We start from the raw sequence: 72,089 nt of genomic DNA, 5'->3' as shown, positions 1-72,089 counted from the left end.
ATCCCTTCGAGGCCCATGTCCGGTTAACCATTCCGGTTTGATTTTGCGAACACTAATTGTGCTTTACCCCTTCTTTTTTCAAAGGAAAAAAAAATAGCTTCCTTAGATTAAAATATTAGATTCATGAACCTTTTAGTTTTCTATTGTTAAATCTTTGTTTATTCTTTTTTGTAATATTACGAAAAAGTATACAAAGATAAAATACAAGGGTAATCACTATTGTCCGTCGAATTTTAAATCGGGTGATTGTGACTGTGTCACCAACTAAATTCAAATTTCCAAAAATTTTCTTGAAGCCATCCAACTTACCTTGTAACGGAGAAATGGTCTCATAATATACAATCCCCTTGTGTTTTTCCCCTTCCTCACAAACTTCTCTTTCTCCTCCAGACTAATTGTACTTTTTGGTGGTGGTGGTGGTGGTGTTGGTGCTTTTAGGGTCATAGGGCATATTTAGGGCACAAGAAATACATAACACCCAATAAAAGAGGGATGTCTCCTTACTTTTCCGACCACTCTTTGCCTGAAGCCGCGTTCGTAACGATAGCAAAACATCTTCACAAGGACAAGTTGGGGCAACCAAGGTTGAGGTGCAGCAAGAAGGGGAGGGATGTCACCGCATTTCCAGTGCCAGAGTGCATGTGCAGGCCATTGTCATGACTGCTTTTGAGAAACTCTTTGCGTCTTTCTTTTGTAGTGTATCTTTGTAAATTTTTTGCCTTTTCATGAAAGTGTAGCCAGTTCTTTGAAGTGGGGCTTCAAAGCTGGTGGGTAAGAAGCAATGAACAGCACCATGCAGAACATATTAATGCTGAGGTATTTCCATAAACTTTCAGGTGGTTTGGGCCACTTGTGCAGTGTCAAAGGGTAAGTAAAATTGGGGCCTCAAAAATCTGAGCCTCTTTGGGCACGTTGTTTTCTACTGAAATCTTCCCCAAAAAAGTATTTTACATGAAGGAAAAAGTTTACATGATGTCTAATCTTATACCATAGAAGTAATATGCACCTTAAAAGTCCACCCAAAAAGGTTGTTCCGATATCGAAAAACCCTAAAATGGATTATCTCTTCTTCGAGACGTATGAGTATGACAAAAAAAAAATAAATTCAAGTCATAAAAATTGTGTATGTTGTAACATGTTATCTAGACCGTCTATTTTCAAAAACTTTAAGTGTGTATAGATCTGTTTGATCTTCAACATTTTTCGAACTTATAAAGTTTGTAATTAGGTGTTAAAATAGATTTTTAATTCATATGGATTTTTGGCACCAACATTGCATCTTTTAACAAGATTTAGAGTCGGCTTGATCTTCAACTTTGTTCATTACTTTAAATTTTGTAATTAGGTATAAAAATAGATTTTTAATCCATTGTAAGGATTGCTGGCACCAAATACGATGAAGCCTTTGCAACTCTCTCTCTCTCTCTCTCTAATCCCTCAAATACAAAAAAAGATTAACCTCTCGAATCCCTAATTTTTCAGTCAATTGTGGTCAACGTAAATCGAAATCAAAGAGATTTCACTCCAAGATTTAACAATTCAATCAAATCAATAATATCTAAATCATTTGTAATACACGTAATTTGTCATTGTCATTATATTCAATTTCTCTTAAATTTCTTTGACTGAGGTTAGAAAATTCCTTTGGGTTGTGCTGAAATTCCTGAAAAATTGTTGAGATGGAATTGCTCTGAAAATTCGTCAAAAATTTGCTCTTAAATTGTCTTGAAGATCGCTAATGGGACATTTGGTTCACATGAAAACAATTCTTTCAGGGTCAAATATGGGAATATTTTATACCAATTGATCTTATGTATCTTTTCACACCAATTGGCGACTAATTGAGAATATTCTCACACTTGACCGAGGCATGATTATTTTTTTATGTGAAAATGTTGTTTGGGTTGTTGTGAAATTGTTGTAACGATGCTTTAGTGATTTAAGGTCCTGCTTGGAAAAATGAGTTAGCATGAGAATATCACTTGTTTTCTCCGATAAAACATTTTTCCTTGTTTGGAAATGGAAAAAATTGTGAAAAGGCAGAGCCAAGCTTTTCTATATGTTTCCATGCTTTCCCTAATTTTGAGGAAAAAGGCAGTGCAATATGCTGCCGATTTCTCAAAAAGACGGGAAATGCAAGACCCCTCATAGCACCCTTTTTATTTCTCTAATCCCATGATATCTCTCCCCTCTCAATCTCTCTTTGCGCAAGCTCTAGCCCGAGCTTTCTTCAATTTTCACAGACATGTTACCAAACAAGGGGCCTTAGCTTCTCGCTACAGTTTTTTTTTTTGGACAAATGTTATAACTTTTATTGATTGAACAACTACATAAAAGAAATCACATCATCAGAAATAGAAACAGAAGGTAGCACAACACCACCCTTTGCAAGCAAATCCGCCAAAGTGTTCGCCTCCCTATAGATATGATTAAAAAAGACTTGTCAATGGATTCACCAAATCTAAGATATGCAACTACAAAGATCTCAACTCCCAAGATACTCGTTGCTCCCTATTGCACTACTTAATCACATTCAATGAATCACTTTCTATAACACAGTTGTCTCCAATATTTTTGCTCACAAAAACCTTTAATCCTTGTAGCAAAGCCATTATCTCCGCATAGTTAGTAGTGGCAATGCCTATGGGTCCTGCAACGATAAAGATAATATGTCCTTGGCAATTTCACACAGCCCTACCAATCCCAGCCCCACCTGGATTATCAAGAGAACTGTCATCAAAATTCAGTTTGAGCGCACCTTGACAAGGTGCAACCCAAATGCTTCTCAGCCTCGTTCTAACAACCCCCAAGTAGAAAAGATTGTGCATATTAATCATGACATCTGGCTGAGTAATACCCATCGTTCCTTTTGTAGCTGCTCGCCAACACCAAACAGATTGTTTGATTTTTGTTATAAATCTATCAAATGTTAAGTACTCCCCTTCAAAGATCCTTCTATTCCTCTCGTCCCAAAGCTCCTAAAGCACCACACCTCTGACAATATTACAAACCGCACTACTTGTCAAAAGCAGATGTGGAAATTCTAGCTGGAACACAATATCCAAGACCGAAAAAGTAATGGCACAATAACTCTCAGCAAGCCAATGCCAAATCTTGATGGTGTAGGGGCAATGGATAAAGAGATGTGTAATGTATGGTATGGGTCAGGATTCCAATTTTTCAAAAATTTCCAACAAAAACAGTTTACTCAGTTACCAAATAGGTCCTATAGGAAATACAACTTATATGTCCAACATGAGCGAGTACTGTGCGGCTCCAAGCAGTGTGCAGATCATTGCATAATAGGCCCATAAGGATTGGCAGTTTTACGTGCCAACCTCTTTCAATATAGACTGATTTCGTGAGGATCTTACATAGGTTTTGTTGGAGACTTCAACAAGAATGTGGGCTTAATGGTTATACATGGAGGAGTACTTCACTTAATATGAAACTTGGCTCATAGCTAAGTGATGGTTTAATTCATGTGCCATTGTCCAAAATAATTATGTCTAAAACTCCATAATAGGAAAAAAGTTTTTACAAGGTTGAGGCTCTAAATAATCAAATTAAGACGTATCTCAATAAATCAGTAGAAGAAGTTGTTTCAATGCTAAAGAAACTCTCAAATCTGATCATCTTAACCTTGACATACATCGACATAAAAAAAAATGGACTTAAAGTTATCTAGACAGTCAAATTTCAATATTTTCAAATACTCAAAGATTTCAAATACTCATAGATTTCAAATACTCATAGATCTACTTGATATAGACTATATTTTAATCTAGAATTCATAATTAGAGAAGAACATAAAATTTCAATCCATCATAAAGATTTTCGATGCTGAAATGGCACCTTTCGACACCATTTGAAGGCGCGCCTTACTTTGATTATTTAGGGCCTCAGCCTTATACAAACCACATCTTAGATAATACAGGTCATGCAAATATTAATGATTGTTTTCTACTATAAGCAACTGATGTCAATAGTTGCAAGTGCATAGATGTGACCGCCAGTATGTATGGGTTGAATGGGCTTAGTATAATGGGGTTTCGTGGGGCTGGTCTACCAAATGAATTGGGCCAGGGTTAGCTGAGAACTGAACCAGACAAGGTTTTGGCCAGACCTGGAAGCAAATCCAGAGCGTGGATTGGGTTTGGGTCAGTTGGGAATTCGACCGGGCAAGGTTTTGGTCAAAGCGGAGCGATTGGATCCATGTTCACAAAATCCAAACCTGATACTCCAAGTCAAACTTAGTTTAGGTTAGATATACAATATAATATAATATAGGTGTGGTTTCTATAAGGCTGCAACTTTAAACAATCCGATTAAAGCACCGCTCCAAATTTTTATCGTAGTATGTAATTTAAGTTTAAAAAATTCTTAAGATTATTTGAAAATCTATTTTAATATCTAATTATTAAAATTGAAACTTAAAAAATGGTTTAAATCAAATAGATCTATAAATATATGAAAATCTTAAAAATGGACGGTTGAGATAATGTGTTGTAAGCTGCACTATGACTCTCTCTCTCTCTCTCTCTCTCTCTCTCTCTCTCTCTATATATATATATATATATATATATATATATATATATATATATATATATATATATATATATATATATATATATATATATATATATGGGAAAAGTTTATATAAGGTTGCAACCTTAAAATGTAGAATCATAGATGCACCTCAAAAATCTATCGGGAATGTTGTTTTAATGTTGAAAAAACCCTCTAATCGATCATCTCGACATCGAGATATATGAATATGAAATATATATATATATATATATAATTCAATTAAGGCGCATCTTAAAATTTTATCATAATGTATAATTTTCATTCATTTTAGAGAGAGAGAGATGGTGTGTGTACCTTGCAACTTCAAGGGCATTTAGAGGGCAAAGGCCTGCAGCTTTCCTTTTGTGATAAGTCATGTTCAATCTTCCGGTGAGTAGCTCCGGTCGTTGTATGCATTCTCCGACGACAATCTCATCATGCACAGGTGAGAGACCAAGAAGACAAGCAGTCCTGATCCACGCATCCTTCTCCAAATGCAAGTGAAGGGCAATGTAGGGTCCCTTGCTCCACATTCTCTCTGCTAACCGCATTCCCACCGTTCTGATTGCGGCCGAAAATCTCAGAGCATGGAAGGCCACCTAAAAATCATGGTTATGTACCCCTGCTTAAATCGAAAATCGAACTGTTGTTTAGGATAAAACGACAAGATAGACCATTCTTAGGCTTTCAAATCTTTTCTTTTCTCTTATTATTATTATTATTATTATTATTATTATTATTATTATTATTATTATTATTATTATTATTATTATTATTTAAGATCTACAGAAATGAGGAGGATGGATGTATAAAGTTTCAGACCCTGATCTATCTCCATTCTGGGACTGGAGCCAAAACTCAACCATTTAAAGTTTTGAAGTCTAACACCTTAGCAACAACAACTGAAAGGTTTTCAATAAATAAGGATTGTAAGTTTATTCCAAAATCTCAGATTTTTTAGACCATCTGAAGTTGCTAAGCTTAATAATGACAGACAGACTCGAAAATCTATTTGGATGCTTCCTTGTGAAAATTACTTAAAGCTCAACTTTGATGGAAGCTCGATTGGAAACCCATGCTTAGTAGGTTATGGTGGTACCATTAGAGATCATATGGGTAATTATAAATTCACATACTTGGGACCATGTGGACTTACAACAGTGAATGAATCTGAGGCAAGAGCTCTTTTGGAGGGATTAAAGATAATAAAGAGCCTTGAGAGCCAAAGGACAATTGAAGGTGATTCAAGCAATGTCAAGGCTTTGGGCCAATGGAGAAATGAAGCCACCTTGGAGATTATGCAGTATTTTCGATTAAATCTTTTTCATTTAACTAGTGGTTCTTTTGAGTTATCTCATTGTTTTAGGGATGCTTTAGCAAAGGGTGGTGTACGCCAACAATCATTGGTGGTTACATCCTTTTCTTCTTGAACCTCCTTATAAGCGCTCATGAGTGAATGAAATTCACAGTAACTTATTTTTTTTAAAAAAGTCAACTATAGTTAGTTGGATTAGCTGATGGATGATGCAAATTTTCTTGATTGTGATAACTCATCTTGTTGGCCATGATAGAATAAAGCACAAGACTAAAGTATAATTTTTTTTTTTTTGGGGGCTAAGTAAAAGCTACTATATGTCCCTCAAATTTTTGTTATTTAAAAATTCTGTTAAAAGTTTTTCATTGTTATGTCCGTATCTATTCATTTATTTTTTTTTGAAATGACTAAATCGGTACTTCAGACATTTGAGGGCCGATGTTTAAAATTTGTATAATAGTTAAAAATAAACTTTGAACATTCAAAGTTAGGAGTTACAAAAAAGTTCAGACCTTTAAAGTCTATATTTTAAGTTTTTCATGTTAATAAAAAATAAATAAAAATAAAAGTTAAACACTTTGAAAAAGTAAAACCTTGATGGTCTAAAGTTTAAATGCTATTTGTTAGTTAGTTAAAAAAAATACAACAAAATTAAACTTCGAACCTTCATTGTCTAAAAAGTTTGTTTTTAACTATTATGTGAAGTTAAATTTTGACATAAAAATACAGATCGAGCGAGCGAGAGAGAGAGAGAGAGAGAGAGAGAGAGAGAGATTCTCACACCTGTTGTCCTCCCAAATCAGATTAAACTTGAGATTTGGAACCACAAGAGTAGCTTTAATTTGGGGTGGCGTAGAGCACCATGTAATGTCGTTCGAGGAGATGATGGATCTTTTATTGCTGCATTTGGAAGCCCTTTCAGTATTTCTTCAAATAGTTATACAGAGTTCCATCCTTTACAAGTAAGAGTAGACCTGACTATCTAATTGGATAGTTTTCCCTCCAAATTAAGAGCAATACCTCCTTGATCAATGCAAAGCTCCATAGGCGCTCCATACAGTTGTGGCCAATGGCAGATACAAACTCTTTGATCGTGCATGGTCTATATTTCACATTTATCGGGAGGCCAACATGGTGGCCGATACACGTACTAAGAAGGTCACCATCTTCTCATAAGCCACTATTTGGTGCTCTAGACTGCTGGATTTTATAGTTCTTCCTTTACTCCATGATGTTGCACAACTGCCCTATTGTAAAGTTGTAAAAATATGAGTTGTACTTTCTTTTATTATTAATGAAAAACTAGGTAGGGGACATTTCCTTCCCCTAATTTACCCAAACAAAAGCCCTTTTCTACCCACTGATTTACCCAAAAAGAAAAAAGAAAAAAGAAAAAATGATTAACCTCAATGAAACAAAATTCTTAAATGTATCCTCTATGCACTTGATGAAAAAAGAGAGAGAAAAGTCTTGAGGTTGAATAGAGATCATCCAATTTTTAGATGGTGAGATCTAAGAGTTAGAAAATTAAAATTTTTAATTTTGATTTTTAGAATAAGCATATAGTAATTCTTACTTGATTATCAAAATTTTAAATTTGAAAAATCCTTCCAAGTAGGCCTTCTAACTGACAGAATAGAAGTGAACTATGTTGCCGAAGGAGAATAGTATACATTACCTTTTCTAATTTGAAATAAAATAGATTACAAACTTCATAGAATCTTATGCTCGTTTCCACACGATCTGATTATATTAAAGATTTTACCTTCAATAATTACCATAGTACCAAGCTTTTTCTCCTTAATAATCCTCAAACCTTATAAAACCACTTTTTACTTTGACCTTATCTGCTATAGCTATACCACAACCTCCAAAGCAGTAGTGCTCGCATTCCCAAATAATTTGATGGAGAACTGGTTTATTTAAAGTTTTAATTTTATTTTTTTAGATGTGGGTGTTATGTTTAGGGGAAATTACAAAAAAACCCCCCAAAATAAGACTTTCTAGACAACCTACCCCCAACAAAGTTTTTTTTAGCAACTTTTATCCCAAATTGAACTTTTTTAGCAAATAGTTCCCCGAGTCAAAAAAATCATATTTTTTTGATGAAAATGCCCATAGAGCCAGACTGCCCCCATTTAGTGTCGAGTTGCACGCCCAAAGTGCTGGATCGCCCCTATTTTGTGTCATACCGCATGCTTTCTAGAAGCCTAAAGTGCTAGACCGCCTCCATTTTTTACCAGACCGCCCCTATTTTATGCTGAACTGCATGCTTTCCCAAAGCAAAGTGCTGTATTTTGTGTCGGACCGCATGTTTTACAGAGGGTATTTTGGCCTTCAGTTTATCGTTCTTATAACTTGGGGGGTATTTACTAGAAAAGTAAAATTTAGGGTAAAAAGTGAGAAATGTTTTTTGTCGGAGGTAAGTTGCATAAGAAGTCTATTCTTGGGGGTTATTTGTAATTTTTCCTTTTTTTTTTAATATTTTTAGTAAGTTTTTAGTTCCTAGTTGTTAAGATTAATATTATTTTCCATTTTAGATTTAGTTAATTTATTGGTGTCCTAGTTTTTTGCGGGACTTGGGAGTAGATTATGTAGATGCTAAGGGAAGTCTGATTATGATAATAAAGATATCCTATGATGGTGTTGTTTGTTACTATTTTTATGGTATTTAGTGATTTCCTAGTTTTACTGAATTTTCTAGAGAATATGTTAGCTAGAGAGAAAGAAAGAAAATTTCCTAGTTTGGTAGTTTAGACGGAGAGAAAGTAGCTATTTAAAGATGAGATTGTCTACAAAGAGACCATTCACCATTTGTAGAAAGAGGTCACAACTATTCTCACTCATTAAATGTTAAATTAGATGATTTGGGGTGAGTCACAAAGTCCGATAATTTTTCTTTGAAACTTTGTGTCTATCAATGACACTCTTACAACCACCCATTTTGAAATCTAAGAAACTAGAATGATTGTGACCTCCTTGTACAAAAAGTAAATGGTCTTTTTGTAGACAATCCCTTTAAAAATAGAGATAAAGGAGTTATGTGAAGTTCAAAAACAAAAAAATAAAATAAAATGTGTCTTGTGAGCTGCTAGGCTTGTCCTTGGTTTGCAAAGGTTCCAGTAGAGGTTGGTTCAAAGTGTGGTTGGTTGAGTATGGGTTAGGTTAAATATGGTTTAGGTTATGCGTGGGGTAGATTAAGTGAGTTCGTGTAGGCTAGGTGGGTTTGGTCAGAGTATGCTAGGTTTGTGTGGATTAGGCTAGCTTAGGTGAGCTAGGGTTGGTTCGTGTGGATTAGGCTAGCTTAGGTGGGCTAGACTGAGTTCGTGTGGGTTGGGCTAGCTTAGGTGGGCTATGTTGGGTTCGTGTGGGTTAGGCTAGTCTAGGTAGGCTAAGTTCGTATAGGTTGGACAAGCTTAGGTGGGCTAGGCTAAGTTCATATAGGTTAGGTGGAAAAAGGGGGTGACCGAAATCCAATAACCTTTTAGCATCACCTCCCTTAAGAGATATATCGATGACGGTAGAAAGTTACTAGGCGAATGACCGAAGTACCTTGGAGACAATTCCAAGGGAAGAACCCGGGACGAACCCGGTGGCACTTCCCAAGGCGAAAGCCTACTTGGAGAATAGGGTACGGTTTAAGTAGGGAGTAGGGTAGAGTGGGGTGTATGGTCTAGGAAGGGAGTAAGGTAGAGTGGGATGTACGGTCTAGATAGGTAGTAGGATAAAGGGAGGGGTAATCTCTTTGCACAAAATCCCTCTCTCCTCTCAGAAGTTTCAACAAAGCACAAAGCAAAGAAGACCTCCCTCTAGGTTTAAGCCTTTTTCATTGATTTTTCAATCATTTTTCAAGCTTTTTAGCATTACATTCAATGGGGTTTATATGGAGGTCACTCTTTAAAAAAGGGTGTATACTCAAAACCCATGAAGATTGTTGTAAAATAAAAATAACAAAAATAAAATAAAAATTCGAAATAATAGAAAAATTACCCTCTTCCCATCCACATGGCATGAAGCCTTCTTTTGGCTTTTCCAGTGGCATTTATGACGATCTATCTTATTGAAAATATAGATCGTGACGAGGTGATCGTTTTGCTATACGATTTGCATCATATTACGGAGTTTTGAGTATGTTCTCAATACTTTTCATTTTCTGGTTTTTGTACAAACTTGATTTTCCTTTTTTGCATGATCTTATAAAAAATGCGACGTTTATTGCTTTGTTTTTGCCGGCAAATCAAAGAGGACGCAGTCACGGTCGTTTAGCAAAAAAAAACCATGTGAAATGACCTCTAATTGGCCCTTTGGGTTTCCTGCAAATCGTCAAAAAACCACTTTTCTGGCGCCTCAAAATTCATGTCCAACTTGAAAGCTCTGAACGGGCATCTTCTCGGATCTCAATCATGGTGGTTCTTATCTCAAAACAAAGCTCATCGAGCTATAATCGAAACACACTTGTTTTGGGGTCGATCCAACCTCTGAGGATCGCGTTACGACCATCGGAGTGAGGATAGGTCACACACACTGAGTTTCTACATAAACCCGATTTTTGCGACCTTCTCTCTAGGATATCTCTCACTATGGTCGTCGATCATGTCTGTGGCATATGTCAAAAGTTCGTACTCGTCGAGGAGCACGATATTCGAATTTGAGCTCGATCCTCTTCACAGATCATGAGATTTGAGCATAATAAGTTTGCCCCAGTTTTTTAAGAAGGCATGAGGCTTTTACTATTTCTAGAAATTGGTTTAGCTTATTTTCTTGAATAGTAAACAACCTACCCATTTAGGGAAAGTATGATTTTGAAAAGTCCATTTGGAGTGAAACTTGGCAGTCAAGGATTTTTCAGCCTTCTAAAGCTACCTGTGGTGGTCTGGAGACCATTTGAGTTGGTGGACACTATACACGTATAGAGTACAATACTCCCAAATTGTGTCTTGTTCTTGTTTCTCTGCACCTTCCCCTGATTGGGGTGAAACTTGGGGAATGACTTCGGGGTATCAAAGGCCACTCTTGTGCAATTTTTCCGACAGAGGTGATGTCTTTGCCGAGACTCTTCAAAATTTGAGCTTATTCCATGCTGGCTTTTGTAGTCCTTAGGACATATCTGGAGCCTAAAGGCCGTGGTTACAACAGCCTCCTCTTTTATTCACATAGGGTGAAGGTGCGACAATAATACGCACCATCAAAATAATTATATAAGAATGGGCTAAGTTAGATTTTGAGCCAAGCTCAAGAAGGATTAGGTCGATGCTCAATCCAGTGTGGTCAACTCGGGTTCTATGGATGTTGGAACCTTTTTTGTTTTTAAAGGTACCGAAGAGACGAAATATTTTGTAGCAGTTAGTTGGAAACTCTGTGTAGTTCTCTCTACCTGAATGTATACACTAGTAGGCCGCACGGCACATTTTCTTTTTATACGAAAGAATACTAACAATGCAATAATGAATAGCAACTATTATTTGGGCATGTACCCTCAACATACGAGCTGAGTGGAGATGTAAACATGAGATGCGCCCTTAGTTGGAGGGCACACCATAGGCTTGATTGCACCCTCTTTATGATTGTATCACAACCTCTTCATGAGAGGGTGTTGGATAAGGTTACACCTTCTTTATGAGGGGGTCATCCCCGTATGAAGGCGTATGCACCACGCATTTTAATGGCTTCCACATTTATGAGGGGGTGACACCCATATGAATGAGGGTACGAGAGGGAGATTTCTTTCTTTATAAAAAGGAGAGGTTTGTAGATCTCAAGAGAAGAGGTGTGAGAGTGTGGTGTCTCCATTTTTTTTGCAAAGAGAAACCCAACCATCAAGAGATAAACAAGTTGTATGTGAGATAGTCGAGCTTGGACTTGCTCCTCGTCTTGTAAGTATCATATTTATTATTGTATTTGTGAGATTCCATCTCACTTGGCAGCTCTAGTTGTTCTGTTTTACCTACATGAGTCAATCCTCCCTTTCCAAATTTATTTATGGAAAGGAGTGTAACAAAGACCGTCGGATTGACTAATGACTGATTGCAAGCACTTAGGTGTGATACTCAGTTTTCTTCTTGCTCAAGATTTCTGCTGAGCCTGTTGGACCCGTTCTTCTTCTAATAGTGGCCATAAGATTTTTGTTGAGAGGCATCGTACCTTTATATATAATCCTTATGGTCAACTCTAATTTTTTCTCTAATGTTGCATAACGTGGGATATTTAATACTTGGCATTAGATGATAGTGATGTACATAATAATATGTGTATGTATTTTATCACATGACATGTGATGATCTGTTACATACAACCTTTCATCTATTTGACTTGTTTGAATGCGTTTGATGAGGTGTTAGCTTCATCGTTTCCTTATATATTAAAATTTGGCAAATGTATATTAAGACAATTTATTTTTGATATAAGAAGGTCACAATCATTTATAACCGTTAGATATGAAATCGGGACATCAATAATGAGTCACAAAGTTTGAAAAAAAATTAGAACATTGTGCACAATCAATGACACACTCTTGGTCATTTGATTTATTTGACAACTAGGAGTGAGGTATTAGCTCATCGTTTCCTTATATATAACTACAATCTCCTATTAAAATTTGGGAATGTATATTAAGACATAATTTATTTTTGGTACAAAAATGTCACAATCATTTATAGCTATTAGATATAAAATCAAAACATCAATAATAAGTCAAAAAATTCAAGAAAAAATTTAGAACATTGTGCACAATCAATGATACACTCTTGGTGATTTAATATATTTGACAGATAAGAGTGAATGTAACCTCCTTGAGTAAAAAGTTCATGGTCTCTCATCTTATACTTTCTCTTCAAATTTTATGGACCTCTGTCTCTCTCTCTTTTGAATGAATGTAATGAGATTTTTTCTCTTTCATCCTGTAAAAAATTTGATAATCTCATTGACATCATGCATGTATTGTATTTTGATGTCCTCATGTATGGATGTATTTCGATCGGATACTCATCATTTTGAGCAAAACGATGAACGTCCTTCTTATGGGAATACAAGCTTCCTGGTTTATTAGATACTCATGAAAAAAAATTTATTTCGTCCAAATTTTGAAGAAATGCATGGCTGTTTCACATTTGAGTAAGAGATGTACTTGTCTCTATTCAGAATTATTATTCTCATATTGGAAGACATCAGAATTTGATGTTGTGGTTTTAGACAGGTTTTTTTTAATATGCAACTCAGAAACTCAAGATCTGGTATTGAACTGGTTTGTATCCTGGGAGGGTGCTCATCAGGACCCTTACATCTCAGCAACTACTTCAACTCTGAGGCAATCAACACTTATAATGAAAGATAAATCATCTTATGCTTCCGGATCCTTTTACTTTATGTTGTATATAACTTAAATGTTTATTCTTATAACCCTGAAACCAAACCTAAAATATCATGTTTAACTAGACTATAGAGTATTCTTAAATACTCATTTAAAAAGTTAAAAGAGAATCTCCCAAAATTTAGTTACAAGAAAATTTCCAAAATAACACTCATACGTAAATTACATAATAAAAAAGAAAGATCAAACTTCAAATGCACGACTGTCAATTAGTAACCTAATATGTAATAAATGATTACATTGCTAAAATTATTACATTTTCTTTTTGCACTTCCATTTTTTCTCATGGAAGCGGGAAGGAGTTGAAAACTCAAAAAGAACATGATCATGTATCTGACAATGTTTCCCTGCAAGTATGAGATAGAGACATAATGATCAATTCTCAGAAACATCACCAGATCCTTCTAATGAATGTCTCATGAGATAACCAAGATCAAAATGGATCAATAACCAGAACTTAAGCTAAACAAACATTTGCAGATGAGGCCTACAAGCCTGGTTTCTAGTGATTCATGAAGAAATGTTCTTCCCTAATCCATGGGCCTCCAACTGGTTCAGAAAAGTGTGTTCTCCCTTATCGAACAGAGCAAATTCACGTAATCTGAATCCCCAATTATACACCAAAATGGAAAAAGTTTAAAAAACTTAACAGTGAGAATCATGCAGCAGGAAGTTCATCCCAAATAGTCTCCAGATCTAATGAGGGCATTCTACTCAATAGAACCTCATCCATATCAGACCAATCAGACTTACTTGGAGATTCTTGGTGGGTTTCCTTCTTCACTTGATTTGAGGGAGCTGTGATCGCTGTATCTTGATGAAGAGGTAGCTTGGGTTGGTCAATGACTTTTTGGGTCTCTTTCTGAGGAGTCAAACTCTTATTAAAAGCTTGCAATTTTGCATCTAAAAGTGCAGCAGTTGCAGAATGAGAGGAAGAACCATTTGAATTAGCCTTCAGCCTATGCTTAAGGTCTGGAAAATTCAAGTGCGCATAGTCTCCTCTGAGTTTATAAGCGGCTGTGTCATAAGCTAATGCGGCTTCTTCTGCAGTATCAAAGGTACCCAACCAAACTCTGGTTCTGTTCCTTGGTAATCTTATCTCTGCAACCCACTTCCCCCAATGCCTCTGCCTCACCCCTCTGTAAAGCTTGGGAGATGAAGATTTAGGGCCCTCCAATGGTCTTCCCATGTATTTCATGCGTTGGGTTTTTGGCCCAAGAAAGTTTGGCAATTGCCCATGTCCACCATTGCTTTGTTTACTCTGAAGATGGTAGACATTTGATGGAGAACTCGCAAACCTGTGATGGGTTTGAAGCCACCCAAGACCTAGCTCTTGCTGCTTTCGAAAGAGCTGAAGCTCAATCTGACAAAGATCTAAATTTGGAGTGGTTATGGGTTCACAACTCTGGTTTTTAACTACCTGAGAGTCTTGAAGAGTCTCAGGGATTTGTAGACGTAAAACTGGTGCGGAGGGTGTTGTAGAAGACGAGGGTGAAGAAGAAGGTGGATCATTTAAACCGAGTTGGGTTTGATTTGATTCTAAGTTAGGATTAATGGAGTTCACTTTTGTGGAGGAAACGCCATTAGAGTTCAGAAACCTCAAGATAGCGCTAATAGAGTTAATGGGCTGCTCAGGTACCTTCTCTTTGCCGATTCCTGTGGTAGGACACAATGAAGACTGGTTTGCCTTTCCCATCAAATAACTGTTTGGGAATTGTTCATCAGATCTATTGGCCCCTCGACATGCCGACTCTGCAATGACATTCAACACAAGTGGATCAGCAATTAGGCTTTTCCCGGCCATTGCATGGAAATAACAAGGCAATTCTTTTTGCACATATCCTGCAATCTCGAAAGCCTGCTCTTCCATGTGATGTCCTGAACTTCTAGGATAGTTATCTGGGTGGATCTCAAGTTGAAACTACAAATTTCCAGCACATATAGTGGCACTCCCTTAACAAGAGTATGAATGGAAGTGGAGGCAATAGAAACGGGGTTGAAGAGAGAAGAAATAAGACTGAGCTCAATGGAGTCACAGAGGGAAGAGGGAGGAGAAAAAACACAATGAACCCAAGATTTCCACCCAACACCTAAATGATTATATTTAAGCATTTGACATCCTGGGTTTAAGTTACTAATGGGCCTTTAAAGGACCCACAAACTGTTGTAGGGAATTAATAATCATGTTAGTCATATCCAGAAGGTGGAGGGTTTGCTTTATATCCCTTTCTCATACAGTTTGAAGGCCCCATCATCCCCTGCAATTTCGTGCTTCACATACTCAATGTCGCTAAGAACCAATCGAAACCTGACAGCTCATACCATAACATCCTTATTCCATCTTTGGGCTTCTTTCTTTTGGCTGATCCTTGTTCCATTGGGGCATATAGAATATGACTGTGACATGGAGCCTCAGACCACTTTTTGCTGTTAGTTAACAGATCCTTCTTGGTAATCATGTGCTTTCCCTTGAGACCCATTTGTCCTTTCCAACTTTTACTGTTTGGTCCAATAAAATAAGCCATAATTGATCCCATAAGCAGGCTTTCATTGCATATTCTAATGACTATAGATTTGGACCATTTTTTGTGGACCATATATGCATCTAGTTACTAACATAAGAGACGAGGCCATTAGCTTATTGCATTCCACTAAGCATAAATCCAGGAAGAACAAGAGCTTCTCTCTTGTTCCTACTTCTTACTTTCTCTCGTGGGCTCGTCTCACTAATCGAGCCCATCCAAAATCAAGTGAGAGAAGAGAATATTTTTTACCCTTTTGGGTTGACATCGAGAATTTAACAACTATCTTAGTAATGGCTACCAAACAGAGAGTAAAATAATTACCAGTGTCATCAGAGTACATAAGCATGCATTCTTTATTGATGTAAGTTTTGTCATACAATGGTTAAGAGACGCAATCAGATTTAACTTTGATGAGGACAGATATAGGAATTTAATTATCTCGTAAATTATGTTTAATAATTGGCTTTGCACTTTATAATATTACCATTAAAATATCAAATTCCATTCTTATTATTATAATTTTTGGCCCTTCCTTTGCTTCACTGAACCAGAGTGACCTTTGGGATCAGCAGGGGACTGCTGTATTATTAAGTTACATTCACCATTTGGCTTCTGGTTTCTTATCATTAGCATCCTATATTCCAAATTGGTTTGAGAAATCTGAAAAATTTAAGCAAGAAACCAAAGATTATTCTTTGCACTAGACCACTCGGTACAAACTCGATAAGCAAGATCAGGTATATAACGACAATCTATGACGAAGATTATATGATAACCAAAGTATGGACAATTAGAAAACAGGAGGAACAATATCACAAGTTCCAAGATTAAAAGAATTATATTCTGTTTAGCCTTTTTCCCTGTAAAATATGAATGTCCTACTCAGCTAAGTTTTTGACAATTATTTTAATCACATTGCACATGGTTCAGGGCATGCACAGGTTAAATGGCTGATGATTAGAGAGAAGCAGCAGCCATGTTAATGTTTCTTCTTTAACCTCAATGCATATCAATATTCAATTTTGTGCATCAGGCCTGTAAACCAACATGGAAAGAAAAAGGTTAACATATAATATAATAGAGCACACCATTGAATATGAGGTAAAGGAGAGTATATTAAGAGACAGATGCAACTGCAATTGCCATAAAGGGAATTGTTAATGTTGAACATGCAAAATTTTTAGAGAGAGAGAGAGAAAAGAGGCCATCTGACCAACCATTAGATGACAAATCAAGGCTTCTAGTGAGGACCCAATTATGGTTCCTGCACTTTCCTTGTGGCTCACCTTCAAATATAGTAATGCTTTCTCTGCAGAGGATAAAACTTGTCTAGAATAGGCCACCAAGTTATATGGACATGATACCTATAACTTTCATTCCATGATCAAGCATGCCAGTCTCTGTTGCAATTTCAAAGGACTTGGCAGATATGAGCTTCTGTTAATATTATATTTTTCTTCTTGTTCTTGTTTGGTTCAACATGCTTGGCAGTTGTGAGATGCTGGATGCTGTCAAATTAACCCGCATAACAACCAATGAAGCCTTTAAGTTAAAGCCACTTACCTTCCATTAACAAGAACTGTGTAGTGAGTGTAACAGTTTATTTAATTCCCAACTGTGAAATGAAGCAATAAACTAGAGGGAGAGAGATGTAGATGAAAAAGTACACCCATGTTGAGCTTCCCCTAAAATTCTCTCTCTCTCTCTCTAGAAGTTACCTTGGCATGAGGAGAAAGTCATGTGTCAACAATGGCCTTGTGAAATTCATACTTTCATACCCCATGTTCCCTCTTTCCAAATGAGTCTACCAGGACCCACATTTGGGTTTATTCTTTCCTTCTTTGAGGCTCTTTTTGGTTTTTCAAGGGAGATGGAGTGACCCACTTTTACAATTATTTAAGGGAAAATAGGAAAAAGGTAAAGGAATTGCAAAAAAGTAGAAAGCCCTAGATTCAATGATTCTTACTTTAGTTTTACACCACATATTTTTATCATTCTGGCATAGTTCCATTTCACTTGGGTTTCATTTTCATCCCAAAAGTTCACATGGTTGTGTGCATGTGCATGTGCATATTTATGGGAATATAATCCAGCTGGTCCCATTGAACTTTTCTTCAACATACACCCCCCTTCTCATCATCAATACCCAGACCCTTCACCATCAAAAGATTCAGCTTTGCCCCAATATTTGGGCTAGAGAGCTAAAGGGTTTTAAGGAGGGCCTCATGAATCCTATGATTCCCAATTCTCAAGTGCTCAAATGTTAGAGAGAGCTAAGTTAGTATCCATGTAGACATTATTGGACTAACACCCCATTAGGGCCTATGAAATTTAACTAATGTTTTATTATGGGACTATTTATCAGTAATAGGCATCCCGGTTTGACGATTCACAATTCATAAGATAGCATATTTTATGTATCTTTATTATTGCCAAAATACTTATAGAACTACTGACAAAAAAAAAAAAAAAAAAAAAAAAAGTCAAAAGGGAAGTAAAGAAACACCATTCTCTTGATCCCATAAAAATATATATAAATTTGGGAGTGTATACAATGAGATCATTTACTTTTGATAAAAGGTGGGTACAATTACTTACAACCTTGCGTTATGAAATTTGATAGCTTGGATGTATCAAAAATTTGAAAAAATTTCTTTTGAAGTTTGAGCTTGGTCAATGGAATAATTACAGCCAGCGATTTTCACATCCAATAGTCAAGATTAATGTGACCACCTTATACCAAAGTTAAATGGTCTCATTCTATACTTTTCCTATAAATATTTTCAAAATTCTCCCCTAAAGATAAATATAGCCATTTCTTTGTACGACTATAGGCGTGTCCAAAGGGGACTTAGAAGTGTTTGAATGATGAAATCATTACAATCAATTAAGCACTACATGATGATAGGTATTTGAATACCCACCTAAAACATATACATACAAAGACATATACACACATATGCATACAGCAGTAATGAATGACACATACATGTATATACATACATAACATACATGCAATACCCACATAAAATAAATACACACATACAAAGAATACGTGTAGCCAATTAGTGAGTGTTATGGAACATAACTAGTAATAAAGAAGCTTATCCCGTGAGAAGACTAACTTGTACTTTGGGCCATTCCCCCTTCATCTACACGAGTACCATCATGAAGACCACCAACTGAACTTTCCTTATGTCTGTAGATTAGTATTAGTGCTGCATTATTATAGTTATTTATTAAGCCCACTGTTTTATTATATCCTCATTATTTTTATTTAAGCCGGGACAGCTAGAGCTATGTGTTTTTAAGAGAAAAAGGCATCAGAAATATATAGGTGATATATATATATATATATATATATATATATATATATATATATATAAGAGATGAGAATCAGGAGACAAAGGTTAGGTTTGAGAATTAAACAAAATGCGTTGTTGACACTAAGTGACATGAAGTGTGCAAGTCAGGACTCCCTTTGTTTTGATTCCTAGAGAGAGAGAGAGAGAGATGTTTTCACAAGAAGTTTAATAATTCACATAAAAAATGAATGTGGGCATGAAGGAGGCCATTAGTTTAGGCAAACAGTTGTAGGAGTCATGTACTTTAGCTGGTTTATGAGGCTGTATTCATTCCCCTTAATTGGTGAAATTTCAGGATATGTTTGTATATTCAGAGCCTGGCTCTCACTCAACTTTTGAAAGGGAGATATGAAAAAACAAAGGGTGAACCATCACCACCAACTACAATCAACTACTCCATCAAAAGAGAAAATCGAGGTCTTGAATGTCCACTAATCTATCATTTGGTTTAACTAAACCAACTCCAAATTTAGAATCAAATGAAAGTAAGTTGAACAATGCACATCACATATTGGGCTTGTTGTGCTTGGTTGGGCCTATATGAGCAGTTTTTGCCACCTTGAGTGCTTTTGCCAAATTTAGGGGCAAGCTTATTTTTGGTGATTTGGGTATAAAGATTTAGGGCTTTTTACATTTGCCAAATTTGTGAGTATTATTTCGGTGGTTAGAGCACATCGAATGCTCCAATGGAGCATACTGTACAGTTATTCCTTTGGGCAATAGAGTTAGTAAGAAGATTTTTTGTTTTTTTTTTAATATCAAACTTTGGGTTCCACGGAAGAATCACTAGGGCGTGTTTGTTTTGGTGGAACTTTTGGATAGTTGGAGGCCTATGAAAGTCACAAGTTGGAACCCATGGCTTTCACGAGCGTACCGAACAACACCCTTTTTTTTTTATTTATTAAAAATATTGGTTTATGGAAGCCACCCCTTCCATGTTACAAATGGAAGTGGCGGCTTCCATACTTTGTGGAGCAGCCCCCTCTTACAAAGAAACACACCCTAGATGATTATTTAAATAATCATCTATTTAAATATTAAATAATTTGAATTTGAGTTCACACTTAGAGATCTTACTATTTAAATATTAGATGGTTCGTGTTTAGGCAGCAAAGTTACTTCGAAATATTTTTTTTAAATCTCAAACTTTGGGATCCATGGAAGAATCACTAGGGCGTGTTTGTTTTGGTGGAATTTTTGGATAGTTGGAGACCCATGATCATGGAAGTCACAAGATGGAACCCACGGCTTCCACAAGTGTACGAAACAATGCATTTCTCTAAAAAAAATAAAAAATGTTGGTTTATAGAAGCCATTTCTATGCTTCAAATGGAAGGGGCGGCTTACATACTTTGTGGAAGAAGGGCTTTTGGTAGCCCTCTCTTACAAACAAACACACCCTAGATGATTATTTAAACAAAATTTGAATTTGAGTTCTTTTGTTTAAAAATTGGACAGTTTGTGTTCAATTTTAAAATATTATTTCTTTCAAACAAATATAGTGAGTTTTTTTTTTGAGATTGATTATTAGGTTTAAGAGGTTACATCCTCAAAATCGGGGATACTAAAATTATGCATATATTAGGTTTTATGTAAAGGAGCAAATGGACAATAGGCTTCCATGAGACCAGGAAGAGATTTTACTTAAGGCCACTAGTAAAATAAAATTGTGCTAGGGCAACATGCTCATTGTAAAGTTTTTATTTTTAGGTGGTTTTGGAATTGTATAAAAAGTTTTATAATTATTATTAACTGATAGATGTGAAATTGAGTGGTTGAAACTATAAAAGCTCGAAACAAAACATTTCGAACATTGTGACATGCTTCAATCTACCAGTTTTCACATCTAATGGTTAAAAATGATTGTACCTCTTAATACTATACAATCCCTTTACTTATCCTTGGGCCCTTGAATTTAGGGGAAGTCATTTAGTGCTAAAGGATTCCTGGTGGGTACCTAGGTGTTGAAGGGGTAGTAGCATAGAGTAGGGATGCCAACGCGCATGCATATGCAAAGGATATAGAAAGGAGGCATAAAAAATGAAAGTGAAGGGAGGTGAAAACCTTTGTTGAAAATGCAAGGATGGTCGGGTGGAGAGCACGTCCGAGGGAGCCCACCCTCTAACAAGACAACTTGTTCAAGGGAGAAGTAGCTTCTTTTCAAGGAATAACCCTCTTTAGCTGGTAACCACTTAAAAGAGTGATTTATGAAGCGGAATCCGAATCGGAATCAGATCCATTTGAATCGGAATCTGAAACGCAAGGGAATCCAACTAGCCGGGTCGGACTTGATCTGGTTTTTAGGCTGATTAGATAAAAAATATAATATATAAAACTTAGGTGATTTCAAGGTTCCTCAAATCAAAATTGGCGACCTCGTTATTTAGGTCCAACTCCAGTGATTTCGAGTCATACTACTTTAAATCACAAGTGATGTTGGAAAATGGTTGGTGAAACAGAGGCTTAATAATATAATGCGGAGGTTATAAAGAAATATGAAGAAGAATGAGAGGTCCCTCCTATTTTTCAGTCATGTTAAAACATGGGAAATTTACGTACATTCTTTTTTTAATATATACCAATAGCTTGAAAATTGGTCGTTATTATCCGGAAGAACGGATGTATTTTTATTTTTATTTATTTTTTACCAAGTTTTCCCTTTGCTTCGCTTCCCCCCTCGAGACTTTGCTCTCAATTTTTCTCTTATTCTCTCTCCTGATCTTGAGCCTCTCTCTCTCTCTCTCTCTCCGTTTCAAAAACCCCAAATTCTTTGTCCCCTTCTTCTGAGCTTTGTCCCTCTGAGTCGCCCTCGCCATGCAAAAACTCTTGACCAAAAAAAAGCTCTGGGTTTTCAGGGCGGGCACCTGAATTAGGCTTCTCAAGGGATGAGAAGAATTTTGCACCTGTAAAACCAAATGGGTTTGCAGGGTTGGAGCCAATGAGCTCATTTTGGGTAAAGCCATAAATTTTTAGGTTCTCGCCGTGGCATTTCTTGCTGCAAATGCAGGGCTTTTTAAGGTAGAGAAACAAATGCCTTGTTGATTTTGCAGGGGAGATATTTCTTGGTAGGGCTTTTTATCCACCTTCTCCTGCACAAGTAAATGCAGGTCTTTTAGGTTCTCTTCATGGAACATACACAGTAAGTGCATAACAAACAAAACGCATCCACTGATTCCCTTGTAGAAGACCAAAAAGAAACATGGGCTCAACTCAGAGTATCCCGAACTCAAAACCAATGCATTCACTCCCCATCAATGGCACTGGCGCCACCTTCGACAACCCCTCCTCAGCATAAAAAATCGTGATCACCATTAAAGAGAGAAAGCAGGGCACTAAGAATTTGGGGTTTTTGAAAGAGAGAGAGAGGCCCGAATTCAGAAGAGACATTATTCGAGAGAAGATAAAGAAATAGCCGTCTAAAAGATCAAACCCAGGGCAAATTTGACGAAAAAAAAAAATTTGGATTCTATCAGTCTCGGTAATAAGAGGTCTATTCTAGGTAATAAGAGAGGGCTATTTTTGAATCATTGCATTATAACGGTATAAAAAATGGATCCATACATAAGTTCCTTTAAAACATTTTATCAAAACTATAATTGCCCCCTTTTCTAGATATATATCAATAAGTAAAAAAGTAAATTAGGCAAACTAGTCCTCGAGATTGAAAATAGAAAGTCATGATAGCTACCTCACCGGTTCATGCACTCAAACGACGAGCGTTTAAAGCACTAAAGTTGCCTCACCATAGAGAGGGAGAGAGTGAGCACAAATTTTAAAGAGAGAAAATCGGTAGGGATGTTAGAGCAGCAAAAAAAAAAAAAAGTATTAAGAGAGAAAACGGATCGAAAATTGTGGGTAGGAAAGGGAAAAACGGATGCCTATTGAAAGCGGAAGGTTGCTTTCCAAGTGAACAGCGGTGCTGTTAGCAATGCAGTGCGACTGTTAGGAACCCAACAATCACCAATGGTCATAAACTATTATAACCATCGCGCCATTCTGGTGCACGCACACCAATCGATGTGTCGAAAAATAAGTCCAGTCGCGTCTTGCATCTTGTAAAACGATAGCGAGGTACAGGCCCGATCCGTGCAGGGGCCAAGGGTGTCTTTGCGAGCGCGTGAAGTATGAAGTACCCGCTTTCGCCCCGCACAAGCATGTGTGCGCATCGCACGCTTCGCATGCGTTGCATATGCAACCTCACTCAAATCCCTTTATTACTTGAACATAATGCTAGAAATAGTTTGTATTATATAAATACCACTCTTTTTTTACTCTATTCATAAGGGCGTCAGGAAGTGTCTTTGTGGAAGTTGAGAACTTCTTAGTACCGTTCTACTTTCGTGTTTGATAAAAAACGAGAACTTAAAATAAGAACTTCAGGTTACTATTCATCTTCTTACGTCCATTTATAAAAAAACGTTTTGACCCGAAAGTCGGAACTTAAAAATTGGAAGTTTGTCACTTCGTCCCCTTCGATAGCTTTTTCGCCGCCGAGCACCTCTCTCTTCGCCGCTGAGCACCCCTCTCTTCGCAGCTTCCCATCTTCACCGCTGAGCACCCCTCTCTTCGCAGCATGACCCCTGAGTTCAGCCACTGAGCCAGCCCTCTGTTCGCAGCACACTACGTCTTTAGGAAAACCCCTCGCTTTACAAGCAGCCCTAATCCTTGAGCTCTAATCCTTGCCATAGATCTTGAGGTATGCTATTGACTTGATTCTCTCTCTCTGTGTTATTGATTTCTGTGTTTGTTCTTGAGCTCTTGAAGCAAAGAACTCTCACTCTCAAATATGTGCTAGTTTTCCCCTAATTCTTCTCTCTCTCTCAATATGCTATTTTTGCCCTAATTCTTCTCTCTCTCATGGAACATAACCCTGTTTTGTGCCCTAACCGATACTTCATATGAGACTTTCAATTTTGCCTCATTTTGATCCATCGCTCTTTTTCTGGAACTCGTTGTTTAAATTTTTGCTCTGACATTCTCTCAGTTCTGCAATTTATTTGCAAGAGTTATTGATTTTGTTCTGCAATTTTTTTTGCAGTAGTTATTGAATTTGTGCATCTTCTGAATTGTGTTTACTATAGTTTGTGCATCTTCTAAATCTGGTGTTTTTCATTTGAAATTTGTTTGTCATTTTTGTGTTCTTTTAAGACGATGGTTCTGCATTAGCTTGGTTTTGAATGTTTTTATTGTTGTTTCTTGATTCTTGTATTTCTTTTGGATGCATTTAGAATTTATTGGACTTTGGGTTCTGTTATCTGTAGTGTTAATAAGGTATGGAGTTTTTTTATTGAACTTATCATTTTTATGTTCTTCTCTTCCAAATATACTTCTGCAAATGTTTTTTTTGAAATGTGTGATTTTTTGTTTGTTAGTTTCTTTTGGATTTGGAGGATATAATTAGGATGTACTGGACTTCCGATTGTGTGTGCTGTATATTTTAGGTGTTAGAAATCAGCTGCTAGGAAAAAGAAACAATTAATATTTACTTAGGAGCTTAATTTTTTTTTTTTTGAGAAACATTTGGGAACTTAGAAGAAGGTGGATTCAAGATCACTGTAATTGACCTAACTGGTTCTGGAATGGACTCCTCAGATGCAAACAGCATTAAAAGTCTCTGACAATATGTTAAGCCTCTTCTTGATTTTCTTGAAATTTGACTTGAACAATCCTTCATGTTCCATCATAATGTAGGCCATTTTGGCTGGGCATGATTTTGGAGGTGCTTGTATATCATATGCTATGGAGGCTTTTCCACAAAAAGTTGCAAAGGGCTGTTTTTGTTGCTGCAACAATGTTGACAAGTGGACAGAGTGCACTTGATTTGTTCTCTCAACAGGTATGCCTTACAATCTGTGTATCTCTTGCCATGATGAAATACATTTGATATATACGTGGTTGTTGATCTTGTGATCTTGGAAGCTATCCCTTATCGTATTCCAATAGTTTCTGTGAAGCTATAGTACGTGCTGTTATTTGCTTTTTGGTTATCTGCATGTCGCTAAACAAGGAAATGACCTTCTGACATCATGCTCAAGATGATTGTAAGAAATTTGTTATTTAAATTCATTGGTTGGTAGAGAATGTTTCTTATCTTTGTGAATTTTGATCGCAGACGCTATAGAGCCCATTATCTCCCCTTCTCTGGATACTTCCATTAGGGCCAGGCTACTTTTGCTTGGGGCCTTGATTTCTTAATGAGCTCATGGTATTTAGAGAGTGGAGAGTGGAGTTGTTATATTGTAACAATCCTAAACTTTCAAAATAAAAAAAAAAAAAAAAAATATAGATAAATAAATAAATAATTCTTTATAGTGTGATGGTCCATATAAATATTATGGTCCTTAGGGACCATCACCACTTTTGTTAACCTTTTACCTTTCATATACCACATCCCTTAGTTGACGTGAGCCTTAAAGGTTTCACGCAGCGTTTTAAAAAACGCCGAGTCGAACCGGACTCGCCCGGTTCGACTCGGAAATAGTGAAAAAGGAACCGGATCGCCCGAAAATCGGAAATCGTCCGGTTCTAGAGAGAACCGGACGATTCTGTACAGTGAATCGCCGATTCACTGTACGGAATCGGCGAGTCCGAACAGTGAATCGGCGATTCCGTACGGAATTTTTTTTTTTTTTTTTTTTTTTTTTTTTTTTTTTTTTTTTTTTGTTTTTTGGTAATCCATGATAGATTTTTTTTGTAATCCATGATCGAATTTTTTGGTTTTTTGTAACCCATAATAGAATTTTTTGTAATCCATGATTGAAATGTTTGTTTTCTTTTCTTGTAATCCATGATCGATTTTTTTGTTTTTTTTTTTTTTTTTGTAACCCATGATAGAATTTTTTGTAATCCATGATCGAATGTTTTGTAATATATGATCGAAATGTTTGTTTTTTTTTTGTAATCCATGATTGAAATGTTTGTTTGTTTTTTTTTAATCCATGATTGAATTTTTTGTTTTTTGCTTTTTTTGTAACCCATGATAGAGTTTTTTGTAATCCATGATTGAATTTTTTGTAATCCATGATCGAACTATTTTTTTCTTTTTTTGTAATCCACGATTGAATTTTTTGTTTTTTTTGTTTGTTTTTTTTTGTAATCCATGATCGAATTTTATGTAATCCATGATCGAATTTTATGTAATCCATGATTGAATTTTTTGAAAATTTGTGATTTTTTTTGTTTAATCCATGATCGAATTTTTTTTTGTAATCCATGATAGAATTTTTTGAAAATTTGTGATTTTTTTTTTAATCCATGATAGATTTTTTTGAAAATTTGTTTTTTTTTTTTTTTTAATCCATATTATTCAAAGAGAAAACGAGAGAGATGATGATTCCGAGGCCACCCTATCCCAACCATATTATTCACATATCGAGTCCCAACAGCAACAGTGTAGGGATGAGCACGAAATACTGTAAATTAAATGCTGAACGGCGGTTCATGCAGGGAAAGAACATATCAATATTTGCATATTCATTCAAAAACATGAAAATTCTTAATGGAGTACCCTCATTTTTTATTGAATTCCTAAAAACCAATATTTATAATGAATTTTAATAATTTTTTCGGATTTTTTTGAAGCTTTATTCTGACCGATTCACCCTATTCCGATCCGGATCGCCGATTCGCCGATCCGGATCGCCGATTCGCCGATCCGGATCGGTTTTTGAAAAGCCCGATCCGGGTCACCGATCCGGTTTTTAAACCATTGGTTTCACGTATAAGAATATTGTCGCACATCATGTATGAAGTGGAGCTTAATAAATAATATAATAATGTATCTTAAGAATTTAAATAGAGAGAGGTGATGACTCCCACCTTAGAAAACTTTTATATAAGCTCTCCCAACACACTGAGATCTTTCTCTCTCTAGCCGAATTTTTATCGGAAGCTCCCTCTGAAATATTTTAGGTAAGTGACTTCATTATCTTAAAAAACTAATTTGTTCTTTTTAATAAAATTGTGATATTTTACCTATGTTAGAAATTTTAAATGCTGTAAATTTTTAGAAATAAATTTATTTATATTTTCTTGTCTATTGTTAGAAAATTTTAGATACTGTAAAATTATTAGAAATAAACGTGATATTTCTTCTTTTAGTAAAATTGTGAGATTTCTTTCTATTGTTTTTAAATATTTAGACATTGTAAATGACTGCCTTATTATTTGAAAACTGATATTTTTGCAATTGATTATAGCATTGTCTGTGAAATGTTTTTAATTCCGTATTCTTGAATTTCTATAAGAGTGTTTCTATACAAACTAGATTGGCAATTATGCTAGAATGTCTTTATGAACCGCTACCTTTCTAAATCTGAGCCCAAAATATTTGACTGGTTATTTTTGAAATGTTATTGAAAGTGACTGTTATTAATGGTTTCAGTGAAATTCATATTAATAATTTCAGTGATATGTTAATAATTTCAGTGATATGTTGAGTACATGATATTGCTGCTTTCAAATGTTTAAAGAGATTTAGAAATACTTTAAGTATGCAAGTGAACTCGTCCGGTTCGTCGGTGAGGTATAAGTGGACCTATCCGGTATGTCGGTAGGGATTAAGTGGACTCATTCGGTACACCGGTGAGGTATAAGTGGAACTGCAAGGATTACGTGGACCTATCTGGGACGTCGATAGCGATTAAGTGGACCCATCAGGATGTTGATGTGGTATATAGGTGACCTACTTGGGACGCCAGTAGGGTATTTTGTGAAATCTTTTGAATTATGCACTGCCGTTAAAATGTTATATGCATTTCAATTATTCGAATTATACTTAATTATGCATTTTTGAAAGTGAAACTGCCGATGCATTTCTGTTAATAGATCTCCTTTTTGAAAATATTGATATCTTTCAACCATGATTATTTTTAGGATTATGATGATCACTTACTGAGTAGCCAAACTCATCAAATTATGGTAAACATTTTTTTCAGGATAACTGCGGTTTCATTTTGAGTGCTCATCAGGATCAACTCTGGAAGATATTGTAGTTGTGCTTAAACTTTCTTTTGTTACTTTGTAAGAATTCGCCATTGTAAATTTGTCCTAAAAAGAGATGTATATATGTTTTGACTGTCACATCTCAGGAATATCCGTATTGTAAATTCTTGGGACGTGACATATATAGATATTGGAAAATAATTGTGACCATGTATATTGAACATTGTTCAACTTCTTGTTGCCTATGATGCAAGCAAACTTCTATATGCTTAATAATACACCTATCTTGCATCATGTCAACACTGATACTGGTACCAGATACTCTTAAGATAATTGCCAATGTGTTGTGTGCTTATATTGATATATTGCAGTTTGGATTGACCAATGTCACCAACTAAAACCCCATTATATTTAGATTTACTCATGAATAGTTTCACATTGCTTAGTACTGAATGTAAGTAGTGCTCAAGTTATTATGGGTTATTGTTGAATGAGCTGATTTCTTACTGCTTGCATTGTGCATGTGTGTTTGAATGAGCTGATTTATTAGTTCTTGTATTTTTAATTATGTATGTTTAACTATTATAGGTTATTGTTTAAACTTAATTAAATTGAGGTTGTGCTAGACATTGTCTATAGACTGCTTTAATTTTGAGGTGCAATGCAGTTTATCATGGAACATTTATGCCAATTGGTGTACAAATGTATCTCTCTCTAGGACACTTGTTTCACTCATCGATAAAACTCTCACAACTCTCTCTCTCTCTCTCTCTCTCTCTCTCAATCCAACGTATTTTACTTTTAATTGATATTGTATTCCAAAAAATAATATTCTACAAATTAATAAAAAATAAATATCTAGGTCTCAATTTTAATATTTACATCTTGCCTGTTACTTAAAGCTAATCCAATATAGATTTTAGTTCTTTTTTGACTTCCCAGGAGGTTATCAAACAAGAATCCAGGAACTTCTTAACTTCTCAGGAGATTATCAAACACAGAAGCCAGGAACTTCTTAACTTCTCAGGGAGTTTATCAAACACAAAAACAAAAAAAATTCTTCAGGAACTTCTAATTTGAAGTTTTTCAGGAACTTCCAATTTACAGTTCATGAACTTGCTTTCAGTTATCAAACAGACCCTAAATGTAGGACTAAAAGCCCGCAATATTATCTCTTTTTATTAATAAACTTAGGAAATACTAATTTAGAAGTGTATTATTTTGATAAACAACTTAGTATTTTACAAATTAAAAGTACTAACATTTCTTCCACTATTTTCAAAATAATATGAAAAAATAGGCGATATCTTATTTATATACCATGAAGGAATCTTTCGATTTTAACATTCACATAGAGGATATATTATTCCGCTCCTTATCCAACAGATTGGTAATATAACTCATAATTAATATATATTTGGTATCTTTTAGTGGTCAAGATATTTTAGGCATTGTGCTTATATTCAGAATTCATCAGTGAGACGAGTTCCATCTTATACAAAGCAACCTCACTCCCACACTTTTATATTTGTGTCTGGCAAGAGTATCCATGTATTTAACACATGCTGACTTATAAACAATCATAGATATCATGAAGAGCTTAACTCAACCTATTTATGTCATAGGCCTTCACTAACCTTATCCATCATATGGATTTATTTAGAATGGGTGTTTTTCAATATAAATATTACGTCTACTGACTATACTATTCACATGAATAACTTGTAACTACCACATTACACCAAGAATTTTGAGGCTATAAAATACTAGGTTAGATTCCTGCTGAAGATGATCACTTTATGGATTCTAGCCCCAACTCTTTTTGACATCTTTGTACATATTGTTTAAAGCAGTGGTTTAAAAAACGGATCGGTGACTCGGATCAGACATCTAAAAAACCGATCCAGATCTGTGAATCGACGATCCGGATTGGGAATCGGGCCGAATCGCTATGATTAAGCTTTAAAAAAATTCAAAACAATTATTAAATTCATTTTAAATATTGTTTTTTATGAATTCAATAAGAAATGAGGGTACTACATTATTAACTTTCATTGTTTTCTTCAATTTATTAATATTGAGATGTTCTTTCCCTATATGAACTTATGTTGACCATTAAATTTACATCACAAAAAAAAAATCATAGAATTATCGTGGATTAAGTATATAATCATATATAGACTACAATAAATAGTTTACTAAATCGATGAAAAATTGGCCACTAAAATATCGAATTGACGGAAAACCCTAATCGGCTAAAAAAACCCAAATTATTACAACCTAACTAACTATAATATTATATACCAACAATATTTTATAATATAAATAATAACAAATCCAAAATATTTTATAATATCATCTAATTTAAAATGTATTATTGACAACTGTAAGAAAATAGTACACTACATGATTTATAATACAAAAATTAATAAATAAAATAAAAGATTTGGTTATCAATATAGAAATTATTAGAATGCGTAACAATTTTCTTTAATTTTTTAGGTTTCTAGAATAAATTAGTGGAAGAGATTGTTAGTAGAAAGAGAGAGATTTTAAATGGCCTCATTGTATGAATCCTATCTTTAAATTAATATTACTAAATTTATGTTAAAGACCATCATGTTATAAAAATAAAAAATATAATTAGACCATTTATTCCTAAGTTGTATGAAGAAATACCTTTTATTTTTTTGACAATAAATACTTATTGTGTTATCTTTTATTTTTTTTTACAAGAAAAATATGATACTTGTTGATTATCTTGTTTTTTTTTTTGACAAAAGAAGAAGATGTACTACATTTTTTTTTGCTTGTTGTATTACTTTTTATTTTTTTTAACAAGAAAAATAAAAAAATGATGCTGTCAAAGTACATTTTATTTTTTTATGCCTTTTGTTTTATTTTTTTTGCAAGAAATACTTGTTATATTACCTTGTATTTTTTTTACAAGAAAAATAAAAAAAATGTTGTATTATCTTTTTTATCTTTATCTTGAAAAGCCTTGTATTTTATATTTTTTTCTATTTTTTTACAACAGTATTTTCTGCCTTTATTTATTTTTTGACAACAAATTGTATTTTTTTTACAAGAAAAATAAAAAAATGTTGTATTATCTTTTTTATATTTATCTTGAAAAGCCTTTTATTTTATATTTTTTCTATTTTTTTACAACAGTATTTTCTGCCTTTGTTTTTTTTTTTTTACAACAAAATTTTTTTTGTTGTGCGCTAAGGGGTTTGAACTAAAAAAAAAAAAAAATTTGTTGTGCGCTAAGGGGTTTAAACTCAAAATATTTTTTGGTGTTCGCTATGGGGTTCGAACTCAAGACATACACCGCAAAATCGATGTTGTCAACTAACATGGCCACATCGCCACATGTGATTCTAGTAGTGTCTATAATAATATATATTCTATCATCTTGCTTTAATGATTTTTTGTGAGAAGTATCCCACATCGAAGGATGAGTGTTGCTTGGTTCTCTATAAAGTCATCTGTCATTGACACTTACTTGCGCGTGTAGAAACGCGAGGGTGGCAAACGTGAGGTGAGTTACCATGTGGCGACATGTCACTCTCGTGAGGTGGCCACGTGTCACAAACTTGAGGCTGCCACATGTAAATCCAAAAAATACGGGTTTTTTCGTTGAGACTAGCGATTCACTATTCGGAATCGCCCGGTTCTCTCTGGACACGAGCGATTCTCGGTTTTTTTGTGGAACCGGCTCGGTAGCAGACGATTCTCGAATCTAGTCGGGCGAGTCCGGCTCGACTCGACGAGTTTTCAAACACTGATTTAAAGGCTACAAGGTTGTAGTATACTGTTTCTTAGGAAGCATATCTATAATTGCTTATTCCAAAACTATAACAACATTACATCTATATTTTGGCATGTGCAAATTCTCAACATGATAAATCCATTTATTGTTTAAAGGATTAATATCGGGTATCTTATATCAACATATTTAATGCATGCAATATTACTGTTACATTATACTAACAAGATAATTACAATGTGATATGTTTACATTATACTAACAAGATAATTATAATGTGATATGGAAGGATAGATATTTTAGATTTCATATGATAGAATTTTATGTCGCATCTGTGAATAAAATTATCCGTGAAGTTGAAATTTTGTTTCCTTTTCATATGATAGAATTTTATGTCGCATCTGTGAATAAAATTATCCGTGAAGTTGAAATTTTGTTTCCTTCTTCGATAAATATCAGTGCCTACAATTTTTTTTCTATTTTGTTTCCTTATATATTGCTGATATTTCTATTAAAAAAAAAGGAAAGAAAAAGGGGAGACAAAAATTATAAAAAAAAAAAAATTATTGCTCCATTTTTATTTCTTTATTGCTGATATTTGAATGCAATTAATGCACTTATTGCCTTGGTGTGATATAGAAATTGATACTTGATATTTGTTTTTTTATTATATGGGCTCACACACTTTGATATTGCTCTTGCACCCTTGATAAATAATATAAAGGGGAATTTTTTTTTATATTACATTTGATAATTGTAGTGCTTGTTTATAGTTTTGGAAATTGCTTATTTCATAATTTTTTTTTTAAGGCATCAATTATAACTGACATTATTTATGAAATAATTGCAGCTCTCTTTATAGAAGTATTGACCACATATTAATTTTTCATGCCTTGTTTAGCTTTTTTAGAACTTTGAAAGAATTAGTTTGCTCACACAAATCTGAGCAATTGGCAAGTAGAAATGTAACAGCTGAACTTTCTAAAGTTGAGAAATTGAATGGAAATAATTTTTGGATGTGGAAGAGGAAGATGGAATATCTTTTCATTTAAGATAGAATAATATATGTAGTAAGAGAATATCCACCAGAAGTTGGTGATAAACCAACTGAAGAAGAAAGAAAAAGGCTAGAAATTTTTTTAGAATATGACCTCATAGCAAAAACATATATGTTAACTTTTATGTAAGATGACCTCATTAAGGTTTTCAAGCATCATAAAACATCCAAGAAAATGCTAGAGGCAATAAAAACTAAATATGACCTAACCTGTGAAACACACCTCTAATTGCCATTAGAGCAATATAATTCATTTAAGATGAAAGAGGGTAATAATATAATGGAATATGTTAACAAGATGCTCGTTATGGCTAAGGACTTAGCCATTGCTGAGAATGAAGTCCCTGAGCGCATGCAAATTTCCACTATTTTAAATAGTTTTCCACCTTCACGGAGGATGGTAACAATTGCACTTAGGTTGAAAGCAAAATCTCTTACACTAGGGGACCTACCTATGCAATTAGCCTTGAAGCAAGAGCATATGAACAAAGATAAAAGGAGTGAACTCATGCTTGCTCAAGGACCTCCCAATTTTAGCCAACCAAAGTCAAATAACCAGAAATTTCAAAGGAAGTTTAATAAAAAGAACAATAGGTTAAAAAACAGAGGAACTAAACCTTACAACCAAGAAACTAAATAAGGACCGCCAAAATGCTTCTTATGTGGTCAGCCAGGTCACCAGGTCACTTCAAGAACCGTTGCCCAAAGAATAGAAACCCGCAAAATACAAAGAATAGCGGAAGTGGAAGTAAGAGGCGTGAAGTTATTTGTATAGTTTCTAAGTGCCTGATGGCAGTCCACGACATCAAAGGATGGTGGGTAGACTCAGACACTAATCGACATATTGCAACTTCAAAAGATCTCTTCGAGGACTTCAAACAAATAAGAGCTGAGGAAAAACGCATCTACATAGAAAACAACACCTATTCTGATCTGTTAGGTGTAGGTTGTATGTAGGCACAATCGATCTTGTATTGACTGATGTATATTTTGTCCCTTGCATGAGACGAAATATTGTATATGTCCCCTTGCTTATTAGAAAGGGTTTTGAAGTCCGTTTTTTATCATTAAAGTATCAATCGAAAAGCGTGGACAAATTTATGCTTGGGGATACTTGATTGATGACCACAACTTGTTCCTACTTCATGTAAATGAGAAAGCTAATAATAAAATTTCATCTTATCCTGGTTATATTGATTGTGCAATGGTTGTCGATGCATATACTTGGCATCTTAGATTTGGCCATAGGAAAAGACAAAATAAATAGGCTAATAAAAGTGGGTCTTATTCCAAATCTAAGTAATGTGGACTTTCCAAGCTGTCAGCACTGTTTGTCAAGAAAAATGATTAGAAAATCATTCAATAAAAGGGAGAGAGTTAATGAGTTATTAAATATGGTCCACTCAGATATTTGTGGGCTCCTCAATGTTAAAATTCATAGAGGGATGTCATACTTCATCACTTTTATTGATGACTTTTCTAGATTTGGGTACGTTTATCTAATTCACCATAAATCAGAAGCTTTAGAAAAATTTACAATATATAAAAGGGAAGTAGAAAATCAATTGAGTAGGAACATCAAAGTTCTTAGAACTGGTAGGGGAGGTGAATACACATCTGAAGCTTTCAATGCTTATTGCCAATAATATGGTATTAAAAGACATACTACTATGCCTTATACGCCACAGCAAAATGTAATAGCTGAAAGACGTAATAGAACCCTCTTAGAAATGACTAGATCCATGATGGCTCATGCTAATTTACCCAAGACCTTTTGAAGAGAAGCAATAAGCACATCCATGTATATTCTTAATAAGGTTCCAATTAAGGCAATAGATTCTTCCCCTTATGAATTGTGGACAGGTAGAAAACCTGATCTATCAAACATAAAGAAGAGGGGATCGACTGCGCATGTCTTAATTCCATATCAGCATAGAAATAAGTTAGAAAACAAAACTATAGTTTGCAATTTTATAGGCTACCCCGAAGGATCAAAGGGATATCGATTTTATCATAAAGATAAGGGGCTCATTGAAAGCAGAGATGCTGAGTTTTTAGAAGATTTTATTGAAAAAAACCTACCTGTAGTGGATAATGATAATCTACTTAAAATCATAAATGACTTAAAACCATTACCTACAGTGGATATGGATAGCCCTGATCAACATGATGATGTTGAAGTACACACACACCCAATGTTAAGTGGTCAAAAGAGGTATAGAGCTCTTCCATCATACCTTGATGATTCTTATATCTATATGAGTGAAGAGACAGATAACCTTATTGACCTAGATAAAATCCATGACCTTTTTGACTTGAAAGATGCTATGAAGTCACAAGAATATCAAGAATGACTTAATGGCATGAGAAAAAAATTAGATTCTATAGAGAAAAATAAAATTTGGGATCTATGTGATTTGCCATCAGATAGGAAACCTATAGGTTCTAAATAGGTACTTAAAAAAAAAAAATATAATCTGATGGATCAATTGATAAATTTAAAGCAAAAGGTTTTACCCAAATAAAGAAAGTCAACTATATCGACATTTATTCCCCAGTTGCAATGTTTATATCCATTAGAATAATTTTGACAATCGTTGCATACTATGACCTAGAACTTTACCAAATGGATGTAAAGACTGCATTCTTGAATGGTGAACTAAAGGAAACCATCAACATGAATCAACCTGAGGGCTTCATAATTAAAGGTCAATAAAATAAAGTATATAAATTTAATAAGTCTTTATATGATTTAAAACAATCTTCAAGACAATGGCACTTAATATTTCATGATGTCATCCTACAAATAGGATATGAATAAATAAATTGGACCATTGTGTGTATATCTTGAAGAGTGGGAGTAAATTCACAATACTCTCATTATATGTAGATGATATCTTGATAGCTAGAAATGACTTAAAAATGATTGATAAAACTAAGTCATGGCTTTCTTCTCGGTTTGAGATAAAAGATATGGGAGAAGCATCTTATGTTCTAAGCATAAAAATAACTAGAGATAGAAAATAAAAAATGTTTTGTTTGAGCCAAGAGAGATATCTTGACTCTGTTATTAAAAGATTTCAAATGGAAAATTGTAAGCCATTGTCTATTCCTGTTAAAAAGGGAGTAAAGTTGTCTAGGAAGGATTGTCCAACAGAAGGATAAGAAAAACCTGATGTTCTCTATGCACAAGCTATTGGTAGTTTAGTATATGCAGTAAGATGTATAAGACCATATTTGAATTATGACGTAGGACTTGTTATTAGATATCAAAGTAATCCAGACAAATATCATTAGATAGCAGTAAAAATAATTATAAGCTACATTAAGAGAACAAAGCATCTAAAATTGTGCTTTCAAGCAGATAAGCTTGAAGTTATATGATATTCAGATACAGATTTTTTTGGGGATAAAGACGATAGTAAGTTCATCTCATGACATATTTTCTCTTTGGAGGGGCTGCCGTTTCTTTGTCTACTAAGAAACAAGGGTGAGTAGGTACACAGGAAGCAGAATACATTGCATGTATCACTGCTTGTACTTTCGCTGTCTGGATAAGCGCTTCATAGATAACTTGAAGCTGCAAATAATCGACAGACCGATCCAAATATTTTGTGATAATCAAGCTGCAATTAAATTAATTCAAATAGCTCCAAAGAAAAATATATAGATATCCAATATCACTACATTCAAGATGTAGTTGAAAAAGGTGAAGTAACCGTTAGTTACTTGCCCTCATCAGATATGATCGCTGACTCATTAACAAAAGGTCTAAGTGTTGAACTACTGTCTAAGCACACTAGTTTAATAAGACTTGAAAATGTCTAAGTCAGTCATTTTTTTCATGAGTGACAAAATCCACATAAGCATGAAAATCCTCATGATAGACATTTGTTATGAGAGGCATATCTGGAAAAGCGTGAGAAAAACCTCATGACAATAAATTTTCTTAAAGGGTCATACTCAAAAGTGAGAGTATACATGTGATTGAATATTATGCTCAGCCGTCATGACCAAGTGGGAGATGTTGGCATGTATGGTCATAAGGCCTCGTGTGACTTTACCTACAATTGTGGGATGGGAAGGCTACAATTGTAGGAGGAATGTTATGGTTATCCAACGTTCACATAAACCAATGTTCATATGAACGTTGGACGGATATCCCTAAGATCAAGGAAAACCCTTCTCAAATACCCATTGGAAAGATAACCGTTAAAGGATTTTACCTCTCCCTATAAAAAGGGAAGCTACAGAGAGGAAGAACGTAATAACAGCAAGAGAAAAAAAAAAAACACAGAGCTTCTGTGAGCAAAAATAATTTATTCACTCTCTCTCAAAAGGGCAAGAAAAATCCAAGTTCTGCGATCACCAATCTCACGGCATCACTTCTTTGATCTCGTGCTCTACCAATTTTCTCTAACAATCTCTTGCAAGGCCTTTTGTCAAAGGATAGACCATTTTTTCCTTTAATCTCACTATTCTATGCTTACCACTCTATATCTTATTAACATTTATGAAGTTATGTTTGCATGCAATGTGTAGATTACATACTATTCCAATATTATCATGATTATCACAAGTTCTTGCAATAGGATCATGATTATTAGAATGTATTGTGATTGTCGATATCAGTTTTGGTATATGGGTAGGTCATATATTAATACTTTAGCCATTTTGCTTCTTTGCGAGCATAATCTAAAGCAAAGATTTCTGACTCTATTGTTGAGCAGCAAATACAATTTCTTTAATTGACCTTGATGATACCGCACCATCTACTAATGTAAATATCCATCATGATGTTAATAGTGAGTCTTGGACTGCCATATTCCAATTTGCATTGTTATATTTGCCAACACCTTGGGATAACCCACGTAATATACACAATAATTGATAATCGTTTCAAGTATTTTGACATATGAGAGATTGATTCCCAAGGCTCTCTACCAGGGAAACTTGTATATCTATTAAGTATCTTACTACATATGAAATATAAGGCCCTGTGCTGCTCATTGCATACATTAAAATATCAATTACTACATATGAACGACATAGAAATTGGCTTATTATCACTAAACTAGGGGTAGCAACAGTTCGGGTATGGGTTGGGTCCGTTTGGACCCGAACCTAACCCCGAATAGTATTTGGGTCCAGGTGTTGGTCCTGGATCCGACTCATCAGTTCCAAAAGTTGTACCTATATATGTACCCATCAGGTCCTGGGTCTGGCTAGGTCCATTACCACCCTCACCATGGGCTTCTGTTTTCTTTTTTTTTGTTTGCCCTTGTTTTACCATCATCTATCCATATTATTTTCAACAAATCACAATCACCCGCCATTAGATTTCAAGTCGTTTGATTCGTCTTTTAATAGCTAAAGATGACTACGAGTTCTTATTGTATACAATCATTAATACACCTTAACGAACATGGCGTGAAGAATTTTATCTTCAACAGTTTACGGGTACAGGTTGAGTACAAGCCAGGTCCAACTGGATCCGGATTCAGATCCGAATAGTGTTCAGGTCCAGGTTTTGGACCTGAACCCAACCCGCTAGGTCCAAATGTTGGACCCGTACTCGAACCCGTGCCGGTATACCCGACGAGGACCGGTCGGGTTTGGGTCCATTGCCAACCCTACACTCAATTTATAGAGTTGTTCTCAATATAGTGAGCTTGTGTCAATACTAAAATGTTTTCTTTCTTCCTATTTTGATCTAAATATCATTTCAAAATCTAGTAAATCCTTTATGTCAAAGTTAGATAAAAGGACACTTTTAGTTTCCTCCATTATCTTCAAATTAGGACAAAAAATGAATGTTCAATTGACTAAAGGACATTTTCTGGACTTCAATATGCAATACACCACTGAAAAATACTTGAAAATCTGACCTATATCTCTAGGACAAGGTTAGTTTGGTGGGGTTCCTAACTAGAAAATTTGAAATACAATTAGGTTGGACTATGTACCCAAGTAGGTCCAAGCCTGCTGTGAATGGAGTACTTCAATCCTAATATATGTGGGTTGCTTTTAGAACAAAGATTAATGGAGGGGTGTTCAGATTCCTAACCATCCTGACTCTAACAATCTAGGTGCCCCTCACGACATGAACACCAATTTTGGGGGGTTTTAATGGTTTTCTAGGTTTCCTTGGTCTGGGGTGTGCGAAAGTATGGAAATAAGCACATTGTGATGTGGCTGCTATAGGTGGTTTAGCAAGAAATAGTAAGCAAGAACTTACTTCAAGAAAATGAGCAACTTAACAGGATAGAATGGACCAACTAGTAGCTATCTTCATGAATCCATTCTATCTAGTAGCTATCTTCAGGAATTGAGAAATGGATATTGAGGTGTTATGCCCCTGATTTGCGAAACGGGATTCCAAACGTTACCCAACCAAAGGGATACTTCACAAAGAGTAAATCTGAAGATAGGGCCTTCTCTAGATCACATAATTCAGTCTTGCTCAGATAAAGTGTTGATTTTTGTAACACAATGTTGCAAGTTCGGATCTTACCACTGAACAACCCAAAAATAGATTGAGCAAAAGATTATTTACTTATAAAAATAATAATCTTGACATATAATGAACTTGAGAGAACATAATCACAACTTGCAAGAGTTCACTCCCCATGATTACAAAGAGAAAATTCAAGTATAACCTCTCCGTGAGAGAAAACTCAAGTATAACCTCTCCGTGACTCTAATTCTTGCACATGCACAAACTATATTTCAAGGAGTCGTAGTTGGTTTGTACTTCCAGGCAAACATTTCAAGGCAAGTACAAGCACAAAGTTAGGTGGTCAAGGTGGCAGGCTGCCACAACATAATGTCTTGAATTTCATTCCTATCATAGAAAAATATCCCCTTCTAATGCAGAACTGCCCAAAAAAAAAAAGGAATAGAATAATCTAAAGGCTAAAGCAGCCAACTTTTTTACAATTTGTTAATTTGGAGTCTGAATTCAAATCGATTACCCTTATAGCTTGGATTGGATGAGATGATTTGGACACTAAATTCAAATCAAATACCCTTGTAGCTTGGATTGGGATGAGACTATACTGTGAAAGAATCAACCATCAGAATGGGTACAGTTGCACCAAACCATAATCACAACCTTGTAATATTTTTTCCCAAAGTATCCTTGAAATATTACAAACTCTTTGCTGAAACTTCCTCTTAATAACAATAAAAACAAATTCTCTTCTTCAAAATGTCAAATTGCTAATCCTGGTCAACCAAAGCCCAAAAATGCTAAGAAAACTTGATTTGTTTCAACCTGCCAAAAGAACTAAGGGAAGTATATAAAATAATATTACCAAAAACAACAATAAAAAGGAACAACAGAACTTTGGAAGTGACAGAAAGGAAAGTATTGAAGGCCCTATTTGAAGCTGTATTTCTAGAGATGAACCATATTAGGTACTTCAATATGTGAGACATATTAGACACCAAAGTTCACTGTTTTGAATACAGCATATGCAATAACTCAAATCCAAGATTAAAAGAAGAAAAATTATTTCGACTTTTATGATTAAGATCAATCTCGTGAAGCAGTAAGTGTTATATTTATTTGGCATCCATGAAGTCTCTTTGAAATTTTTTTAAGTTATCCCAATGGTGAATATACCTCATTAGTAGGGGGTCCAATACCCATCCCTCTGTTAGACCTAAGCAAAAGAGGACACAAAAGAAGGCTTTGAGAGGTTACACAATAAAACTTTTCATGTATGCATGGATGAAGATGACATCAAACATTTTATACCTTTGATACAAAGACATGTTGGTCTCTGACCTAATGCAATGATCACCTTGAGAACAACAAGTGCATAAATGTGAGAATGTGAGAATGTGGAGTATTCATTAAATATGAAGTCAATATACAACCACAATTAACAAAACAAATTTAATATCTGTATCCAAATTTCTGAAAACTAATGGGTGCACTAATGAGTGCATGCAACTAAATTTTGGACACTCCTATCCAAATTGTGAATTGGAGTGGTCAAATTCCACACTAGCTTAAATTGTGAACACACCCCTTCAAGTGGCTAGAGATTCCCAACGTGCTCCACCAGGTGCAGGCATTTACCAGACCCTCTAAGAGCTCTCTTTTGCATGCTACTGGTGCTCAATAGCACAATCAACAGGGACCACTTGCAGTATCGAGAGACTAGGTTTGCAAAATTTGTTATTTGCATGGGAGCTTACGGGAGTACTTACAGAAGTCTGGAGTAATTTTCTGAATAGAGTGTTCTGGTGTAATTTTCTGGATAGCGTGTTGGTCATCTCCAATAGCTTTCTGGAGAGGCAAGGCCATTTGGAATATATGCTTCACTGCAATCACCACATTTAGAAGGACAGGAACAAGAAAGAATGAGCAAATTCAAGCTTTGCGGTTCTCACATAAAGTGACACCCCATGGTTTGTGTTGAGGAGGAGCTTCGGGGTGTTAGAATGTAGGACCCTGTTAGAGATAAGTTGATCTTATTGGAGATAAGCGGATGGCAGCTCACAACAAAGACCATACATTGTGCCTCATTCTGCACTAGAGATCATCTCATGAAGCTATAAGAGAAGGAAGCTCGCTTTGAAACCCTTGTATCAGATTTAAGGGCATCTTAGGGATAGACCTGGGATTCTATGTAAGATAATCTTAGGCCTAGCCAAATTCTACAATTTGACAGCGGCAGAAGCTATAATCTTCTCATAAACGTCAGTTTATCATCAGAGAAAGCTGATTATTGAGGGAGACATGTTCAATTAGGTGGGGTCAATCTCATGGAGATCATTCATACTTAGCTAGGACACATTTCTTTGCATACTGTCATAGGGAAGTACACATAGGGCTCACAATATGGGGACTGGGCTATGAAGATCCTCCTATGAGGGACTATATTTCTCTAGTGCGACTGACAAACTTGTATATCATTTTTCTCTTTCCATAAACTCTTGAATATATCTCTCCATTGGTCTAGACCAATTTGTATGGCTCTCTGTCTAGAACAACAGAGGCATACTTCACGTATGCTTTTTTTTTTTTTGAAAAAGAGATAAATCTACTTCATTCTCATTATCTGAAACCTAAATTTTACTAAAAAATAACAAAAATTAGAAAACTATAGGAAATACATATGAAGCACATTCCCATAATGTATAAGAAATGAGAAATAATTAAAAAGTACACGCAGGATGTGTTCACAATTAAACAATCAAATAATGGCAGTGGTGTTCTTCTCAACAATAAAGAAGTAAAAGCTGTAATTTGCATAAGCAATGCAGGGGAGGGGAGAAAAAAAACACAGAAAAATGGCATAAATCATATAAGCTACTTAGAAGAGAAGTTATTAGTTTACATTGCTGGATTCACAGAGGAACTGAGAACACAACATTTAACAACGAAGACCCAACAAAAACACAGGATGCACGTGACAATAGAGCCAATATCTAGGACCACAGCTAATTGACATTGTTCCCCAAAACCTGCTACTTCTTGTTACCGCTTTTCCCACTATTACCACCCCCTGCAGCTTGTTCTGCTTTCTTCGCTTGTTTCTCTTGAAGTGCTTTTGCATCCCTGATTACAAAACACAGAAAACGTTGCATCAAGAAATAAAACAAGTAATGGTCAAATAAAAACACAGAAAACGTTGCATTAAGAAAAAAAGACAAATAATGGTTAAAAAAGAATGGAAGAAACACAGGAACCCTCACATTCAAGAGCAATCAAAACCAAATTTACAAATAATTGAATCATAAAGCCCTAAAAATAAAGGAAATCGAAATTTGGATCTGAAACCAAAGCTATCAGTGCAGTACAATTTATTTAAAAAACAAAAATTCATACAAAATACATTGCAATACAAATAACTTAGATATTATTTATTTAGGGTATGAAATGAGAATTGCTATATCAATTGTGTTACTGAGGGTATGACCCTTGATACAGGATTCGTGTGGCCGACAGCGAGTAGTTGGGATAAGGCTCTGATTATGATGAAGATGATATTGATTTTGTTACCTCTCTCGGCGTTGTTCAGGGGTCAATCCATCATCTTTACCCTTGCCTTGGGGCTTCCTGGCCTGAGCCCTCTCTCTATCTTTCTCTCTCTGATTACCGCGTAAACTCTGAAATTAAGGCCCACAACCATCTTTCATAGCACTATATCCAGTGAATCAGGCAACAAAAACGAAGAAAAAAAGCGCAAAAAAAGTGTAACAGAGAGAAAAGAAACAGCTCAAAACCCCTGAAAAGGCAGTAACAGAGATTGATCAAGAACCAATTTCCATTAAAGGATATGAGTCATTCTGGAAACAGGGTTTATAGCACGGATCCTGTCATCAGAAATAAAAAAGAACAGATTCAAACCAGAATCAAATAATATACACAGAGAGAGAAGCAATTTACTAGGAAATGGAAGTGAAAGAGAGAAACCAAACCCTAGGCAAACGAAACGAAAGTGAAGTGAGAGAACTAAAGCTCGAAAACCTAACAAAATAAGAGAGAGATTGGGAATCTGACCTTTGTTACAGGCACTTGGATTGCAATCCTTCGCTACCTTGAGGTGATCTGCAAACTCGTCACCTTGGACCAATGGTTTTGTGGGATCTGCAAAACCGCTGAAAAACGACAAGCAGACTCTAAAACCAGGAATCGGGGTAAAAGCGGTTTATTAAAACCGCGCTATTTCTCTCTCTAACATAATCCTCCCTCTCTACTCTCTTCTCCTTCTCTCTCTTGGTTTTTCTATTGAACCAAAACACAAAAAATACAGGCCTCAATTTCTAAGGGATGCGGTTCGTATAGTGCCTAAGCTCCAAACAATCAAATTAGAGCCTCTCTTCAAATAAAGTTAAAAAATGAGGTTTCAATACTGAAAATCTTTGTGATAGCCCTAAAATATAGTTTCATTTTTATTTATAATATTTAAACTTTTCAAAATTTAAAATCTACTTTTTTTTATATAAAGTTGAAAAATGTGGTTTTAATACTGAAAATCTTTGTGATAGCCTTGAAATATAGTTTCATCTTTATTTATAATGTTTAAAGCTTTCAAAACTAAAAATCTTATTTTTTTTTTTTTTGATGTCCATACATTTTGATGTTAAGATGATCAATTTGAGAATATTTGAACATCAAAACAACCTCTTCTAATGAAATTTTTGTGGTAGGCTCCAATTTGATTGTTTAGAGCCTTGGCTCTATACAAAATTTTCCCATTTTTAAGGCCAAAAAATATTTTACACCCGCGAAGTATAGTGTTCATTTACTTCCTCGGGTTAAAACCAACTAATGATTAATTTTAGAGCCCCAAATTTTGGGGATATAACTTTGTAGAGAGTTAAGCTCTAATCAATCAAAGTAAAACACACCTTCAAATAATGTTGAAAAATGTGGTTTCAATACTTAAAATCTATGTGATAGCCTTAAAATATATTTTCATCGTTAATTATAAAATTTAAAGTTTCAAAAATAGTGTAGATCAAGCATATCTATGAAAATCTTGAAAATTGACGGTCCAAAAATGTGTTACAAGAGTCACTGCTTTCAAAACTTGAAATCCATTTCTTTTCTCATGTCCATGTATCTTGATGTCGAGATGATCAATTTGAGAATATTTGGACATCCAAAACAACTTCTTCTAGTGAAATTTTTGAGGTGGGCCCTAATTTGATTGTTTAGAGCATCGGCTCTAAATAAACTTTTTACTACATATATATTAACTTCAACCAAAAAAAATTCCTAATTCCACCATCTAGGCCCTCCAAAAAAAATAATGTCTTAAAATTAAATAGAAACCGTTCAATTTTTAAAAGGTGAAATATAACTATTAGAAAACTCAAATTTTAAATTTTTGTTTTAAAATAATCATCTAGTAATCCTTAGATGATTCTTAAAATTTCATATTGAAAAGAAATCTCTCAAGTGGGTCATCTGACTGAGGGAGTAGAAATATACTATACTCCCAAGTGCATCATTGCAATGGATTTTCTGGTACAACATTTAAAATGAAAATAGAGTTATTTTGGAGTTTTTGTTATGAAAAGAAAAAATACCAAGAAACTAAGTATGAGTTGTCTAGGTTTGGAAGACTCGAGAAGGATGCGAGCCAACTATTGTTTACTTTTAGCATGTGGACCTTACTTTCGTCTTGACTTTTACGAACATTAGAAAAAGTAAGTATTGCGTGGTGTTCGTGGAGCACATTGTGTACAAACTCGTGGGCTGCTTCGTAGAAATTTTTATATTTGATTTTTGGGATTCTTCTAGGGTGGCAACGGGTAGAAATTTTTATATTTGATTTTTGGGATTCTTCTAGGGTGGCAACGGGTGTCCAGTTGGACCCGGACCCGACTCGCACCCGGACTCAGACCTGAATAGATTCGGGTCCAGGTTTTGGACCCGGACCAGACTCGTCAGGTCCAAAAATTGGACTATACTCGTACCTATCGAGTTTTAAGTCTACCCCATTGTAACCCTAACTATGAGTTTTTTTGTTTTTTTTTTTGTCACCATCACTGGAGCTTTTTTTTTTGTTTTTTTTTGTTTTACCCTTTTTTTCACCATCACATATCCGTATTATTGGCAACAAGATTACAATCACCTGCTATTAGATTTCAAGCCGTGTGATTTATTTAATAGTTAAAGGTGACTACTAGTTTTAATTATATAGGATCCTTAATACACCCAAATGAATAGAGAAGTAAAATATTTTATCTATAACAGTTTACGGGGTATGTGTCGGGTCCAGCTAGGCCTGGACTTAGACCTGGACCCAAATAGTATTTGGTCCAAGTTTTGGACCGGACCTGTCGAGTCCAAATGCTAGAACCATACTTGACCTGTGTTGAGTATACCCGACGGGTCCCAGGTCGGTTCCAGATCGGTTCCAGGTCCATTGCCATCCCTAGATTCTTCTAGTTGGATGGTCTTTTCTTAATTTCATGAAGTGTATACAAATGGTGTTCAATTTTTCTATTTTTGTTATTTCTTTTTTGAGGTTGGCTATGAGCGAGAGCTTACATCCTTAAAATTTAGAATCCCAAATACTTCCAAAGTGGGGAAGCGCATCGAAAAAATGCTCTAGTTCTAGCTCTAGCGTAGAATTATAGGATAATGGCCTGGCCCTAGGACCATCGGTCGGGCCTATCATGAGGGTTGCGTCTCCGACACGAGCTTAAATCATATGGGTTTGGACCTCGCCCTCGCCTGGGTCAAGTCTAGATTGGCATGAGCCCCGCTTGTTGGCAACCCTACGTGTGTAGGCAGCTGATTAAGCAAGTCAATCCCTTGGCCTCCAGACTTGGGCTTGTTTAAAACTTCAAATCAATGAGGTTCGGGCTTTGAGCTTGTCTGTTAAAACTCAACCTACCCATAATCATCTCCATCCCAAAGCTGATGAGGATGTACTCTAAGGGCGCGTTTACTTCGGGGAATTTATGTTTCTAGAATAAATAAGTCCCTAACACTTTAACAAACCCGTGTTTGAAGCACAGTAGTGCTACAATGTCTGGAACTTATTGAAAATTTTTTATTCCTCAACTTTCCTATTTTTCATTTAAAGTGAATTTTTTTGTTTCATGCTAAACCATGAACTTATTTGTGCCCAAGTTCCCAATATTTATTTAAAAAGAATCAAGTTTGGGAGTTGCTTACTCTTCCTAATGATAGAAAAGTCAATAATTACAAATGGATCCTAAACAACAAATCTTAATGCCAATGGATGGATCATGGACAAATACAAAGCTAGATAGCTAAAGAGTTTACCAAAAAGAAAGATATATATCACTTAGAGACCACTTCTCCAATAGCTAAAGTTACTTCCATTAAGATTATTCTACAATCAGTTGCATATTATGATTTACAATTATTTAAATAAGATGTTAAAATAGCTTTCTTAAATGAAGAATCCAAGGAAGATATATACATGAAGCAACCAGAAAGATATGTAATTAAATGTCAAAAAAACAAAATATACAAATTCATGAAATATTGGTACGGTCTAAAATAGTTTTGTAGGCAATGGTATTTCACCTTTTATAATGCAATCATACAAATTGGTTATGGAGCCAATAGGTTAGACCATTTTTTATATGTTTGGAATAGTGGGGGTAATTTTATTGTCTTATTTTACATGTATATGATATTTTGTTAGCTAAAAATGATATTGAAATGATTAGCCATACCAAATCTTGGTTTAGTTTGATGAAAGACATGAGAAAAGCTTCCTTTGTACTAGTTCTAGATCCTATATTTATCCCAAGAAAATTATTGAGAGAGAATTTTGATGAGATTTAGAATGATAAATTGTAAGTTTAAAGAGATACCCATTTGCAAAAGCTTCAGATGATCAAAGAAAGTGTATTCATCAAGTGATAGCGATAAAGTTGAGATAAAAATAATTCAATATACTCAAGCTGTAGAATGTATAACATATGTCATGTTGTGCACAATACTCGACTTGAGTTATTGAGGCAATCTTGTAAATAAATTTTAGAGTAACATTGGGATGGCCAATTGACAAGCCATAATAAAAAAGGATTGTATACAATGAGCCCATTTACCTTTCATACAAGGTGGTCACATTTCCTTACAACCATTTGATGTGAAATTTGATAGTAGTTATATGTCACAAAGTTCCAGAAAATTTGTAGTATAATTGCAGCCACTCAATTTCACATTCAATGATCAAGATTATTGTGATCACCTTGTATCAAAGGTATATAGTATCATTCTATACTTTCCCTACAAAAAATACTCAGTTATATTAAAAAAACAAAGCTATTAATTTAGAGGTTAGTGGGTATCCTGATGTAGACTTTGCAAGAGACCTAGATGATAGAAAATCAACTTCTAAATATGTGTTCCTCTTTGGAGGTATATGCATTTTTTAATAAAGCAAGAAACAAGGTTGTGTAGCTCGGTGTACTATGGAGACCGAGTATATGGATTCAGGCAATACTACTACATGTGCCATTAGGATTATGCACGTTATTAAGAATTTGAAGCTGGATATAGGCGACTACCCCTTTAATTTTTATTATTTTTTATATAATTAGGCCGTCATTCCATAATTAAAAAATAGAGCATGTAGTAAAATAAATTACTTACCATCAGTCACTATGATTGCAGACTTTTTGACAAAGCCTATAAATTTAATGAGACTTATGAACATCTAAATCTTTTGATGTTTAGGTCATGAGAGAAAAACTATGGTAGTATGAAAAATCCATGATAAAACTAGCTATATGAGTTTTTGGTCATGGTATACAACGACATTCGTGTGAAAAGCTTCGTGACGAGGATATGCCTGTAAAAGGCAAATCCTTAAATGGAGCAAACATTTTGGCATATCAAGGTATTTAACCATCACAAACAAGTGAGATATATTGGTATGTGTGTGTAGCCTTATGGCCACACATGTGTCACATAAGTTGTTCTTAACTAAATTATACTTCTAAAAATAATACTATATTATTATGGAAAAATCTTATATATGGATGTAATTTTATAATGTAGAACTACAGATGCACCTCAAAAATCCATCGAAAAAGGTCGTTTTAATGTTCAAAAATCCTTTGATTTATCATCTCGACATCGAGATGTATGACTATAAGATTTTAAGTCTCAAAAATAATGCATTTTACAATATATTATCTACACCGTCCATTTGCAAGATTTTCATACGTTTATAGATCTACTTGATTTTAATCATTTTTTAAATTTAAAATTTTATAGTTAGATATAAAAATATATTTTGAGATAATCCTAAAAACATTTTACATCAAAATTTTATACCATGATAAAATTTAAAGGTACACCTTACCTCTACACCTACGGATGCATCCGTATGGACACTGCACCCTATTATTATTTAGTTAGAATTGTTCTTTAGAGAGAGAGAAAACCACGTTTGGTCTGCTCGGCTATTCATGGGAAGGGGTATTTCTCTGGTATATTTATTAGGGAAAAAATGCTACCCACTTATTAAAAAAAAACAAATTGCATGCACATCTAACCACTTCATAAAAAAGTTAATGTAAGGCCTAGGCATTTTAATATAAAGTAAAACCCCACTACTAAAAAAAAGGGACACGATTTCTATGTGGTCAGCCCGCATATTGTAGAAATGTAAGCTTAGTAATAAATTTATTTTTTAAATATAATTTGATTCTAAGTTTTAGAGAATATATAATCTTTAATATGGAGATAATGAACATAAGAAAAAAAAAAAAAAAATTAAAAACTAAAAATAATAATTATATTAAAAAAATATTTAAATCATTACTTACACTTGTTTTTAGATGGACCACCTATTTGCATCCATCTACATTTTTCTGCCAAGATATGAGGTGTGGCCAGGACCTTACACTAACTCCATCCTCACAAGACTCTGAACAAAATTATATAGCAGTGTCCTCACAAGACTCTGAACAAAATTATATAGCAGTGTGCGCCATGGTTATCATTCCATGAAATCAGAAGTTTCAACTCCATCTAAGAATGTTCAAAGGGATACAAACACATGGAGTAGCACGTTTCTAGGGCCAGTTAGGATAGTCCATGTTTCTACCATGGAATGGGATTATTTAGAATGTAAGGACAGCTTTGGATGTCACCCCACCCATATATAAAGTATATGTGACCCTTGCACTCAGCCGTTAGATCAGATTATAGGATAAGGCTCGAGTGTTAATTGAAAGTTGGACAATATAATCTTGTATAATTTTTTTTTTTATCTTTGATTTTGCACCAACTAGATAACTCACAATGGTCCACGTACAATAAAATTCTCTTGAAATAAACAAATAAAAGTGGTTCCCTTTTGCCACCACTAATTACAACGTTTATTGAATAAACAAAATGTAACACAAAGAATCCCAAGTACTCTCAATTACTGCCACTTTATGGCCAATTTGGATGTCAAATAAAAAAACCTTCACATTGAAAAAAATCATAAGTTTCTTTATCCTTAATTAATAAACATTGCCATCTTTTTTTATTATTATGCTGGACTGTTTGGATGGAGTTCATATATTAAAAGAAAAGTCGCATTCTACCCTTCCAAAATTCTCTTGCCAATCCAAAAGATTTTCCTGTATCTCTCGCAGCAGTAAACAATTTGCTTCCATACAATAAACAAACCTGCAAGCCGAGCTTCTCCTTATTCATGAAGAGAATGGGCTTCCCATGGGTATGGTATAAGAGAAAAGACTTGCATTTTGTAGAGAGAGAAAGGGCACATTGGCTTTACAAAGAGGCCGCCTAGGTCTGCCATGGATGGGGCTTGAACTTTTTTGGTTTTTTACAACCCAAGCCTATAGGTGTGGTATAAAATAAAATACTCGCCTTTTGTAGAGAGAGAAAGGACATTGGCTTTACAAAGACGCTGCCTAGGTCTGCCATGGGGCTTGAGTTGGTTTTGTACAATCCAAACCCATTGGTGTGGTATGAGAGAAAATGCTCGCCTTTTCTAGAGAGAGAAATGACATTGGCCTTACAAAAAAGCCACCTAAGGCTGCCATAGATGGGGCTTGAGCGTATCTGCTTTTTTGCAACCCGAGCTTCTCCTTATCCATGAAGAGAATGGGCTTCCCATGGGTGTGGTATGAAAGAAAAGACTTGCCTTTTGTAGAGAGATAAAGGGTCTTGGCTTTACAAAGATAACGTCTAGGACTGCCATGGATGGGGCTTGAGCTTTTCTGGTTTTTTTAGAGAGAGAAAATGAAAGTGCTTTGTTTATTCAGAGAGAGAGAGTAGATTTGGGTTTTTCAGGTTTGACGGAGTTGTTGGGTCATGGGTTGAGGTTTGCACAGGGATGAGAAAGCTGCACTTTCATAAAAAATAATTCAAGTCTGACTTGAATTTTTTTAGACTTGAATTTTTTTTTTTACGGTAACTTTTGCCTTGACACTGCAGTATTTTTCATTTCAATCTAAAAATCTAACAAAATCTTGAGGTTGTCCAAACGGTTCAAATCTCTTTCACAAGATTTTTGAATTACAATCCAACAATATTGCAATTTTGGGTACTTCCAAACTGGTACTTAACAATTCTTTTATGAAAAAGTAAATAAAGAAACCATTTGCTTTTGGTATAAGATGGTCACAATTAATCTTGATGAATGGATATAAATTTAGGTGGCTACATTTATTTTATTGACTAAGCTCAATGTTCAAAAGTAATTTTCTCGAAATTTGTGACACTCCCAAGATATCAGATTTCATATGGAATGATTATCAATAAGTGTGACCTCCTTATATTAAAGATAAATGATCTCATTGTATACAATCTTTTCTTTTATTATACAAATAAAATCGCATAAACTTGATATTGAAATCACAAAGCACATAATACTTATGAGAATAAGAAAAACACAAGAAATAAATACTACAAAGCACAAAGTAAAAGATGTCGCAGATTGTCTCAAATATGCTTAGTACACCTCACACCGAGTCTCCTTTTCTAATAGAGTGCCGGATCAACGGTCGATCTCAAATCTTCTAAGAATGAGAAAGATTAAGACTAAAACCCTACAACTTGAGAGCATAGGAAACTTGGGAAAAACAAGATAAGGTCTCAATGCAGCACCTTTGAATGGTGCAAGAACCCCCTTCATAACCTAAGTGGGGTGTGGCCCCCCCTTGTAACCAACTCTATGTGGGGCGTGGCCCCTTAGATGGTATGAGAGAGAGAAAGATTTTGGGGAGAGAGAGAAACCCTTTACGTGGGATGTACCCCCATATTGGAGAGAGAGAGAGAGAGTATAGTGAGAAGAGAGATGAGAGGTGTAAAGAATATGAGAGAGGGGTCCTCAATTTATAATTTTTCTATGGGCTAGAGTTTCTTTAGGTTCGTCATTTTTAGTGAGATTGAATCTAGGTTATTAATCATAAGAGATTTGTAGGGTAAAAGATTTGAACTATCCATTCTTTAAAGGGTGCGGTTTCTATAAGGTTGCAACCTTAAACAATCCAATTAAGGTGCACTTCATAACATGTATTTTTGGTGTAAAATATTCTTAGGATTATCTAAAAATGTATTTTCATATCTAGTTATAAAATTTTAAACTCCAAAAATGGTTAAATCATGTAAGTCTATAAACATGTGAAAATCTTGAAAATAGATGGTCTGGATAATGTGTTGCAAGATGCACTATTTTTAGGACTCAAAATCTTTTATTTTATACATTCATACATCTCGATGTCAAGATGATCAATTAGAAGGTCATTCAATAATCGCATCTTGATTTGACAGCTCAGACTGTTTTATATTTAATTTTTATTCTATAAATCATTTTGTAGTAAAAAATAATAAATATATATATATATCTTTTATTGGAAACTCACTAGAACATCCCTAAAAAATTTGGAAGCATTTTGGTCATTTATTTTTACTGGAAATATGTTTTTAAAAAAAAATCGCTAGATGTGCCCCAGTAAAAAGATGGGACACCCCACGTTTCACTCAAAAAGATTTTGTGAAAAATAACCAAAAATTCAATGAGTATTTTGGCATGATGTGAGCAATCCTAACTGTACATAGGGAAAATATCTCCTTATCTTTTATTTTTTACTGCTATACCGCTCTCCCTATCTCAAATCACCGCCTCTCTCCCAAAATTTCGTTCTCTCTCTAATACCTAAAGTTACAAAATTCCCCTTTCTGCATTGTCTCTCTCATCTCTCTCTCTCTAAAAAAAACCCACAGGTCTGAAGCCCTATTACCCTCACCCAATGGTTTAAAAACCGGATCGGTGACCCAGATCGGGCTTTTCAAAAACCGATCCGGATCGGCGAATCGGCGATCCGGATCGGCGAATCGGCGGTCCGGATCGGAATCGGGTGAATCGGTCAGAATAAAACTTCAAAAAAATCCAAAAAAATTATTAAAATTCATTATAAATATTGTTTTTTAGGAATTCAATAAAAAATGAGGGTACTCCATTAAGAATTTTCATGTTTTTGGATGAATATGCGAATATTGATATGTTCTTTCCCTGCATGAACCGCTATTCAACATTTAATTTACATCACACAAAAGGATAAACATAGAATTATCATGGAATAAGTATATCAACATACATGGACTACAATAAAGCATAAAATTAATAACATACGATCTAAAAATAAAATGATAGACGACGTTGTTGTTCTTCTTGGTCACGCTGGTGCCATTGATTGAATTCGTTTGACAATTCATTGATTCGATCTAAAAACGAATCATCGATATTAGAGGGCGTCTGACTATTCTCAAATCCCTGAGTGTTAGTGTTTTGTTGTGTTCCCAGTCCAAAATCCCCGAAGCTTGTCCATCCTTCATGCTCACCTGCACTGTCGTGCTCATCCGTACACTGTTGCTGTTGGGACTCGATATGTGAATAATATGGCTGGGATAGGGTGGCCTCAGAATCATCATCTCTCTCATTTTCTCTTAGACCCCCTTCCCACTCTCCCTTATTAGGTACAATATCATCGACATATTGTGGATACATTGGCTGGCTGCTTCCTCTTTCATGCCGCTCATCAGTTTCTTCAATATCTTCATCACCGATAGCCTCAAGGAACGCTCTCTTGTGCAATACTGACTCCTCCTCTTCGACTACCCATCGGTCTGCTGTGTCTGTGACAAATATTGTGTCTAAATCTATCGGCCCATAGTCTTCAAGCTTCCTTCTTATTTGTCGCTCTCTGAGGTTTAAATTATAATGAACGTAGACTAGTTTATGAAGCTTCTCAGAAGCGAGTCGATTCCTTCTAGTAGTGTGCAACCATTGGAACGTACTCCAGTTGCACTCACAGCCAGTAGCAGAACATGTTTGGGAGAGCACCTTGATTGCTATCCTCTTTAGGTGAGGTGCATCAGTACCATATATCTCCCACCATTCAGCTGGATTAAAATGTAAAAAGCATTGTAAGGGCAAGAACAATTCATAAGATTAAATATATGAATAAACAAAATATTAGCGAGGGGATAACCTGGATCCATCATAGTTCGAGAATTTCTGGCAAGTCTAGTTCCGAAGGATCCTATAGCATCCCTATACATAGCAAGCTAAAACAAATATATTACGTTTTAGTGCATTATTCCTCACAAATATAACAACTCAATGAAGTTCTTACCCAAACATTAAATAATACCTCTTGTATTGCTGCTACTTGGTTTCGATGGCTTCTCTCCAACCTTGCAATAATGTATCTGACCCCTTCCATAATCTTGTGGGGTTATTCAGGTGTCAAATAGAAAAATTTTGGGTTGAAGTAGTAACCTAAAAAATATATAGGTAGAAAAATGACATTTACAATTTCATAAAAAAATGATTTAAACTGAAACATTGTAATGATATAAATATATATTTACCAGCATAATGAATTGGACGTCCGAATTTGGTGTTCCACCTCTTTTTTATAATCTCGATCACTTTGCTAGCAAATTTACACTTCTCCCCAATAGCTGATTTCGCCCTCTCAATACCTTCATAAAGGATACCCATGGTAGCTTTCTTATCAGCATCCACCATTCTTAACACCGTGACCAAAGGGGCAGTGGCCTCTACAACACTGGAACATCGAGACCAGAACAGCCTATTTGAGATTATGTTATCCACTTTTACACCGGTACTGGACTTCGAGAGGCGGTCATTTAACCACTCTTCACAAGTAAACAATCTCTTTAATGCACCTTCAGATTGTCGAATGGAGTCCACAGCTAAGTAATCGGTCGCAAAGCGGGTTATGGCAGGCCTGATTATCTCTTTTTTCCTAGAGTGTTCTCTAAACAGAAATAATATTTTCGAGTGGTTGTATATAAATCTCGACACCAACCTTGCTTCATCTAGAGTCTCCTTCACAATTTTGATCTCACCGATTTCCTCTAACATAAGATCGATGCTGTGTGCAGCACACGGGGTCCATACTAGATGCTTCCTCTTATCCATCAACTTGCTGCCCGCAGAAACACATGCACGCGCATTGTCCGTAATAAACTAGACTACATGCTTATCCCCCACCTCCTCCACTATCTGATCATATAGTCGTACGTAGAAGTTTGCATCCTTTTTCGTCCCTGATACGTCTTTGCTAGACAAAAAAGCTGTACCTTTTGGGGAATAGGCCAAGAAGTTTAAAAACTCCTTTTTGCTAACTTTATTCAACCAACCATCACTCATGAGAGTAATTCCTGTCCTTGGCCAACTCTGTTTATATTCTTCAATCCACTTTTTAACTTCCTCTACCTCTTCATCTAATATTGGCCCACTGAGCTCATATGTCGTTGGGGGTTTTACCCCGGGCCCGGCTCTCTGGATTGCACTAACCATAGGTGGAAAATATGGGCTATTGGCTGCATCAAAGGGAATCCCTTTATCGTAGAACCATTTACCAACATATCTCCCTAACATGTTTCTTGTACCTTTAACCATGCCTTTTAAGGTCATCTGTTGTGACTTAGGCTTTGAGAGAAATAGGTCTGTACGACCATGACCTGCAATACTGGCATTCCTAGGTAACTTAGAAACAATTTCTTCAACAACTGATTCTTCTTGATACATATTGCCACCAACCTCTCCATACATATTTGAGCTGGGCCCGCCATACATGCTCGAGCTGGACCCGCCATGCATATCTGAACTAGGCCCACCATGCATATCGGAGCTAGGCCCACCATGCATGTCTGAGCTAGACCCACCAGGCATTCTAAACCCACATTCCCTCTGATATTGTTCATGTAAACTCAATCTTGTGGCCATGTCCAGCTCATTATTATATTGCTCTTTTAGGTAATAATTATATTGCTCTTCTGTATTATTCCTGCTTGATGGTGTATATAAACTAGCTATCTCCTCATTCATCCTATGTTTGGCAATTTTTTTACCTTTGCTAGCATTAAGAATTGCCACCATTTGTTTTTTTACATTACTAGGGACACTAGTGCATGCAGAAACTTCTCCCTTAACCCCTGCCAAGTGTTGCTTGAACCTATGTACCCCACTACTTATCACTCTTTGACAGTAATTACAAATAATTTTGTCTTTCTTGTTGGGATCAAGTCTGACCCCATGTTGCCATGCAGGGTCTTCTGTAGATCTTGACATGATTCAACTGTTTTAAGATGTAAAAAGTTTAAATTAACCTGACAGTTCAAAAAGAAAAATAATCACCATATGTAGTGATAATATGTTGCGGTAGTTCATGTAGTCATATTCGTTGTTATTTGTTATTGCAAAATACCTTTTTTGACAATAATATTTCGTACATATCAATTACAAACATTTAGAATAATACAAAATGCAAGCTCCAAACATGGCTAAAACTCAATTATCAAGAACATACATTTTTTGCATTAAAAAATTAATAATAAAAACAATTCTTCAAAGAGCCGGCTAACATCAGTCATTCCAACTTAAAAATCCATGAACAACAGATAAAAAAAATACAGATTTGTATTGAAAATATAATAACATGCATTTTTTTGCATAAATAATCCATCAACATACAATTTTTTCAACAAAAACTTTAACAATAAAAATTTAAAATATGGTTTAATACCTCATGATAATTAAATCCTTGTCACGATTTTCACATCTTTTCTGAAAATCATCAATTTTCAAAAAATTCGATCATGAAAAAAAAAAAAAAAAATTACAGCAAACTCAAACAATAAAAATTAAAAATTAGGTTTAAATGTTTAATACATCATGATAATCAAAACTTTATCACGATTTTCACATCTTTTCGAAAAATCATCATTTTTCAAAAAATTCGATCATGGATAAAAAGAAATAAAAAAAAAAAATACAGCAAATTTTCAAAAAATTCGATCATGGATTAAAAAAAAAAATTAACAAATTTTCAAAAAGTTCGATCATGGATTAAAAAAAAAATTTCATAAATTTTCTAAAAATTCGATCATGGATTACAAAAAATTCGATCATGGATTAAATAAAATTCGATCATGGATTAAATAAAATTCGATCATGGATTACATAAAATTCGATCATGGATTACAAAAAAAAAAAAAAACATAAAAAAACAAAAAATTCGATCGTGGATTACAAGAACAAAAAAAAACAATTCCATCATGGATTACAAAAAGTTCAATCATGGGTTACAAAAAAAAAAAAAACACAAAAAATTCGATCATGGATTACAAGTAAAAAAAACAAACATTTTGATCATGGATTACAAAAAAGTCGATCATGGATTACAGAAAATTCTATCATGGATTACAAAAAATTCGATCATGGATTACATAAAATTCGATCATGGATTACAAAAAAGTCGATCATGGATTACAGAAAATTCTATCATGGATTACAAAAAATTCGTTCATGGATTACATAAAATTCGATCATGCATTACAAAAAAAAAAAAAAAAAAAAAACAAAAAATTCGATCGTGGATTACTAAAAAAGAAAAAAACAATTACATCATGGATAACAAAAAATTCAATCATAGATTACAAAAAACTCTATCATGGGTTACATAAAAAACAAAAAACAAAAAATTCGATCATGGATTACAAAAAAAATCAAACATTACGATCATGGATTACAAAACATTCGATCATGGATTACAAAAAATTCTATCATGGGTTACAAAAAAAAAAAAAAAAAAAAAAAATTCGATCATGGATTACAAGAAAAAAAAACAAACATTTTGATCATGGATTACAAAAAATTCGATCATAGATTACAAAAAATTCTATCATGGGCTACAAACAAAAAAAAAAAAAAAAAATTTGTTCTTCACAGAGTCGTTTTACAGAAGCGATTTTAACTCAAAAATTCACCTCCAAGTGAATAAATTACATCCAATTGACTATATTTTCTGATAAACAACAATATAAGGAATCAAAAACCTAAATTTTTAACACATTATTTCTAATATATTATGAAAACAAAATCAAAAGGCGGAAAAAAAAAAAAAAAACAGCGGAATTTGGTTCCGCAGACATCTCACTGTTTATATCAAATTTCTTGCTGTAATTGACCAGATTACGTAAAATTGAAAATTTTAAATCATACTAGACACAATAAAGATTAAAAACCCTAATTATTGAACTCATTTTGTTCAAAATATGCCATGAAATAAATCAAATGGCGGAAAAATAAAAAAACCCAAAGTTCTTACCTGTTTTTGTGAACCGAAGCCTTCAATCTCCAAAAAAGTCTGTTTTTCTCAACGATTATCACAAATTAGTAACAAAATATTTTGATTCACTGCTTTAAGATCAATATGCCTACAAATTTTGAAAGATTCATGCCCTATTTGGCATGAAGATTCAGAAATGACGGAAACCCTAAAACCCGAATTTTTCTTGATCCAAAAACAACCAATTTTTCCACCATTAAATCGTTGAAAAAGCTGAATAAAGCTGTTTACAGCCTGCAAAACAGATCACGTGCCGAAAAAAACAAAAAAAATGATCAAAAGATGACAAATTTGAAAAAAATCCGTGAAGAACACTGTGCAACCCGTGTTCTTCACGGACTCGCCGATTCCGCACAGTGAATCGGCGAGTCACTGTGCGGAATCGTCTGGTTCTCTCTAGAACCGGACGATTCCCGGTTTTTGAACCGATCCGGTCCCTTTTTCGTGAATTTCGAGTCGAACCGGGGGAGTCCGGTTCGACTCGACGATTTTTAAAACGCTGCCCTCACCCAACAAGTTACTTTGGAGTTGGCTAGCTGTCACCAACGAAAGATTTGGCATTTCTCTGGATAGAAAATTCCAGGGCTCAAAGCCATGGGTCAAATTTGTTGGAAAGCTCGAACCCCAGCAAACTGGCTGTAGGCCAAAACTCCACAGGTGAAGTAATCACCAGCTGCAAGAGCCAAAACCCTAATATTTGCAGGAGCAAGGGTGTTAGTATCAAGCTTGAAATCCCAACAAGAAACAACCTTATCCCTAGCTCTTATACCATAAGAATGAAACCAACCACCCTATGGAGATCAATCAGTAGGTATTGAGTCCATTTTGCCATTGTCAAGACTCAAGCTCCTACCCCAACAAAGAACCCTTCAAGCAAAGGCCATTAAAACACCACAAACATGGAATCGACCTTCTTAAATGGTTCTGAACCTTAAATTCTTTGGAATCAAGCTTCTAACCCCACTCCCAATCTCATCTCTTCGACGAAAAGCAGTAACGTTCTCTCTAAAAAGACCACAATTGAACACTGAGCTATCTGTGATTGACCTCAAATCACTTGGAATATCATGAGTTGCAGTCATCTTATAGCCCCAACAATCCACTGTAGAGCTCCTTCCCAACTTGTAACTGAAGCTTAAATTCAAGGATTCAAAGTTTTGTAAGCTTGAGATTGAGCTACCATTGAAAACAGAAGATGGATTTTTTCTCAAATCACATAAATGGTGGTCACCTGCATTGATCTCTGAGCCATGAGGAAGAAGATTAGTGAGAGAAGAAGAGAGAGGAAGGTCGTGCAGGAAGGGAGAGGGAAGCGAGGTAGAGAGAGATACATAGATTTGTGGGTTTTTTAGATGGGTGGCTAATAGGGATTCAGATATATGGGTTTTTGGGTTTTAGAGAGAGAGAGAGAGGGGAACTTAGCAGCTTTGGCTACGAGAGAGGTGCATTGAGAGAATCCTCAAAAGAAAAGTGTTAGATGGTGTTATTTTAGTTTTTGTTTGGTTAAAAAATTAGTGAAAAAAAATTCCAGGGGTTGTAAGACAAAAGAGAAAGATTTTTTTGCTTACAAAATAATGTTTTGAATCTTTGAATGTCATGAGATATAAAAGTAAAAAATTAAAAGATATTTTTTCCAAAATTTATATATCAATAGTTATAGAAAAAGCTTCTTTATATGTACGAACTCCTGTAAGTGAGCTGCCCTTGTTGTCAATGAATCTTTCGTCTTTCTTTCTTAAATTTTAAATCCTTTCGGAGACCGATTCAAACGAAGACTACGAAAGGGCAGATATATTTTGTTTCAAAGCCGTGCGAATCATTTCAAAACATGTGATTAGACCCCTCGTTTATGAATTTCCCTTCCATTTGTGGACCAAAGGACATCATCAGCTACTCTCCATAAAATTCAAATTAGAACAAGTCATAAAACGTTCATGCCCCATAGGCTAGAACACAGGTCATGTTTATTAAAAGGAAAAAGTTTTTATGTGGTTGCAACTTTAAAGTGTAGAAATAATGATGTACCTCAAAAATCTATTAGAAAATGTTGATTTATTGTTAAAAAACCTTCTAATTGATCATCTCGACATCTAGATGTATGAATATGAAAAAATAAAACAAAACAAAAAGAAGAAAGATTTTGAGTCCCAAAAATAGTGCATCTTGCAACATGTTATCTAGATCATCCATTTTCAAGATTTTTATATGTTTATAGATCTACTTGATTTTGACTATTTTTTTATTTTAAAGTTTTATAATTAGATATGAAAATAAATATTTAGATAATCCTAAGGATTTGTTATACCAAAATTATGTGTCATGATAAAATTTAAAGGTGCACCTCAATTGGATTGTTTAAGGTGCGACCTTATACAACACACCTTTATTAAAATGCTTACATATTTCTTGCAATATTCCTTGGTTTTTCCCTTAAAAGTCAACTTCTCTTATAGAGAAATAAAGTGATTTGTTTGTTGTTTAGGAAAACAAAATAGTAGTTTAACATCAAAGAAAGTAACTATCTTAAGAACGGGCATGTAATATGATCATTGTCCAAATCAATGTAGAAATGTAATAATTTACATGATCATCTTGTTATATGATCAAAGGAAAATTTTTATATAAGGGTGAGGCTCTAACCAATCAAATTAAGGTGCACCTTAAGAATTCACTTGAAGAGGTTGTTTCGATGCTAAAAACTCTTCAAATAGATCATCTCGACCTCAAGATATATGGACATGAGAAAAAATAGATTTCCAGTTGTAAAAATAATACATCTTGTAATTTCTATCAAAAAAAATAAAATAATACATCTTGTAATGCATTTTTAGGACCGTCAATTTACAAATATTCAAGTATTTACAGATCTACTTGAAATCTTATAATTAGAGATAAAAATAAAAGGGATAAGGGGTATTATAGTTCAAGCGTTGGGGTGTTTGAGCCGAGATAAAATACATAATAAAATATCAGCATAGATATTAATAAGCAGTGATGCATTTCACACTATAGTCAAGCTAACCTTTTAAGTAGCTTGGTCCATGTCTATCCTCCTAAAATTTAAAGGAAATAAATATCATTTAACTCTCCAAAGGACTAAAAAACTCTGTACTTGCTCATCTATTATGCTTAAATATATTCAAGATGCCTATGTTTAAGGCCTAGAATATTAAACAAGCTGAGGTATTTTCATAGTTTGACACTTAATATTATGGACCAAGGTAAATTACATGAGTACTTTAGCTTGTCCCTCACTTGGAACATGTCAAGGATATTTGAGTAATTAGGTCGGACTTAAGGGACCGGAAGCAAATTAGAACGTTACCTCGCCTCATTTATTATGGGTTCCAAACTTGAAACATATTTTTTATTATAGGGCAAGCTTTTTATGTTTTCCTTACTGCATAAAACTTATATACTTCTCCCTATCTAATCATCCATTATGAATGGATAGTTGAGATCAATGGTTTAAAAACCGGATCGGTGACCCGGATCGGGCTTTCCAAAAACTGATCCGGATCGGCGAATCGGCGATCCGGATCGGAATCGGGTGAATCGGTCAGAATAAAGCTTCAAAAAAATCCGAAAAAATTATTAAAATTCATTATAAATATTTTTTTTTAGGAATTCAATAAAAAATGAGGGTACTCCATTAAGAATTTTCATGTTTTTGAATGAATATGCGTATATTGATATGTTCTTCCCCTGCATGAACCACCATTCAACATTTAATTTACATCACACAAAAGGATAAACATAGAATTATCATGGAATAAGTATATCAACATACATGGACTACAATAAAGCATAAAATTAGTAACATACGATCTAAAAATAAAATGATAGACGACGTTGTTGTTCTTCTTGGTCACGCTGGTGCCATTGATTGAATTCGTTTGACAATTCATTGATTCGATCTAAAAACGAATCATCGATATTAGCGGGCGTCTGACTATTCCCAAATCCCTGAGTGTTAGTATTTTGTTGTGTTCCCAATCCAAAATCCCCGAAGCTTGTCCATCCTTCATGCTCACCTGCACTGTCGTGCTCATCCCTACACTGTTGCTGTTGGGACTCGATATGTGAATAATATGGCTGGGATAGGGTGGCCTCAGAATCATCATCTCTCTCATTTTCTCTTAGACCCCCTTCCCACTCTCCCTCATTAGGTGCAATATCACCGACATATTGTGGATACATTGACTGGCTGCTTCCTCTTTCATGCCGCTCATCACTTTCTTCAATATCTTCATCACCGATAGCCTCAAGGAACGCTCTCTTGTGCAACACTGACTCCTCCTCTTCTACTACCCATCGGTCTGCTGTGTCTGTGACAAATGTTGTGTCTAAGTCTATCGGCCCATAGTCTTCAAGCTTCCTTCTTATTTGTCGCTCTCTAAGGTTTAAATTATAATGAACGTAGACTAGTTTAGGAAGCTTTTCAGAAGCGAGTCGATTCCTCCTAGTAGTGTGCAACCATTGGAACGTACTCCAGTTGCGCTCACAGCCAGTAGCAGAACATGTCTGGGAGAGCACCTTGATTGCTATCCTCTTTAGGTGAGGTGCATCAGTACCATATATCTCCCACCATTCAGCTGGATTAAAATGTAAAAAGCATTGTAAGGGCAAGAACAATTCATAAGATTAAATATATGAATAAACAAAATATTAGCGAGGGGATAACCTGGATCCATCATAGTTCAAGAATTTCTGGCAAGTCTAGTTCCGAATAATCCTATAGCATCCCTATACATAGCAAGCTAAAACAAATATATTACGTTTTAGTGCATTATTCCTCACAAATATAACAACTCAATGAAGTTCTTACCCAAACATTAAATAATACCTCTTGTATTGCTGCTACTTGGTTTCGATGGCTTCTCTCCAACCTTGCAATAATGTATCTGACCCCTTCCATAATCTTGTGGGGTTGTTCAGGTGTCAAATAGAAAAATTTTGGGTTGAAGTAGTAACTTAAAAAATATATAGGTAGAAAAATGTCATTTACAATTTCATAAAAAAATGATTTAAACTGAAACATTGTAATGATATAAATATATATTTACCAGCATAATGAATTGGACGTCCGAATTTGGTGTTCCACCTCTTTTTTATAATCTCGATCACTTTGCTAGCAAAATTACACTTCTCCCCAATAGCTGATTTCGCCCTCTCAATACCTTCATAAAGGATACCCATGGTAGCTTTCTTATCAGCATCCACCATTCTTAACACCGTGACCAAAGGGACAGTGGCCTCTACAACACTGGAACATCGAGACCAGAACAACCTCTTTGAGATTATGTTATCCACTTTTATACCGGTACTGGACTTCGAGAGGCGGTCATTTAACCACTCTTCACAAGTAAACAATCTCTTTAATGCACCTTCAGATTGTCGAATGGAGTCCACAGCTAAGTAATCGGTCGCAAAGCGGGTTATGGCAGGCCTGATTATCTCTTTTGTCTTAGAGTGTTCTCTAAACAGAAATAATATTTTAGAGTGGTTGTATATAAATCTCGACACCAACCTTGCTTCATCATGAGTCTCCTTCTCAATTTTGATCTCACCGATTTCCTCTAACATAAGATCGATGCTGTGTGCAGCACACGGGGTCCATACTAGATGCTTCCTCTTATCCATCAACTTGCTGCCCACAGAAACACATGCACGCGCATTGTCCGTAATAAACTGGACTACATGCTTATTTCCCACCTCCTCCACCATCTGATCATATAGTCGTACGTAGAAGTTTGCATCCTTCTTCGTCCCTGATACGTCTTTGCTAGACAAAAAAGCTGTACCTTTTGGGGAATAGGCCAAGAAGTTTAAAAACTCCTTTTTGCTAACTTTATTCAACCAACCATCACTCATGAGAGTAATTCCTGTCCTTGGCCAACTCTGTTTATATTCTTCAATCCACTTTTTAACTTCCTCTACCTCTTCATCTAATATTGGCCCACTGAGCTCATATGTCGTTGGGGGTTTTACCCCGGGCCCGGCTCTCTGGATTGCACTAACCATAGGTGGAAAATATGGGCTATTGGCTGCATCAAAGGGAATCCCTTTATCGTAGAACCATTTACCAACATATCTCCCTAACATGTTTCTTGTACCTTTAACCATGCCTTTTAGGGTCATCTGTTGTGACTTAGGCTTTGAGAGAAATGGGTCTTTACGACCATGACCTGCAATACTGGCACTCCTAGGTAACTTAGAAACAATTTCTTCAACAACTGATTCTCCTTGATACATATTGCCACCAACCCCTCCATACATATTTGAGCTGGGCCCGCCATACATGCTCGAGCTGGACCCGCCATGCATATCTGAACTAGGCCCACCATGTATATCGGAGCTAGGCCCACCATGCATGTCTGAGCTAGACCCACCAGGCATTCTAAACCCACATTCCCTCTGATATTGTTTATGTAAACTCAATCTTGTGGCCATGTCCAGCTCATTATTATATTGCTCTTCTAGGTCATAATTATATTGCTCTTCTGTATTATTCCTGCTTGATGGTGTATATAAACTAGCTATCTCCTCATTCATCCTATGTTTGGCAATTTTTTTACCTTTGCTAGCATTAAGAATTGCCACCATTTGTTTTTTTACATTACTAGGGACACTAGTGCATGCAGAAACTTCTCCCTTAACCCCTGCCAAGTGTTGCTTGAACCTATGTACTCCACTACTTATCACTCTTTGACAGTAATTACAAATAATGTTGTCTTTCTTGTTGGGATCAAGTCTGACCCCATATTGCCATGCAGGGTCTTCTGTAGATCTTGACATGATTCAACTGTTTTAAGATGTAAAAAGTTTAAATTAACCTGACAGTTCAAAAAGAAAAATAATCACCATATGTAGTGATAATATGTTGCGGTAGTTCATGTAGTCATATTTGTTGTTATTTGTTATTGCAAAAGGACAATAATATTTTCGTACATATCAATTACAAACATTTAGAATAATACAAAATGCAAGCTCCAAACATGGCTACAACTCAATTATCAAGAACATACATTTTTTGCATTAAAAAATTAATAATAAAAACAATTCTTCAAAGAGCCGGCTAACATCAGTCATTCCAACTTAAAAATCCATGAACAACAGATAAAAAAAATACAGTTTTGTATTGAAAATACAATAACATGCATTTTTGTGCATAAATAATCCATCAACATACAATTTTTTCAACAAAAACTTTAACAATAAAAATTTAAAATATGGTTTAATACCTCATGATAATTAAAACCTTGTCACGATTTTCACATCTTTTCGGAAAATCATCATTTTTCAAAAAATTCGATCATGGGAAAAAAAAAAAAAAAAATTACAGCAAACTCAAACAATAAAAATTAAAAATTGGGTTTAAATGTTTAATACATCATGATAATCAAAACTTTATCACGATTTTCACATCTTTTCGAAAAATCATCATTTTTCAAAAAATTCGATCAAGGATAAAAAGAAATAAAAAAAAAAAGTACAGCAAATTTTCAAAAAATTAGATCATGGATTAAAAAAAAAAATTAACAAATTTTCAAAAAGTTCGATCATGGATTAAAAAAAAAAAATCATAAATTTTCTAAAAAATCGATCATGGATTACAAAAAATTCGATCATGAATTACAAAAAATTCGATCATGGATTACAAAAAATTCAATCATGGATTACAAAAAATTCGATCATGGATTACAAAAAATTCGATCATGGATTACATAAAATTCGATCATGGATTACAAAAAAAAAAAAAAACATAAAAAAACAAAAAATTCGATCGTGGATTACAAGAACAGAAAAAAACAATTCGATTATGGATTACAAAAAATTCAATCATGGGTTACAAAAAAAACAAAAAAACAAAAAATTCGATCATGGATTACAAGTAAAAAAAACAAACATTTCGATCATGGATTACAAAAAAGTCGATCATGGATTACAGAAAATTCTATCATGGATTACAAAAAATTCGATCATGGATTACATAAAATTCGATCATGGATTACAAAAAAAACAAAAAAAACAAAAAATTCGATCGTGGATTACAAAAAAAGAAAAAAACATTTACATCATGGATAACAAAAAATTCAATCATAGATTACAAAAAACTCTATCATGGGTTACATAAAAAACAAAAAACAAAAAATTCGATCATGGATTACAAAAAAAAACAAACATTTCGATCATGGATTACAAAACATTCGATCATGGATTACAAAAAATTCTATCATGGGTTACAAAAATAAAAATAAAAAATAAAATTCGATCATGGATTACAAGAAAAAAAAACAAACATTTCGATCATGGATTACAAAAAATTCGATCATGGATTACAAAAAATTCTATCATGGGCTACAAAAAAAAAAAAAAAAAAAATTGTTCTTCATAGAGTCGTTTTACATAAGCGATTTTAACTCAAAAATTCACCTCTAAGTGAATAAATTACATCCAATTGAGTATATTTTCTGATAAACAACAATATAAGGAATCAAAAACCTAAATTTTTAACACATTATTTCTAATATGTAATGAAAACAAAATCAAAAGGCGGAAAAAAAAAAAAAAACAGCGGAATTTGGTTCCGCAGAAATCTCACTGTTCATATCAAATTTCTTGCTGTAATTGACTAGATTACATAAAATTGAAAATTTTAAATCATACTAGACACAATAAAGATTAAAAACCCTAATTATTGTACTCATTTTGTTCAAAATATGCCGTGAAATAAATCAAATGGCGGAAAAAAAAAAAACCCAAAGTTCTTACCTGTTTTTGTGAACCGAAGCCTTCAATCTCCAAAAAACTCTGTTTTTCTCAACGCTTATCACAAATTAGTGACAAAAGATTTTGATTCACAGCTTTAAGATCAAAATGCCTACAAATTTTGAAAGATTCATGCCCTATTTGGCATGAAATTTCAGGGGTATTTTGGTCATTATATTTTATCAAAAAATTATTTTAAATATTTTTATTAAGTGCGCCCCATTGAGAAGATGGCATGCACCAAATTTCATATTCATCCAATTTGTAGAAACAAAAAAAACTCTAAGGCGTTGGATCTTAGATCAAACAGTCAATAGCTCACTTGATCTAACTTGGATAGCTGGATGGGGAAAGTATATATTTTTTAAGGAAAATATCATACAGTTCCCTAATTCTCCATCTTATTTCATATTAGACCCTCTTTCTATTTTTCTTTCAAGCGGCATAAAAAACCCCTCGAGTATTTTACTGTACCCCCTCATCTCTTCTCTTCCACGTCAACAAATTGTTTTATTCTATCTCAATCCAAAAGTCTTTTTAACCTTATTTTGCACTTTTTAAAAAAGCTTTTGGATTGAGATGGAATAAAACAATTTGTTGGGGCTATTTTTATGGCCAAAAGTGAATAAACGTGGGAAAGAAGAGATGAGAAGGTATGGTAAAATACTTGAGGGTTTTTTTATGCCGCTTGAAAGAAAAATAGAAAGAAAGTCTACAATGAAATACCATGGGGAGTTAGGGATCTGCGAAAGTATAGAACCCTGTCCCTTAAATTATAATCTCTTAGTCCAAGTTCCGAGTTCTAAACATGTGTGGAGACTTTGGTAACATGTCTCCCCTTTTCTCACATACAAACAACTAAGACGCCTACATGCTCAGGATTTCAAACAGAGATCACAAATATTTTTTGGCATATTTTAACTAAAGAGTTCAATAGCTACTTAAGTGAAACAATCAAATTAAAGTAACCATCCTTGATAAATTAGTCTATTTGACCAACTCATTGATTTTCTTAACTGAACTGGTTTGACTATTCTAAGGATATTCCCCTAAATACAAATGAAGGATGGGAAAGGGAGGGCAAACTGCAAGTCACTAATCTGTTATATGAAAAAGTAACTAGATCTCTAACACACACAAAACACAGGTGACTTCTTATCAGGACCCCAAAACCAAAAAATAATAATAATAAAAAAATAAAATAAATAAAAGAGTGGTAGACCTTGACAGCACCACTCAATCACTTAGGGAAGTTATTGTGCCCCCAACCACAATATAACAAGGAACACATACCAAATATCCCCAGTAAACTTTTGCTCCATCATGTTGAAGGCAAGTTCTCTTATGAAGCCTTCAAAACTTAGTTTTGGAGAATCTCTCTCTCTCATACACATACCCACAGTTTTAATTGTGGGTGTTAGTTTTAATTAATTCTAATTGGCTTGAATCTACAGATGGCTGCTGCGAGTTTCTGGATAGTCATTTTCCTCTTGGTTACAGGTCAACTGTTTTTGTCAGCCATGGCATCTGGAGGCAAGATCTCAACTTTGGTTCAATTATTTGCCTTTTGCATGATAAGGATTTCAAGCTTTACTTCGTAGCACATTTTTAGCTTCCTTTATGATTCAGATTTGAAAGATGAATGAACTACTTATTTAAAGGAGAAACAGATAGCACTTAAGATTTGGAAGTAATGTATCACTTTACTGTTATTCAGTAGAATGGCTAGATCTGTCACCAACAAATTGGCAATTAACAGATCGATCTTAACAAACTCATACACCAAAGAATAATGTTGATGCAATAAATTTTGGGAAAGTACGACGACAATAGAGAAGCAAAATAAGAAAACTCAGAAGCAAAATAAGAAAACGCAAAAGCACAACAACACACACAAACCACGATTTCAGTACCACGAATGCATTAGGTAGGTCACCCTAACGGGCTACATCAAGGGCGATCAGCAAGAATATGATTTCATTATCCGGAGCAAATTACATGAGTTTAGTAAAATACAAGGGTTACTCTAGAATAAAAAGAGCACTGGTGATTCCCTTTCCATTATCACAAACTGCCTTCCCTTTATCATCATAGCTCCACCTTTAATAATAAATACTAATGAAACCACCTGAAAGTAGGACACTATAGCAGTTAGTGTCTTACCAAGAATCCCCAATCTATACCTCAATCAAAGCTCTCCTTCATCAGATCTACTTTCTTTCTTTTGAAAATAGCATATTGAAAACTCTCACTTAATTTGACTTTTACAATAGCCAAACTGCCATTCAACAAAAAGACAAATACATATTTTCGGTATTCCAATATCATTTATCTGTAAGAGGAACAAACGAGCATTAGTTTGATACTATCAGAGTACATGTTTACAGGAGGAAATGGTTGTTATCGAACTTATGGGCGCTTACTGGCATCAATGAGAGATCCCTGCCCACCGCCGCCTCCTCCGGGTAATCCTCGCAGTTCTCATCCATGAAATCCTGTTACATTTCAAAACGTGTGACAGAAGGAGAAAGCTATATGATTTATTGTTGAACTGTTTTACTTGTTCCTTAATTGATATGGGGCAGAAGAAGAACACTGAGCAATTTACTGTTGAGTTGTTTTACTTGTTCATAAATTGATAAAGGGGGTCTGAGTAAGCCTAAGAGCCCCGTGAGAGCTACACATTTTATGTGTCGAATAGGATTGTGGATGTTTTAACACGAAGGCATCAATTATGAAGATGTAAAGTCACATATCAATTGTGAATAAAATTTATTTTATTTCTGTGAATGTATTTTCTCTTTTTGTTTTTTTGTTTTGGCTGGGCACCTCTTGTTTGGTGCATATATATATATATATATATATATATATATATATATATATATATATATATATATATATATATATATATATATATATATATATATATGAACACCGTTTCTATGCAGCCAGACCGCATATTGTAAACATGCGGGCTTGGCAATAAATATATTTTTAAATATAATTTGATCTTAATTTTTAGAGTTTATATAATCTTTAACATGGAGATTATGAATATAAATAAATAAATAAATTTTAAAAACTAAAAATAATAATTATATTCAGAAAACATTTTGATTGTTAGTTACAATTGGTTTTAAATTGATCATCTATTTGCATCCATGCTTTATGCCTCTGGACTGCATATTGTAGGAATGCCGTCAACCCCCCATGAAACAATTGTTATATATGTGTGGTTTGTATGAGTTTGCAACTTTAAACAATCTAGTTAAGGCACACCTCCAAATTTTATCATCACATGTAATTTTGATGTAAAAAATTCTTAGGATTATTTGAAAATCTATTTCCATTTCTAGTTATAAAATTTTAATCTAAATAAATAGTCAAAATCAAATAGATGTATAAACATATGAAAGTCTTCAATATAGACCTTCTAGATAATGTGTTGCAAGACGAGATTCAAAAATCTTTTTTCTTTTCATATTCATACATCTCGATGTCAAGATGATCAATTAGAGGGGGTTTTCAACATTACAGCAACCCCGATGGAATTTTGGGTGCATATTTAATTCTACATTTTAAGGTTTTATATATATATAGATATAAGTGCTTAACACGTTATATAATTTTGAAATTAGGGGCGAGTAAGTTAATATTTACTATAGAGAAGTAATTGGCGTGTAAGTTAATATTTACTAAGTGCGAAGTATTAGATTATACTTTTGGAAAAGTAACTTTTACTTTCGTTATCTTATTCAAATTCAAAAAAAAAAAAGTGGGCAGAATTTTTATTTTTTAGTCCCGCATCATAGAAAAAGTTTACATAAAGTGTCAACCTTATATTATTAACATAAATATAAGGTGTACCTCATAATTCCTCAAGAAGATAGTGGAAATAAATATAAGGTGTACCATATAATTCCTCAAGAAGATACGGTTCTGACATTGGAAAACCCTCTAACTTCAACATCTTGACCTCAGGATGTATAGGTACGAAGAAAAAAATAATTAAAGTTTTAAAAATAGTGCATCATGTAACAAATTATCTAGAGCATCTATTTTCAAGATTTTCTAATATTTATATAGATCTATTCAATTAGTACAATTTTTAAAATTTTAAATTTTATAATTATGAATAAAAATGGATTTTCAAACCATCATAAGGTTTCTGACGCTGGAATTACATCTTTGAAAAAACTTTAGAGCCACGCCTTATTACTATAGTATAAGAAAGGCATCTTGTACAAAGTTCACCCTTCTTGGAAAGCTAGTGACTTTTTTCTTTTGCATTTGTACAAAGGAGAGAGAAAGCTCCTAAGAAGCAGGCGATTGATAAATGAGCACGATGGTTTGAGATGCACTTTGTACTTCACAAGTGTTGGAAATAGAAGGGTGAAATAGGGCGAAACAAAGGATATAGAAAACAAAGGATGTTTCAAACCCTGTGATCCTAGGTGTGATATGTAATTTTTTTAATACAATATTTGCCCCTTACGGATAGAAAACATCTAAGTTACAACCAGAAAAATTTATCCTTGGGATGCATAGGAGAAAAGGATTGAGAACCATCTAGAGAGAAAAAGTTATGATCGAATGTACTTGGGAAATTTGTATGGCTTTTGCATGTCAAAATAGGAGGAAATAAGTCCCTATTTATAGAGAGATAAAGTGCCACTTTTATTTTCATGTGTGATCTAGTGTAGGAAAAATCGAATCGGAACAGTTAACTGAACATGGGGTCTGAAGCTGTTCAACTGGCCTAACCAGTAAACCAGTTGATTCAACTGGCCTAACTTGGTAAGTCTCGGACAGTCAAAAAAGTGTTTAAGAATTAAAAAAACTCTAAAACATATATGAAAATTATATTTAAAGCAAGATTAAACAAAGAACATCCAAATAAAGAAAATTAATGAAACAATGGATTTTAAATATTTGATTTCTGCCGAGGGTTATTTTTGAAATTTTCCAAAAAAAGATGGAAAAATGTAAAACTAAGTATTAATGGCCAAAACAATTTCCAATCTTTTCCAAAAGGGTGAAAATCCCTTATTTTTTAGGACTTTATATTATTTTTGAATTTTTTTAAATACCCGATCGGTTCACCGAAATCAGAACCATCCAGCGGCATGTTCTGATCTAACCAGGTGATTCCAATTTGAACCACCCGATTTTTCTACACTGGTGTGATCTCGTAAGTCAAGAATTGTGGATCTTGAAATCTCAGCCGTTAGTGTAGCGCAGCAACGCTTCAAGTTC

The 72,089-nt window shown here is 34.6% G+C and overlaps 3 protein-coding genes and 5 long non-coding RNA genes across 10 annotated transcripts in view; 3 read left to right on the top strand and 5 right to left on the bottom strand.

The window, feature by feature from the left end:
- Positions 1-910, top strand: part of LOC18429954 (O-fucosyltransferase 20) — a 7,769-nt gene extending 6,859 nt beyond the window's left edge. The window contains exon 6 of the mRNA XM_006840120.4: positions 439-910. Within this exon, the coding sequence (XP_006840183.3) occupies positions 439-660 (222 nt within the window). The 3' untranslated portion in view covers positions 661-910. The remainder of the gene's footprint in view (positions 1-438) is intronic.
- A 12,549-nt stretch (positions 911-13,459) lies between these two features.
- Positions 13,460-18,251, bottom strand: LOC18429955 (uncharacterized). The gene has a single exon (XM_006840121.3). It carries the CDS (start codon positions 15,118-15,120, stop codon positions 13,909-13,911), a length of 1,212 nt encoding a protein of 403 aa, XP_006840184.1. The 5' UTR covers positions 15,121-18,251; the 3' UTR covers positions 13,460-13,908.
- A 4,896-nt stretch (positions 18,252-23,147) lies between these two features.
- On the top strand, positions 23,148-28,387 carry LOC110006880 (uncharacterized). The gene is made up of 3 exons (XR_002280216.2): positions 23,148-23,836; positions 24,832-24,976; positions 28,077-28,387. It is a non-coding gene; the product is annotated as an uncharacterized LOC110006880 (long non-coding RNA).
- Positions 28,388-40,003: 11,616 nt separating this feature from the next.
- LOC148781774 (uncharacterized) lies at positions 40,004-42,402 on the bottom strand. 2 transcript variants are annotated; one of them, XR_016058524.1, is made up of 4 exons: positions 41,133-42,402; positions 40,675-40,720; positions 40,540-40,579; positions 40,004-40,200 (listed from the first exon to the last, which is right to left on the bottom strand). It is a non-coding gene; the product is annotated as an uncharacterized LOC148781774 (long non-coding RNA). The 2 variants fall into 2 exon arrangements; XR_016058525.1 differs by having other exon boundaries at positions 40,004-40,188.
- On the bottom strand, positions 42,220-43,626 carry LOC18429957 (uncharacterized). Of its 2 annotated transcripts, none has more exons than XM_088870836.1 (4): positions 43,432-43,626; positions 43,211-43,244; positions 42,931-43,031; positions 42,220-42,486 (listed from the first exon to the last, which is right to left on the bottom strand). In XM_088870836.1, the coding sequence occupies exons 2-4, from the start codon at positions 43,214-43,216 to the stop codon at positions 42,396-42,398; spliced, it is 198 nt and encodes a 65-aa protein (XP_088726962.1). In that variant the 5' UTR covers positions 43,217-43,244; positions 43,432-43,626; the 3' UTR covers positions 42,220-42,395. The 2 variants fall into 2 exon arrangements, with proteins under 2 accessions (XP_088726962.1, XP_088726963.1); XM_088870837.1 differs by having other exon boundaries at positions 43,350-43,502.
- A 9,940-nt stretch (positions 43,627-53,566) lies between these two features.
- On the bottom strand, positions 53,567-54,129 carry LOC148781773 (uncharacterized). The gene is made up of 3 exons (XR_016058095.1): positions 54,051-54,129; positions 53,889-53,964; positions 53,567-53,799 (listed from the first exon to the last, which is right to left on the bottom strand). It is a non-coding gene; the product is annotated as an uncharacterized LOC148781773 (long non-coding RNA).
- Positions 54,130-68,080: 13,951 nt separating this feature from the next.
- Positions 68,081-69,623, top strand: LOC148781771 (uncharacterized). Its single transcript, XR_016056808.1, has 2 exons — positions 68,081-68,366; positions 69,221-69,623. It is a non-coding gene; the product is annotated as an uncharacterized LOC148781771 (long non-coding RNA).
- LOC148781772 (uncharacterized) lies at positions 68,780-69,564 on the bottom strand. Its single transcript, XR_016056809.1, has 2 exons — positions 69,257-69,564; positions 68,780-68,961 (listed from the first exon to the last, which is right to left on the bottom strand). It is a non-coding gene; the product is annotated as an uncharacterized LOC148781772 (long non-coding RNA).
- Positions 69,624-72,089: the final 2,466 nt, after the last annotated feature.

Source organism: Amborella trichopoda, chromosome 6, assembly GCF_054954075.1.
Source record: "Amborella trichopoda isolate Santa Cruz 75 chromosome 6, AtrichopodaSantaCruz75HAP2 v2.0, whole genome shotgun sequence".
In the NCBI taxonomy this organism is placed as follows: Eukaryota; Viridiplantae; Streptophyta; class Magnoliopsida; order Amborellales; family Amborellaceae; genus Amborella; species Amborella trichopoda.
Note: the sequence above shows the minus strand (reverse complement) of the source record. Positions and strands in the feature narration are given on the sequence as shown.

What these genes read in the sequence shown, in the direction of transcription:
- LOC18429957 (XM_088870836.1), bottom strand. An exon ending in CCTGAACAACGCCGAGAGAG is followed by an intron (nt 42,487 to 42,930) that starts GTAACAAAATCA and finishes TTTTGTAATCAG; the next exon opens with GGATGCAAAAGCACTTCAAG.
- LOC18429955 (XM_006840121.3), bottom strand. Translation starts at nt 15,120, where the DNA reads ATGGAAGAGCAGGCTTTCGAGATTGCAGGATATGTGCAAAAAGAATTG.